The 72,089-nt window shown below is 36.5% G+C and overlaps 2 protein-coding genes, 1 long non-coding RNA gene and 3 pseudogenes across 3 annotated transcripts; 4 read left to right on the plus strand and 2 right to left on the minus strand.

The window, feature by feature from the left end:
* Nucleotides 1–1,495: 1,495 nt before the first annotated feature.
* Nucleotides 1,496–2,886, minus strand: LOC147786904 (uncharacterized). Its single transcript, XR_015413859.1, has 2 exons — nucleotides 2,759–2,886; nucleotides 1,496–1,686 (listed from the first exon to the last, which is right to left on the minus strand). It is a non-coding gene; the product is annotated as an uncharacterized LOC147786904 (long non-coding RNA).
* Nucleotides 2,887–7,347: 4,461 nt separating this feature from the next.
* LOC147786905 (putative disease resistance protein RGA3) lies at nucleotides 7,348–8,689 on the plus strand (annotated as a pseudogene).
* A 4,290-nt stretch (nucleotides 8,690–12,979) lies between these two features.
* Nucleotides 12,980–16,423, plus strand: LOC147786906 (putative disease resistance protein RGA4; annotated as a pseudogene).
* A 7,531-nt stretch (nucleotides 16,424–23,954) lies between these two features.
* On the minus strand, nucleotides 23,955–25,118 carry LOC111805578 (F-box protein At3g07870-like). The gene has a single exon (XM_023690693.2). It carries the CDS (start codon nucleotides 25,116–25,118, stop codon nucleotides 23,955–23,957), a length of 1,164 nt encoding a protein of 387 aa, XP_023546461.2.
* Nucleotides 25,119–46,774: 21,656 nt separating this feature from the next.
* Nucleotides 46,775–47,663, plus strand: LOC147786907 (putative disease resistance protein RGA1; annotated as a pseudogene).
* Nucleotides 47,664–52,795: 5,132 nt separating this feature from the next.
* Nucleotides 52,796–53,212, plus strand: LOC111805579 (protein RALF-like 9). Its single transcript, XM_023690694.2, has one exon. The coding sequence runs from the start codon at nucleotides 52,842–52,844 to the stop codon at nucleotides 53,187–53,189; it is 348 nt and encodes a 115-aa protein (XP_023546462.2). The 5' UTR covers nucleotides 52,796–52,841; the 3' UTR covers nucleotides 53,190–53,212.
* The last annotated feature ends 18,877 nt before the right edge of the window (nucleotides 53,213–72,089 follow it).

Raw genomic sequence — 72,089 nt, forward strand, 5'->3', positions numbered from 1 at the left:
TTAAAATTCAACCACTAGATTAGAAAGTTGTTCTTGATTCAACTAATAAGCCACTTAAAATTTAGCTAACTAGTCATGATTCAAATTTCAAGACTTTCAAATTTTGATCGTGACTAAAAAAAGAAAAATAAAATAAAATAAATAAAAGTATAAAATAAAATAAAATAACATGAGAAAATCCGAAAAAATTAAACGAAAATAAAGACAACACCAAAATGAAATAATAAAACAAAAGTTCGATTACAAAAGGGTGTTGTTCAATTTATTAGAAACGGAAAAAAGGGTTCGGGATACAATTACAAAATGAGATAAAAAAAAACACTCAATTACAGAAATGGATTGATGCTTTGTAACAGCCCTCTTTGTGACAGTGTAGCTCTTGGATGCTTCTCCACCTCAACCATCCACCTCAACCAACAGCTTGCGAATACCTGAAAAAAAAAAAAAAAGAGTAAATATATAAATATACCAAATATGCTCTCATGGCATCGTTGATCTAGTAAGCTACTACAGGCTTTTCTCTAGACTCTAAAAAGCTCGGGCTTATTTCTAAAGCTATTGGAGCATTAAGATTTTAAACTAGACAACGAGATTATATCTTACTTGTTGTTCCAAGATGACAACAAAATAGAATAGTTTAGAAGGAACTCAATTACAACTTATATTATATTGTAATAGAGAGTAGTTGAACTTTATTTATGGAACTAGTACCTCTTATGCCTTTCTTAAAAAAAAAAAAAAAAAAAAAAAAAAAAAAAAAAACAAACTCCAAATCTATTGATACCATGTAAGACCTATAATGCCGTGGAGAATATAGGATTGAGGGCGGCATAAAAAGTTGGAGCTAATAAACTTGAGCTAGTAAAACAAGATACTCACTTCATAGTAACTTTAGAAGAATGATTAGTAGACTTAGTAGAACAAGTTACTGACCTATGAAGTAACCTTGAGAGAATTATTATGTAACGACCCGAAATTTTCTACTTAATTTAAGGTCGCTACTGTATACATACCATAAACATTGAATGCGGAAGAATTCAATGTTTATGGTATGTATACCGTAGCGACCTTAAATTAAGTAGAAAATTTCGGGTCGTTACATATTACTAGACTCGGTAGAATAAATTACTAACTTATTGAAGCAATTATAGGAGAATTGGCAATAGTTGCCAAATTGTGAACCAAATTTAGTGCCTAAGGTTTTTTTTTTTTTTTGCTCTCCGAAGGATCTCTTCCTCAAGTTGTTCATTTGCTTCTTTTACTTGTTTCAACTTATTTTGATCCAGGGTCACATCCAACATTTGGTATCAGAGCCAGGATGTTGAAGCAAATGCCATCACTATAGAAAGTCACTGTAGGAAGTGACAATGATAAAAAGCAGAAAAGAGGGGAGTGTAACGCTCCAGTACTAGCTACTCACGAAAATTCGAATTGTGACCAAAAAGACGAAAGCACAAACAAACAAAAATATAAGAAAAAAAAAAGAAGAGGAAAAGATAAAAATACCATTTAATTAAAATAGAAGAAGGGAAGTTTTGTTTCAAAATATTAAACGGGATACAAATATAAAAGGAATATACAAAAGACTAAAAAATACGGAAAATGGATTGATGCTGTGGAACGACCCCCTCTGTGACAGCACAGCTCTCAAACGCTCCTCCATCCCGACCGACAGTCAACGAACACCTGAAAAAGATAGGAAAACTTGGAGCCACCAACTTATAGACTCTCATCGCATCCCAAGATTAACAGGTTCCCACGTGCTTCTAATTGGCTCTAGGACATCTGGTGTTGGTCTTATCCCATTGGAGCTTCTCTGGTTCTCTGTCTTTTCTTGTAATCCCTAAGAGCTCCTTATACCGAGCTGTAATCACTGGTGTCTCTCTATGAGGCGCTACCTCTGCATGGCATTCTGAGACTATATGACATCTTATCTAGGGGTTTACTGAGTACCTCCTAGGCCCATGATAGTCCCCTTTATTGGGGGATGCGACCCAACCCTTTCCCATGTAGTTAATGGGTTGTGCGACATGGGGACACTTTAACCATGCGAAACGGCTAGAAGCAGTGAGAACTGATCAGGAACCCTTGGTCATCCCACAAAGCTATTGATTCCATTCACACAACTAGCAGTCTAAGAACACTCCTAACGTACTTGATTTGTTGTGGTTATCTGTTAAGCTCCTATGGAAAGGTTAGGTCTAGACACAGTGTCACTTATAACCACAAATCACTAAGCTTATCTTATTAATGGGTCTTGGAAATTAACTAAGTTTGCATACAACCGTCATCTAGCATCATCATACATATTTCCTGCAAATTAAACATACATGCTTAACGGGGCGATAACATCCATCAAGCACCTGATGCGCAGAGTTCACAAATTCAGATCCTCCTTTCAGCACAAATTAAACATATGCATATATATAGCGGAAGCTTAAAGCATAATTGCAACATTCAGATAATTCACATAATACACTCATACTCATAATAATTGGACTACCTAAATTCATTCATGGAAAGCAACCACCTAAGGTAAATTCACCGGCGAGCATTCATGTCAAGCGATTCCTACAAGTATTGCTTTCTAAATACCATGTGGACTCACATGATTGACGTGTGCCCTTTCGTTTAACGTTCTTGTGTAAATAGGGTGTCTAAAAATATTGATTTTTCCCAATTAGGTCCTAAATCACATAAAAATATGATTAAAATTGAAATCGGGCAAACAAAAGTCGAATAGGATGGGTAATAGTACCTCAAGCGCTCCCATGCGCCACCACGAGTCACCACGCGCCACTACGCGTCATCATGCGCCACCAAGTTTTATACTTACTTATGGAATAACCTTAAGAGAAATATTAGTAGACTTAGTAGAATAAGCTACTAACTTATGGAGAGATTCCGTAGTTGTTACCAAATTGTGGATTAAATTTTGTAATTGAGAATTGACAAGTTAAATAAATAAATAAATATAAAATAAATATATTTATTCAATTCAAGACAAAGTTGAAAGGAAACAAAGGATGAAATGACATGGTGTGAGCTGTTACCCACCCAACAATTGTCTTAAAAGTCGAGTCATCTTCAATAAATATCAATCACGAAATTTAAAAAATAGTGGAGGCCTTAATAGATAATTTTATAAAGATTTTCTTTTTGAATTTTTCTCTAAACCAAAGATGTTTGTGGATGAATAAGAGAGTGATATCATCCATATCATATCATGATGTTAAAAGCATCTTTAATGCCCACTCAAATGTTCAATTTGTATGTATTCTAGATGTCATATGTATGGAAATTCTAATTACTTTTTGAGTAAAAATGTAACTAGTTTATGTTTTTACTAAGAAAAAGTTAAATTTAGTATTTTTACAATTAATATACTTATAATCCGACCTTCACTTTTAGTCAGCTTATCATACGAATAGATTTTTAAGATCATTTGCACTAAGGAGTTGAATCAATAACTTTAATTAAGAGTGTCATAAAATTTCACAATGAAAACATTTTAAACCAATATTCTAAGTCTCTCAACCAAACAAAAAAAAAAATTGTCCCAATTTTTCTAAATTGATTCAAATGGGCTCTAGTTTTCCTAATTTTGTTTCTAACAGAAAAATTGATTTAAACAGCACCAATACTTTGCTCATCTTTCAATGGTTGAAAGTAGACTACTTCAGAAATAAAGTATTAAACGTCTTTTCAACCTTTTAAAACTTTTCAAACGTGAATTATTATTCTAACTTTTGGTTGGAAAGCACATTTGGTCATGTCTAAATGTTTAATTGAGATTAATATGGCATAGGAATTCAATAAGAAACTCTTAAAACTTAAGGATTCGGTGTGAGTTAATAAGCTTGACTTGACAAAAGAAGTTATTACTTTAAGAAATATATTAGAAACATCTAATAGTTATTGATTTGAAAGTTTAGGGAATTGATTATGAAATCTCCACTATAAATAGGTATGTTATTTACGAGAAAAAAATTAATAAAGCATATGTGCTTAAGGTTACTCTATTCATAACATCTCTCCTCTCGAGTTGTTCTTCAGCTTCAATTATTTATTTCGACATATTTGATCATGAGGAATATCTAACACTATTTTCTCATGGCGTAAGCCATCCTAAGAAAGCTGGTGTTTTACTTGATGAGCTTGCTTATGAAGATGTTTGATGCAAGGTAGAATCGGAAAAGGTGTGATGGTAAGTAATTTCGTTTCATCATCCAAAAACATCAATCTTTTTCGTCTCAAAATGGCCAATGAAATCAAAGGCGTAGCTAAAAAGTTACATGAACATTACTCGAGAAAAAGATTTGTGGGATTCATTGCTACAACATCTAAAGAAGCTAAAACTGATCTAAACCAAATTGTAGAGATGAACTCCTTTCCCGATGAAATTGGAGTTATTGAGAGGAAAATTGAAGTATCAAATATAGTGGATAAGTTCCTAGCTGTTAAGAATCAATAAATTCTAATTGTTGTACCCATTGTTGGTACGGGTGGTTTAGGAAAAAAAGCTTTGGTGAACGAGGTTTTCCATCATGAAATGATAAGGAAGAATTTCGATACTTTTATATGGGAACGTGTGTCTGATCATTATAATATAAATAAAATTTTAAGAGCAATCTTGAAAATCTTAAATACTACTTTTGGTGGCTCTCATACTTCAATAACAACAAAAACTCTATTTTCTTGTTGTAACGACCCTAAATTTTCACATACTCAGAGTCGCTACTAACGTCTCATGCTCATCTATAATGCGGAAATATAACTCTTACATGAACATAATTGATAACGAAAATTTCAGAAAAAAAAAAATGTTTAAAACAACCTCTTCTCTAAAAAACACAGCCATGGTCTTACGTGTTTAAATATGAAATACTAAAATTGAGAGAAAACAAAAACAAATACAAAATAATTTAAAACAATGGAATGCAAAACAACCTATTCTAACTTAAGACTAGAAATTTAAATATGAGTCTACCCTATGCACGTGCCACAGTCTCTACTCGTGATGCCGCCGTCCTCCGTACAAGTGCACCTTGCCTTTACCTGAAAAATGAAGTGGCACACGGCCTGAGTATTTCAAAGAATACTCAGTAAGTGGCCCCACTATAGGGGGCCATGCAAATGCAAACACATACAATCATGATTTAGGGACCTATCTCTAATCATCTTAGGGGTGGCCTCCAGTCTCGGATAAATTGGATGTGTAGTACTTTCCTACACACGACTCACACATGCGAGTGTGAGTCCCCAGGGCGCTCGCACACCCCCTAGACCCTCTGGTCAAGCTAATCTATAGCGACGTCCGGAGGTCAGCGGAACCCCATAGTGTCATGCGCCTCATGAACACCCTCATCTGTGTGCTTTCGCACCTGTGCACATTCGCGCTCATCATAAGGTGCGCGTCCGCACTCATCATCTCTAGGGGAAGTAGCCCTATGCTTATGAACATACAAAATGCATGAGGTCCCTCTAAATCCATCGTAATGTCTCTTATGACACAACCCTCTAGTCTCATCTCTTTGTTACTCTAGGTAACGCATACTCGTGGATATTTATATTAATATCATTTTCATGCTCTTAGGGTTGTGTCCTACGTCGATCTAACGACATGATGCAATATGGCACTCATCATCATCTAGCATGCTCAATATAGAAAACATCATCATATTAAGGTAAAAATCATGCAATCATCATGCTCATCATATTGCCGCACTCATCATCATCTAGCATGCTCAATATGGAAAACATCATCATATTAAGGTAAAAATCATGCAATCATCATGCTCATCATATTGCCACAACGTGCGTCAAACATATCAAGCGTCACTCAACAAAATATGTATATACTGCACATATCATCAAGCATCATAATCCACACATCATCATAACTCATACAATTATTTAGCCTATCCTATAGTAAGGCCACTTACCTGGTTAGCTTATACGGGTGTGACCAATTTATCCTTAATGAAAGTTCGATTTTTCCCTTTGTATCCAAGCCAACCTATAAGAATCCATAACATCAATTTCATGTTTAATTCTCTAACTCCTACAAGGGTTCATGTGCTAAACTTCATGTGAGCATTAAAGACTTTATGAGTATTGAATATATATATATATATATATATCTTGGTATCCTTTTTTTTTTACTCTATGTATTTACTCGGTAAAATTGTTTTTGTTCACCAAATCTTCCATTTTCCGTCTCTCTTTTTTTCTTTCATGTATTTAATTAGTTAAATATATATAATTTCCTTTCCTTTACCTCTTTCTTTTCTTCTTTTATGTACTTAATTAATATATTCTTGTTCAATTCTTTTCTTACCTATTTAATTCTAACAGTTTAGTAAATGAAGGGTTGATCTAATTCTCAACAATGGTACAAAGAAGAAGATCTATGATCTCATTCAAAGATCTGACATGATTTCTAACGGCTAATTAACATCTAAATAACTGAGTAATATAGGTGGAAATCTGATTCTAATTAATTCGATAAATGATTTTGAATTTTTCTTTTCTTTCCTAAAACTACTGTCATTAACCATTTCCAATCTATTTTAATTTTTCCTTGAGTAAAAATGGCTATGCATCCATCCATTATGATTTTCTTCTCTTTCCTCAAAATGATGATTCAATTTAGATGCAATTGACACACCCAATTTTGATTTTCGATCCCATATCCAAAAATCTAAATAATTGAAAGAGAGATCTAAGATAACTTTTCTGTCTCGTGCAAAAATAAAAGAAAATGAGATCTAACTTACGGATGACTTTTCTATCTCTTTCCATTCCTATTAGATCTGCCTGAAGTGAAGGTCATCTCCAATTCTTCTCTCCAGATCTTTCCTATGTTTCTTTCTCCCATTTTTCCCTTCCCAAAATCTGCCATTTTTGTTTCTGTTTTCTTTCTTGTTTTTTTTTGCAGATCATTTTACAGTTGGAGGGGTTGGGAAGATATTTGGGGAAGGTGGAGAGAGACGATAATTTACTCTCTTTTTTTTTTATGTTTTTTTTTTATAATTATTATTTACTTATTATTATTATCTTTTCATTCTTTTTTTTTTTTTTTTTTTTTTTTTATCCGGTCGTTACACTTGTGCTTGATTATGTTTGGAATGAGCATCTCAATCTATAGAATGAGTTGAGGACTTGTTTGCTAAAGATCAATCAAAATTATAGATATCATTTGAGGTACTTACCAGATAATCATTAGTATTTATTTGAAAAATGTGCCTTTGGAAGTGTATTACAAATAGTTCCTGATAAAATTTGGGAAGAACTTGTTAAAAAAAATTTGGTGGCATACCCTTGCTGGTGAAAGTGTTAGGAGGAATGGTAAAACCATTCAAGAATTATGTGGGACTGCTATCGACTTTGGAAGGTCTAATGAGAATTGCATTACAAGATGAAAATCATATTTTATCCACAATCAAATTAAGCATGGACCGTCTACCATCTTCCTCATTGAAACAATATTTTGTCGATGGTTCAAATTTCCCACCAGATTTTCTCTTCTATAAGAAAGAACTTATTCAGACCTGGATAGCACAAGGGTTTATTTAACTATCCAACATACGCAATGTAATGATGGAAGATATTGGAGCGAACATATTTTGTTGTCTTGCTCATTGTTTCAAGATGTTATCAAGCATGCGAGAGGCAAAATTATATTTGTAAGATGCATGATCTTATACATGAAGCCACATGCACTATTTCGAATGATCAAAATTTGAGTTCAGATAAATATCTCAAGGTGAGAAAGATCTTTCGATTAGCCAAAAAATACGAACACTCTATTGCACTACAAATGTAGCCTTTGACATTCGCAATAAGATCACCAACTTCATCTACTTGCACGTTTTAATTTTAGAATTCATAAGTAAATTGTCAAATTCAATCGTTAAATTGAAACATTTGAGGTATCTAAACATTTCACAAACTTCAATAGATGTACTCCCAAAATCTATTGTTTTACCTTAATATGTATATCTTAAAGCTTCGAGAGAATACAGCTTCGAGAGAACACAGCTTCTCACTCACACAGTTGAGAAAGTTATTCAATTCAACGCATTTATAATTTAATTGAGATTTTTTCTATCGAACTAAGCAAATGCCTAAGAAATTGAGTCGATTGACTCAACTTCAAACGCTTTCTTGTGTTTATAGTTGGATTTGAGGAAGGATGTAAATTTGAGGAGCTTAAACCTTTAAAACACCTTAAAGGTAAAATGAGAACTTTTTGCTTGAGGGAGTAGAAAGAAAATAAAGGAAGTCATGGCTGCAAATTTAGGGGAGAAGAAAAATATTTGTAATAGTGAGTTCTAGCCAAAAAAAAAAAAAAGAGAAGAATGTTATGACAATGATTTAAACATGTTGGAAGGACTTCAACCACACAAAATCCTTAGGTATGGAGGATTCAAAATTTTGCAGGTTTACTTCTACCCAATGGTATTTTTGTTGAAAACTTAGTTGAGCTACGTCTTTTCTACTGCAATAAATATGAAACTTTACCAATGCTTGGAGAGTTGTTAAACTTGAGGTTCTTGAAATTAATGAGCTAAGTGCTGTAAAAAGGATCAGAGACGAGTTTTATGGGAAGTATCACGATAGCAAAAATTTATTCCCTAAATTGAAAAGATTTGATATTTCGTACCTACTCAATTTAGAGCAATGAGAAAAAATCTATGTTATATTGAATTGTACAACTTTTCCTCATCTCGAAAGCTTAATCATTAATTCTTGTCCCAAGCTAACGAATATTCTAAATATGTTTCCAAGCTTTGAAGGTCCTCCAAAATTTTGAACCCTAAAGATTTATTTATATGGAATTTTGACAAAACTACTAAACTCATTAAAACGTTGCAGCATGTGAAGATTTGTGCATAGCCTACTTTCTTGAGGATCTTTCCCCTTCAAATTTGCAAGGTTTTTTGAGACTTACATTACAAGTTCATTGGCCAAAGGAAGAATTGTGATGGGAGTCCATTCATACACTTCAATTCGCTTGAAAATAATTGAAAATCTTATATCGTGAAACAAAAACTAAATGTTTAACACAACTTCTTAAACAACGTGAGCATCTCACTACTTTAAGATTGTTGCCTGGTGAGCCTTTTAATGGACTTGAATCTTTGTTAGAATGTTTAGAAAACATTACATATTTGGAGACATGGGTGATAGTCAAATGCAAAAATTTGAAAAGCTTGCCATCGAAAGAAGCCATGTCAAATCTTACTAGATTGAAAAAATTTACAGTGTTTCAGTGTTCCCAGCTTGAACTTGGTGAAGGAAGCTTTGAACGGGCGAAAGTTTCCCATGTAGCCCGTATTCATGTATTCTAAAACACTTATTTACGTTTGTTTTTCTTTTTTTTATTTTTGTATTTTTTTTAATATTTACATTAGTCTAAGTTAAATTATAATTTTATTCCATGTATTTGAACAATTGTATTGACTTTGTTTACTACCGTTTTCACGATTTAGTTTGAAAGCATAATCGATTCAATTAAATTATTATTATTATTATTATTATTATTATTATTATTTTGTAATTTTGGTTTCGATGGTATTTATAAAAGCTGTATTCTTTGTTTATATCCTTTAATGATTCTCTTGATAACATTTTGATTATTGTACCAAGTAGCGTGCATGTTCATCATTTTATCTTATTAAAGTAACAAAGGCACACATTATTACTGTATTTTATTTGAAGTTTTCGAGGTTCACGAATTAACATTTTCTAAATAATGCATAAATGAATAATTTAGACCTTACTTCCTTGGAAGAACTACAAAATATTAGCATAAGAGAATTTTTGTGGAGTTTTGGTGGGGTGGAAGGGTTGAGGAAGATAGTGAAAGTAAAGGGTGAGAAAATTGGTCTAGCATGGGGCTTCGAGAAGGAGCTCTCAAAGACGAGTGTATGAAGATAAAGGTGATCCTCAGCACACATATGATGACCTTGCCTATATGAAATTGACAACGGATGACCTTGCCATTCTCTCCTTAGTCAAAGTTCTAACCTAACTTTCTAAGATGTTCTCTATTGCTGGAGAGAGACTCGAATGGTTTGTGTTTTTTTGTTTAGTTGCTGAAAAACAATTGAGAATTGTTTCAATCTCTAATGATTGAAGTATCAAAGAGGGCAAGGTCCTGAAGCACTAGTCGATTTTACCGATAGTGATTTAGCTGGAGACATTGACGATAGAAAAAGCACTGTAGGAATGACGTTTTATCTCAACGAAAATTTATTCTCTTGGCAATCTCAAATGTAGCGAACTGTGGCACTATCTTCCTATGTGGTTGAGTTAATGGCAGCAATTGCGGTGTCGTGCCAAGCATTGTGGCTGAGAAATTTGTTGAGTGAAGTGACTATAAGTGAACTAAAGCCGGTAACTCCCTACGTCGAAAACAAATATGTGATTGCACTATGAAGAATCCAGCATTTCACGGATGCAGCAAACACATTGACACTCGCTTCCATATCATTCGTGAGTGTGTTCAGATGAGAAAATTTTTTGTGGAGTCTGTATGTATTAGAGAACAACATGCATATTGTTATTTTTGGCCCCTTTATTTGTTTTGACATTTTTCGATCGTGGGCCATTAACAACACTCTATGGATGTGCCATGGTCTCGAACTGCAGTGTCATTGTCAGCCGTACATGTATGTCTTGCCTTTACGTGAAATAGAAGTATTACGTGGCTTGAGTATTTTAAGAAATACTCAGTAAGTGATCTCCTATCGCGGTTAAATGCAAACAGATACAATTCAGGAGTGGAACCTATCATAGCAATCTATTTCTTACCACGGCTATCATAAGTGGGCAATTGAATGTGTACTTAATTTTCCTACACACGGCCCACATGTGCAAGTATGGATCCACCAGTTAGTTTAATCACCTCCTGGGCTTTTTTTGGTCGAGCGGGCAGTCTCTAGTAGGTGTTGATGTCGGACACATATTAGGAACAGCGACTGTCATGGCAGCATTATAGTAAACATAATGATCGTTGCCCTATCTTGTAGTGTACTCGTCCATACTAACGTGAAAGGAGAGGGGGTATCCACCAATGCACGATCACACAATAATACATGAAATCCCTAACATTTTCCCTTTTTTATTATCATATACAACAACTCTGCCAGCATCTTTCTTCATATCATATCATTTATCGTATCTTTCACACATGTATCAGGGTTGTATTTCATGCCAATGTGTCATTTTACATGTCAATCATATAATATATCATTCATGTTCCACATATGTTATATCATATCGTTTTCATGACTTTAGACGTAACAATTCACATAATGCACATATCACATCATATCATATATCATGACAGTCACATAACATATCCCTATCATGCCTTCATCATATCATATCTCAACCTATCATATCATAAATTCATTGCATACAACATAATATTCACGTATCATATCATATACATATCATTTCATAATAGTTTGCATATATGGGCATATGCTTGTGAAGCCACATGTTATCATTCAACATACAATTATAACCAAACAGACGGTAGGCTCACTTACTTGGTTGTCCTAGACCGAAGTTATTACGACCCTTTGATGCTGGCTTAACGTTGCTCTCTGAAGTTTAATTTTGTCTACGGAGTCCAACATATACATTAGAATTCTACTATGGAAATTAAATTACCTAATTTTTTATAAAATAATTTCAACTTACTCCTAATAGCTAATTTTATATAAAATAATTTAAATTTACTCTCATTTAAACAAGCTAAGCCTAATTATGCATGAATACTTTAAAATTAACTAAAAATTTTAAATTATTTTGCATAAAATAATTTAAACTTACTCTTACTAATTTAAACTTAATTACGCATAAATACTTTAAACGTGACTCCAAAAATTTAAACTAGCTAAAAAGTTGTCGTATTATCATTGATGAATTGAAATGTTGAGGAACCTTCCTTTTATACTAAGGTCAACCCCAAAGATGGCAATGAGATTTGACTTTTATAATTTTTTGTTTGGTAAGTTTGTTCTAAATTTCTATCTTACCCTAATTAAAAAATAAATAAAAATAATAGAACTTTCCATTTACTTTAAAAGAAAGTGAATCGGAGTGATGAAATTAATATTTCGGACGAACAAGGATGAAAACTTGTTCGAGAATCAATTAGCATGCCTCATAAAATTTAACAAAACCAGTTAGAAAGATGTTCGTGATTCAACTAATAAGCCGCTTAGAATTCAACTAACAAAGCGAGTGTCACGACCTAAATTTTGAGCCATCAAAGTCCAGATCAAAATTAAAAAAATAAAAATAAAATAAGAAAATTCTAAAAAATTGAAATCAAAATAAAAACAACACCAAGGTTGATTACAAAATAAAAATAAATTTATTAGAAACAAAAAAAAATTTAAAGATTTTTTTAGCTTTTTCTTTTGTTAGGTTATTCATGTTTTACTAATACGAACCGGAGCGTATTTTTTAGCTGACCATTTGTGCCATCTCAATATTTATTTTTTAGCCGACCATTTGTGCCATCTCATATTTGCGGTCACAATTTGTTTTAGACGAGAAACATAACCACAGTGTTTTTCAGCAAAATCAAATTGGGAGCTATCGTTCTCTCTGTTGTTTTCTTTGGCTTCTGTTTTTTTTTTCTTCCAACAAATTTTTTCGACTATTTCTCCTCATTAACCAATTTCCTCTCACAGCGATTTGGTCAGTCGAAAGACATCTATAAGTTGAACACCCAAATAAAAATTAAAACAAGGAATAATATATATATTTTTATACTGATTTGTTTTTTAAAATAAAAATTGAAACTGCAAAATTGATTTAAAAAGCCTAAAAATATGGCCCCTACTATAAATCTTTGAATGCAGACATAAAAATAAAGTCTTAGAAACGTGGTTTCCTTGCTTTTCAAACATCCATTATTGTGGTTACTGTTTCTTTGGAGGCCACTTTGTTAAACGTGTCCTATAAAAGGAGGTTAGATGGGATTTCTGTATGCTTCATTCTAACACACACAAATCCCCCAGAATTGCAAACTTTGAGACGATACAAACATGGCGGAGTTCCTGTGGACCTTTGCTATACAGGAAGTGTTGAAGAAGACGGTGAAGCTGGCGGCCGAGCAGATCGGCCTGACATGGGGATTCAAGGAGGAACTCTCAAGGCTGAAGGACTCTTTACTCATGGTGCAAGCCATCCTAAGGGATGTTGATAGAATGAAGGCAGACCTTGAATCCCATAAGCTATGGGTGAAGAAGCTTGAAGATATCGTCTTTGAAGCTCATATTTTACTCGATGAGCTCGCTTATGAAGACGTTCGACGCAAAGTGGAAATCGAGAAAGATAAGGTGGTACGTAATTTCTTTTCATTCTCCAAAAATCCCCTTGCTTTTCGTCTCAAAATGGCAAATAAAATCACAACTGTTTCTAAAACGTTGGGTGAGTTTATTTCTACAAAAAGTCCATCCGGATGTGTTGCTACAATATCCAATGAAGCTGAAATTGATATTTACCAAACTCGAGAAACGGACTCATTTCCTGATGAAATTGGAGTTATTGGAAGGGAAACTGAAGTATTAAATATAGTGGATAACCTACTTGCTCTTAAGAATCAAGAAACTCTAGTTGTTTTACCCATTGTTGGTACTGGTGGGTTAGGAAAAACAACTCTGGTGAAGGAGATTTTCCATCATGAAATGATAAGGAAGAATTTCGATACTTTTATATGGGTATGCGTGTCTGATCCTTTTAAAATCAACAAAATTTTAAGAGCAATCGTGGGATACATGAAGTCTACTTTTGGTGGCTCAGATGAAAGGGAAATCATTCTTCGAGAGCTCCAAAATCTGCTAAGTAACAAAAAGTATTTTCTTGTGCTTGATGATGTTTGGAATGAGGAACCCATTCTCTGGAATGAGTTGAGGGCTTGTTTGCTAAAGATCAATAAAAATATGGGAAGTGCTATCGTTGTGACTACTAGAAGTGATAAAGTTGCAGAAATTATGGAGACAAAATACCGACATCATTTGAGGGAGTTACTAGATGATCATTGTTGGTTTTTATTTGAAAAATGTGCATTTGAAAGTAAATTACCAGTAATTTCTGATGTCATTTGAGCACAACTTGTTCAAAAATTTGGTGGCATACCATTGATTGTGACGTGTTGGGAGGAATGGTGAAATCATGCAAGAATGATGAGGAATTGCAATCGACTTTGGAAAATCTAGTGAGAATTGAATTAGCAAAGGAAGATCTTATTTTATTCACAATCAAATTAAGTGTGGACCGCCTACCATCTTCCTCGTTGAAACAATGTTTTGCCTTCTGTTCAAATTTTCCACAAGACTCCATGTTCCTCAAAGAAGAACTTGTTCAAATGTGGGTAGCACAAGGATTTATTCAACTACCCAATGGAAGCAATGTAACAATGGAGGATATTGGAGCGAGATATTTTGATATTTTGTTGTCTCGCTCCTTGTTTCAAGATGTTTTCAAGGATGAGAGAGGGAAAGTTGAATATTGTAAGATGCATGATCATATATATGAGGTTGCATGTGCTATTTCAAATGATCAACATTTGAGAGAGGACCTTATAACCGATGGAAAATCTCATGGTGATGAAATTCTTTTGATTCGTCAAAGAAGAAGAACATTTTATTGTTGTGAAAATGTACCCTTTGGTAATCAAGATAAGATCACTGACTTCATCTACTTGCACATTTTAATTATTGATTATCAGTCCATAACTGAATTGCCTGACACAATCAGTAAATTGAAGCATTTGAGGTATCTTGACATTTCAAAGTCTGGAATAAGTGAGCTCCCAAAATCTATTGCTTTGCTTTACCATTTGCAGACTTTGAAGCTTGGAAGGAGTATAAAACTTCCAACAAAGTTGAGAAAGTTGATCAACCTAAGGCATTTCGAAGTTGATTTGTGTAATGCAAATCAAATTAAGCTAGTGCCTAAACATTTAAGTCGAATGACTCAACTTCAAACGCTTTCTATTTTTGTAGTTGGGTCAAATGAAGGATATAAGATTGAGGAGATTGGACGTTTAAAAAACCTTAAAGGTCAATTAAGCCTTCTACAACTCGAGCAAGTCAAAAGTAAAAAGGAGGCCATGACTGCAAATTTGGTAGAGAAGGAAAGCATTTCTGTGCTAAATTTTGAATGGAGTCTTGACAGAGAACACTGTGGTGATAATGATTTGAATGTGTTGGAAGGGCTTCAACCACACATAAACCTTCAAAGATTGCGTATTCTTAACTTTGCAAGTGAACTTATGCCTAGTGGTATTTTTGTTGAAAACTTAATTAAGCTTGAGCTACACTCTTGCAAAAGATGTAAAACTTTACCAATGCTGGGACAGTTGTCCAAACTTGAAGTTCTTTACATTCATAACCTAAGAGGTGTAAAAAGTATTGGAGATGAGTTTTACGGGAATTATCGCGACAGTAAAACTTTATTTCCTAAATTGAAAACATTTGAAATTTCGAGGATGGTCAATTTAGAGCAATGGAAAGATGTTGCTACTGTGACGAATTGTACAACTTTTCCTCATCTCGAAAACTTAACCATGTGTTCTTGTCTCAAACTAACGAATATTCCAAACATTTTTGCAACTCATAGTCAGAGGTTGGAAGCTGACACGGTTAATGTAAGGTTACTTTCAAGTTTTCAAAGTCCTCCAAACCTTCGATCTCTAACCATTTATGATTGTACAAGTTTGGTAAAGCTGCCAAACTGGTTAGACTGTTGTTGCTCACTTGAAAATTTGTGGATAGGCGAATTTCGTGATGATATGTCCCCTCCAAATTTGCAAAATCTGCCCTACTTGTCTTCATTACACATTGGAAACTTTCATAATTTTCCAGAGGGGCTCGATGGTATTCATAACTTGAAAAGATTAATAGTTGAAGGGCCAATGGAGGGTCGTGATTGGAGTCGATTCATACCCTTCAATTCACTTGAAGTTCTTGAGTTGCATGAAACAGGAACTAATAGTTTAACACAACTTCCTCGACAACTTGAGCTCCTCACCTCGTTAAGATCGTTGCATATTCAGAGTTTTAATGGCATTGAATATTTGCCAGAATGGTTGGGAAACATTACATCTTTGGAGACATTGGAGTTATCGGAGTGCAGAAATTTGAAAAACTTGCCCTCGAAAGAAGCTATGTCAAATCTAACTAGATTGAATCGTTTGGATGTGTATGAATGTTCCCAACTTGAAGTTGGTGAAGGTAGTATTGAACGGGAAAAAGTTTCGCATGTACCCAACGTTCGTGTATTCTAGAATAACTATTTTATATTTGTTTCCTTTCTTTATACTTTTTCTAATGTTTTCATTAGCCTAAGTAAAATTATAATGGTATTCTTTGTACTTTAACAATTGTATTAATTCTATTACTACATTAATTACTATGCTTTCTTTGGTTGATTGAGTTGAAAACCAAATCAAAACTAAACTGAAAAATAAAAATAAAACTAAATCAAGCTAAGCTTGTTTATATCTTTAAATTGTTAAGAAGTGACGGGTTAATATGTTACGAACATGAAGAACGAAGATTCAAACTTGCAATCTATGAATGGAGATCTTGCCGCTCTAGTTATGTCAACAAATTTTTATTAATTTATCGATTGGTTTATTAATTTTTTTTTTAAAGTATTCAGCAATTTAGAATATATTATGAAGATTTAAATATGTAGTTTTAAAAAATTAGTAATGTTGTAATTAGTTTCGTCTAGCTTTGTAGGATAACTTTTTTTTTTTAAAAATTGAATTGCAATCAATTTCAACCTCTTATTTTTCAACCATCTTGCACTTTTTTTTTTTCAAACCAATGTATATGGTAATTGAAATTGAATTGAGGAAAGGAGTAAATGTGTAAATATACCCAATAAGAAATACTCGTGCTTCTCATCGCCCATGATAGTCCTCCTTCTTGGGGGCACGACCCAACCCTTTTCCATGTAGTTAATAGGTTGTACGGCGTGGGGACACTTTTAACATGGAAAATGGCTAAGGAGTGGTGAGAACTGATCAGGAACCCCTGGTCCACCCACGAAGCTATAGATACCGTTCACACAACTAGCAGCCTAAGAACACTCCTAAGGTACTTCATTTGCCGTGGTGATCTTTTAGGCTCGAAACATTATATCTAGACTCAGTGTCACTTCTAACCACAAATCGCTAGGCTTAACTTATTAATGGGTCTTAAAAAATAACTGAGTTTGCATACAACCATCAACTAGCATCATCACACATATTTCCTACAAATTAAACATATATGCTCAATGGGGCGATAACATCATTCCTGGAAAGCTACCACCTAAGGTAAATTCCCTAGCATGCATTTATTCCAAGCGATTCCTATAAGTATTGCTTCCTAAAACCATGTGGTGACTTACATGATTGATGCATGCTCTTTCGTTTAACGTTCCTGTGTAAATAAGGTGTCTAAAAATACTAATTTTTCTCTATAAGATCTTAAATCACATAAAAAATTTAATTAGAATTTAAATAGGGCAAACAAAAGTCGAACCAATGAATAATAGTACCTCACGGGCTCCCACATGGCACCCTGCTTAATGCCCACCAAAATGTTCAATTTGCATGTACTCTAGATGTCATATGTATGGAAATTCTAATTACTTTTTATTTTCTTACTAAACATGATCAAAATTCTAACTAGTTTAAATTTTCACGAATAAAAATTAAATTTAGTATTTTTACAATCAATCTATTTATAATTCGACCTTCGATTTTAGTCGGCTTGTAATATGAATAGGTTTTTCAGATTATTGACATGAAAGAGTTGGATTAATAACTTCAGTTAATAGCGGCATAAAATTTTGCAATGAACATTTTAAATCCATATTCAAAGTCTCTCAACCATATGCATTGGACAAAAAAAATTGTCCCAACTTTTCCAAATTGGTTCAAATGGGCTCTATTTTCCCTAATTTTGTTTTTAAAAAGAAAAATGGATCTAAACAACACCTTTAAGGGTTGAAAGTAGACTACGTTAGAAAATAAAGTATTAAACGTCTTTCCAAACATGAATTATTGTTCTAACTTTTTGATTGGAGGGCACATTGATCATGTCTAGGAGTGTGATTAAGTATCAATATCTAAACAACACCAATATCTTATTAATGGTTGCATTAAGTATCAATCAAAACGTTGGAAGTACACGGAGTGATAAAGAAGCAGAAATTATGGAGACAAATTATAGATATCATTTGAGGCACTTGGGAGATGATCATTGTTGGTATTTATTTGAAAAATGGGCATTTGGAAGTGAATTACCAATTATTCCTGATGTAATTCGAGAATAACTTGTTAAAAAATTTGGTGGCATACCCTTAGCTGTAAAAGTGTAAGGAGGAATGGTATAATTATGCAAGAATTACGAGGGCTGCTCTCTCTCTCCTATAAGAAAGAACTTATCTAGGCGTGGGTAGCACAAGAGTTTATTCTAACTAATCCAAGAGACACAATGTAATGATGGAGGATATTGGAGGCACATTGTAATGACCAAAATTTTCTATTTAATTTATATCATAAACATTAAAGGTGGAAATACTTCATTTAAACTTTCATAAAATATAATCATGGACTTAACTTGGTTTGAAAACACTTTTGAAAACGACATAAGAAAAGATTAAATAAAATAAACAAATGTTTAAATTAAAAACATCCTATTCTAGCCTGTGTCTAAGAAAATAATACAATAACTCTATGCATGTGTCATGGTCTTGAGTTGTGATACTGTCGTCAACCGTATAGGAATGTCTTGCCTTAACCTGAAATAGAGGTAGCGCATGGTTTAAGTATTTTAAGAAATACTCAGTGAGTGACCCACTATTGGGGGATAAATGCAAGAACATGCAAATGCAATGACGGGACCTATCCTATTAGTCTCTTTTCCTACGACACTATCTTAATGGGCAGCTTGGATGTGTACCATATACTCTACACACAACCCATACGTGCGAGTATGGGCTCACCAAACAGTTCCCACACCGTTGGGCCCCTTTTCTTCTCGGGCGAGCTAGCTCCCTATGCCGAACACCCATTATAAATTTGAAAATTTTGAAATTTGGCTTCCAAAGAAGCCATTTCAAATTTTGAAATTTGGTTTCATACTTTATGAATGTCCCCGATTTGACCTAAGTTGAGGAGGCAAAACTTTTTTTTGTGTACCATACGTCGTTTTTGAACCCTAGAAATCCTTATTTTTGGTTAGTTTCTTTTCTTATTAACCTTGTATTTGAAGAATTATATTAATTTTGTTACTATATTTACTATGGCTTTAAATTTATCTTTGTAACATTTATCTTTATTGTTCACCTTATTAAATTAACAAAGCCCACAAATTATTTATTTACTTGAAGTTTTAGATGGTCATGAATTCACATCTTAGAAATGAGGAAAAATGAATAATTCAAACCTTATTTACTTGGACAAACTAAAAATGATCACGAGACAATTCCCAGTCGTATAGAGGAAGATATTGAAAGTGGTAGGTGGGCGAGCAAATTTTCGATGTTTGACTCGGCAAGCTCCCTTACAAAGATCTCGTTGGTTATTTAATTTGTTTCATCTTCCAGAAACAATCTCTTATTTTTTTCATCTCAAAATGAACCTTAAAACAAAGTTGCAAGCTTTTGAGTGAAATGAATTGAACCACCATTTATAAGCGTGTACAAACCTTCCCTCTAACAGACGCGTTTTAAAGCCTTAGGGGAAAGCTCGAAAGGGAAAGCTCAAAGAAGACAACCACAGCTAACGTTGAATCTGGGCCGTTACACTATTTTCGTCTTTAAATGTGTAATAAATTTTTAATTTTTTTATTTTTAAAATTAAATAGTGATGAATTTATTTGTTTTGCTTTATAGTTCTCATTATGAAAAAGAAAGAAAAAAAGAAAAAAGAAAAAAATACTAGGAGAAGAAGAAGCCAAAAAACAGGGGTGCATGGGAATAAGGATGGTCCTCAGTACAGAGAATAACTACCTCCTTAAGAAGAAGAAAACATAGAGATAAGTCATTTCATTCATCCAATCATTCTCGTGAACTTTCCCAACCTGATCCCTTGTTGGATGATGAAAGAACCACATCAGCTAATTTAGGGAATGATCATGCGTTTATACTCTCTCCATTGGTATGAAACCTTTTGGGGAAACCCAAAGCAAAGCCATAAGAGCTTATGCTCAAAGTGGACAATACCATACCATTGTGGAGAGTCGTGTTCGTCTAACATGGTACCAGAGCCATGCTTTAAACTTAGTCGTGCCAATAGATTGGTAAATCCTCAAATATCGAACAAAGACTCCAAAAGAAAAGGAGTCAAACCTCCTCGAAGTCTCGTCAAAAGACTCTAGTTCTCCTTCATTAGATAATAACAAATAGTGTAATGAATGTGAATATCTTTCTGGTGCTCATATAGTGTAATGAATGTGAATATCTTTTTGTGCTCTAACGGTTCTGGATAGTCTTTGTTGGGTTTTATGTTCTAAAACTCATAGTTTGTAAACAAAAACATATTCTATTTTCAATAAAGTTATTATTGTTGTTTATTCAGTAAAGATTGTTATTGAATAAAGTGAAATTTACGAGCATTAAACTAAATCCAATAAACTAAGAACACTCTGGCTATAGTATGATTACTTGAACTATATGTAGAGACATAAGAGTGGATCAAGTTCAAGTGATCTATAGTATAAGGATAAGGCTGAGTACCTTATTCTGGGAACACTATGGATACGGCCCACTTTTGTATATGATATAAACAATGTGATCACTAAATTGTACATGTGGAGACATGTAAGTGGGGGCGTCCTATGTAATGATTATTGCATAAGATCGGACCATGAAGAAAACCACCATACTTTATAATGTCGTTTACTGTTGAGACTGATTTTCTTTTCATTCAATGACCTAGGTAACTCAATCTTAATCCTGAGCTAACCATGAACTCCTGTTTATTTGGAATTATCCTTAGATATGCATGGGTGAGAGTGGCTCGAGTTTGCTGACTTAATAGGTCTCCAATTTTAGGGGTAAGACTGGGTGAATAGCTGGGGACGTGGGGTGCAAGATGAAATTCGCTCCTACCCACTTTTAGGGATAGAAGAGAGGTAGTTCCCTTAGGTACTGACTCTAGGTCTTGAACAAGGGGCCTCACCCACTCATTGGCGTGAGAGGGATTCGGTTTACTGGTTGGACCACAAACCAATAGTTCATAAGAGGATCAGTGGGACTTAAGGAACAAGAAGCAACTTCAGGGGTAAAACGGCTAATTGACCCAGCTTTAGCTACGAACAACCTGTGAAGGATCGACTTACTAATCATGGTTATATCAAATGGACAGAAATATATCTATAGTGAGGGGAGTGCAACTACTAGGCTATAGTGGAGTGTCCTAGTAGTTAACGAGTGTTGTTGATTAACAAGGTTAATGAGTTTAATCGGTTAATCTTGGATCGTTGGAGCCCATGATCTATAGGTCCATTAGGTCCCTCTACTAGCTCATATCGGACTAAACAATAGAACAGTGTGACGAGTGAGTTCGAACTATTCGAATTCAAATTAGGGAATATGCACTACATATATACGATATATTTAATCGTATTTTTGTTTTATTTACGAATTAAACAAAAAGAGAGAATTTGAGATATTTAAATAAGTTTTAAATATTTTAATAATTGATTGGGATTGACTTTTGAGTTAATATTAAATATTAATTAAATAGTTTAATTAATCATTTAATGTTACCTTAATTTGAAATTAATTATTCAAATTAATTGTTGAATTAAAATGATGTTGACTTCATTTAATGGAAAAATCCATGTTAGTAGAACTTTGAGGTGTCAAAATTTTATTTAACCAAACTTGCATGCTTGCCAAATAAACCCCACAAGTTTGAGTAGAATTTTGAGTGTCAAAATTTGGTGATCTCAAATTTACATGAACATGCAAACATGACTCTATAAATAGAGTGATCATCGTGCATGAAAGGTCTTCTTGGTGGAAAACCTTGAGACAAACACTCTCTTCATATATACAAAATCTCTCCCAAGTTTAGTCACTCACCGGATTCCACAATCCCGTTCTAAGGCCGGAGGATAGTGGAGAAGACACTAGTGGTGGTTCGAAACCGGTTCGTGAGAAAAAGGAATTTGAACTACAAAAGGTTAGTATTCAAACTCATTAAGTTTTAATACTCATGAACATGCTAGTTATTTACTATAATTGATGTTCTAAAAGTGCCTAAGATCCAAATTGTTTACGCGTGTGTTATATTAACACCATCAATTAGTATCAGAGCATGTTTTAGGCACTTTATTTACATTAATTTGATCATGGTGGGTACCATTTCATGAATGAAATTTTGGGGTTGCTAAAGTGGATGGTTTTGGTTTTGGCATTTTTTTATGCTTCCATTTGATACAATTATTGTAATAAGTCTAATCTGTATAGCCTTTAATGCATGAAGAAAGGTCTCTAATTTTTATGGAGTCATTAGAGTTCATTTTAGGTTGTAATTGATCGAAAATGGATAGCAAGCTGAATCGAAGAAGATGGAAGAGGCGGTTCGGGTGTTTTTTCTGCCTTTGGGGTCCGGTTCAACATTTTTAAGGGTTGGTTCACCCAGTTCGTGATCCTCGGGAGAAGTTCAAGTTATTTTATTTATTAATGTAATAATTTAGTTAATTGCTTGTTTTAAAATGCCAAAATCAATCTACTTTAGCGTGTTTAATTAAATATGCATTATAAAAGTATGTTTTAAATTAAATAGAAAATGTATATGCATAAAGTATGTCATATAGATTTAAAATTCCACCATAGGCTAAGCATGTTTTATGTATTCCAAGTACGTTATAAGTGTCATAATGTATAGTATGCATGTTTAGAGTTCCATGAGTGATAGATATAAATTGTTATATAAAGTATGTTAGATGCATATTATAGGTTATTTTCAACGTCATAAAACGAGATAGACGTTAAAATCTATAATAAAGATAAGTGCATGCTCACTTAGGGTTAAGAACCGAGCACGATCAATTTTAATAGTTAAAATAGGTCGATGTCTTACAAAATTGCGGTTACGAGAAAGCTCACCTGGCACGATCTTTTGCGGTTACAAAATTGCGGTCTCGACCAATATCTAATTACAATTTTTTCTTTAATACAATACACCATTATTCATTAAATATAATATTAAAACTAAATCCACTCATATTTATTTTAAGCAAATTTTGATAATTACTCTTATTTTATTTAATAAAAATAAAATTAATAAAATAATTTTAAAAAATTATTATTAATTTATTATAATCTATATTTTTATAAGAATTATTTTTGGGTTAAGGAATATTTTCAATCATTTTTTATTTATTTATTTTTATTAGAAACTAAAAATAAATATTTTAATCATAAACCATTCTCTTTCGTTTTCTACTACTCGTACTACTAGCGCCGTTAAATACTCCGTTAAAAAAAAAATGACCGTCATTTTTCAATATATTCATTTGAAATAAGATATTCAAAAATATTTTAATAAATATTTTATTTAAGATATTTAAGAATAAGAGGTATAAAAACAAAATATCTAAAATACCTAAAAAAAAATCAAATAATTTATTTCAAAATTTCACACATAAATTTTATTTATATTTATTTTTGTTATCATATTTATAAGATAAATATTATTTTTGTTACCATATTTATAATATTTTTATTATAGTTTAATTTTAAATAATTAGTCTTGTAAATTATTTTATTTTTATTATATCAAATTAAACCTAATGTAATACAACTACTCAAACTTATAATCAAAACTAAATTCAACTCATATTAAAATAAAATCTCAATCTCAATCTCAATTTCAATCTTGGAAGGCTTAATACAACAAATTACTCTCAAAATTTACCTAATTTTCCTGTTAAAATATCGGGAAGAGCGTTAAAATTAAAGCATTCAATGTTGTGAACCGAAAAATCTCTGGCAGTTGTATCATCTATTAACTTCTCCATCTTCTTGGTGGTGGGATTATACAACACTAATTCAGCTCCAGCCCAAAGACACAAGATCTTTCCATCTTTGCATATTTTAATCGGTTCCACTGTCGATTTTGAGAAGGAAAGTATATTTTTATTGACATCTGGTACGATGACACTAAATGCTTTAATCCACGAACCATCTTCCTTCATCTTCCACACCCTATACTTGTACCCCTCCATAGAAAGAGTTAAATGAATGGCACCATTAAATATTCCAATACAAGGAAAATAACCGTCATCATTAGGAAAAGGAATCTGCTCGTATTTCTCATCTTCCATATTTAGACGATAAATGACATCGGGACCAAGATTATTTTGGCCAATCCAATGCAGCCCTCCATTTAAGTAAACACCATGACATCCATTAAAAGAACAAGTTGGTGACTCAATCTGCGTCCATTCCGGCCGGGTCCCAAATGCAAAAATCTCTGTTTTGTAGTTATGGATGATGGAGTTTCTATCACGAACAGTAGAGCTTCTTACCACTTTGTATTGTTTTGTTTTCGGACAAAACCCAAATCCATAGCAGCAAGTAAACCAATTCCCTTTGTATATGTCTTTGGGGAGTTCGAAGTACTCATTCGTAATGGGATTTAATATCACGACACTATTCGGGCTAAGCCAGCTATTTGTCTTTTTAGTGACTACGAAAGCCAAGAGTCCATTGCACGAATTGATAATTGAGATAAAAGAACGCTTAAAATACTTACGTTTCAAGTTGAATGAAGCAACACTCCTCACCCCTTCCACGTGGTCGGGATCCAATTCCAAGCAATGGAGATTACGAAAGCGATGCGAATTGGGACGATCACGGCACTCTGAATAAACATGTGCAAGGAAGAAGTTGGAAGCAGCCGAGATTGAAGAGTGATGCTTAGAACTTAAGATCACATTGTTCCAGGTTTTACAGACCAGCCTACAGCTCGGCAAACAATAGGAAGGGAGTTTGTTGACTATTAGCTCGATGACATCGGGTACGAGTTCGACAATTTCAGAAATTTTGTTGCCTTGACGATGAGCCATCCTAGTCGAGATTGAACTAAAGAAGATAGGAGAGGTAAGCTACTTTGAATGGGATGGGAAAAAATAATGGTTATTTCTGTATTTATAACTTAAAAAAACTAAAAAATAATCTAATATTTTCTATTTTAAAAACTAATCTTTTCTTATTTTGAATCGTCTCAAATCATATATATATTTTTTTCATATTAACGTATACATGAAATATATAAAATAATTTAAGGAGTTAAAGTAATTTAAAAAATTTTAATTTGATTTTTTTAATATTAAAAAAAATAAATATTGTTTTTTTAAGGTATATAATTTATTTTAGTCAAATATACTATTTTTTTAATGAAATTTTATAGATACCGAAAATTCTTTTTAACTTAAATTGAAATTTATTTTAAATCTTTATTTAATTTTTAAAATTAGGTGTTAATAATTTTTTTTTATTATTATTATTATTTAAAAAATTAACCACTAATAATATTAATTACAAACATCTAATATTTTTAATATATTTAATAATAAGATTTAATCAAATAATTTAAGATTATATTTGATTTAAAATTTTAAAAAAACATCCAAAATTTTTAATATATTTAATAATAAGATTTAATCCTTTAAGATTATATTTCATTTAAAATTTTAAACATTTATTAAAATTTTCCTAATTTAAAAATGTATTAAAGGTAGTTTGTTTAAATAAAATACGAAAGAATAAAATATATGAGAATAAGATATTTAAAAATTAATTAAAAATCAGATAAAAATCAAAATTTTACATTATTTTTTTTGTTCAAATATTTATAATATTTTTTTTATACTATTTAATTTCAAACTTAATTATTTTATTTTTATTATTTTAATTTATTAAAATAAATAAACTAATTTAAAAAAAAAAAATAAACAAAAAATGATCATGAGACAATTTCTAGTCGTGTCGAGGAAGATACTGAAAGTGGTAGGTGGGCGAGCAAATTTTCAATGTTCGACTTGGCAAGCTCCTTTACAAAGATCTCGTTGGTTATTTATTTTGTTTCATTTTACAAAAACAATCTCTTATTTTTCGTCTTAAAATGACCCTTAAAATAAGGTTGCAAGTTTTAACACTCAAATGAATTGAACAATAATATTAATTTGCATGAATCTATTTGTGATGTCCCACGTTGGTTGGGGAGGAGAACAAACCACCATTTTATAAGGGTGTGGAACCTTTCCCTAGCAGACGCGTTTTAAAGTCTTGAGGGGAAACCTGAAAGGGAAAGCCTAAAGAGAACATATCTGCTAGTGGTGGATCTTGGGCCGTTACAAATGGTATCAGAGTCAGACACCGGATGATGTGCCAGCCTCCTCGCTGTTCCCCGAAGGGGGGTAGACACGAGGCGGTGTTGGGCCCCAAAGGGAGGTGGATTTGGGGGCGGTTTGACATCAATGGGCGGAAGGAAAGAGTACCAGCGAGGACACTGTGTCTCGAAGGGGGGTGGATTGTGATGTCCCACATTGGTTGGGGAGGAGAACAAACCACCATTTATAAGGGTGTGGAACCTTTCCGTAGCAGATGCGTTTTAAAGCCTTAAGGGGAAACCTGAAAGGGAAAGCCTAAGGAGAACATATCTGCTAGTGGTGGATCTTGGGGCGTTACAAATGGTATTTGAGCCAGACACTGGACGATGTGCCAGCCTCCTCGCTGTTCCCCGAAGGGGGGTAGACACGAGGCGGTGCTGGGCCCCAAAGGGAGGTGGATTTGGGGGCGGTTCGACATCGATGGGCGGAAGGAAAGAGTACCAGCGAGGACACTGGGTCTCGAAGGGGGTGGATTGTGATGTCCCACATTGGTTGGGGAGGAGAACAAACCACCATTTATAAGGGTGTGGTAAGCCTTCGAGGGGAAGCCCGAGAGGGAAAGCCCAAAGAGGACAACCGCTAGCCACCATTTATAAGGGTGTGGTAAACCTTCGAGGGGAAGCCCGAAAGGGAAAGCCCAAAGAGGACAACCGCTGCTAGCGGTGAATCTGGGCCGTTACACAATTTTTGTCCTTGAATTAAAAAAAATGTGTAATAAATTTTTAATTTTTTTTAAAAATTAAATAGTATGAATTTATTTGTTTTGCTTTATAATTCTTATCATGTTTCCAAAATTAAAGGTAAATTTTAATGTGAAAACCTTGTTTATGAAAATGGAATTTAAAATAGAAGTTTTTTTCTTAAAAAAAGAAAAAGAAAAAGAAAAAGAAAAAGAAAAAAAATACAATAGAAGAAGAAGCCAAAAAAAAAACAGGGGTGCATGGGAATAATGATGGTCCTCAGTACAGAGAATAACTACCTCCTTAAGAAGAAGAAAACATAGAGACTAGTCATTTCATTCATCCAATCATTCTCGCGAACTTTTCCAACATATCCCTTGTTGAATGACGAAAGAACCACATCAGCTAATTTAAGTTTATAAACAAGGAATACTCTCTTCCTTGGTATGAGACTTTTTGGGGAAGTCCAGAGCAAAACCATGAGAGCTTATGGTCAAATTGGACAATATCATACCATTGTGGAGAGTCGTGTTCGTCTAACATGGTACTAGAGTCATGTCCTAAACTTAGTCGTGCCAATAGATAGGTATGGAGTCAAGCCTCCTCGAAATCTCGTCAAAAGACTCTAGTTCTCCTTTATTAGATAATAACATATAATGTAATGAATGTGAATATCTTTCTGGTGCTCATATAGTCGTGCCAATAGATTGATAAATCCTCAAATATCGAACAAATGACTCCAAAAGAAAAGGAGTCAAGCCTCCTCGAAGTCTCGTCAAAAGACTCTAGTTCTTCTTTATCAGATAATAACATGTAGTGTAATGAATGTGAATATCTTTCTTTGCTCTAATTGTTCTGGATAGTCTCCTCACAGCCTGCTCAAGTGTCACTTACTCCACCTCTAGTTCCTACGACACCGTTATTATCATTTATCGATATTGATTTTTCGAGTTCTATTTGATGTTTCTTTATTTCGAGTTAATATATTTTGTGCTAAAAGATCATCACTAGTCTAATAGAATCACGTATAATCATTATAAAATCCAATTATCAAAAAGACTGATTAACCCACTTGTAAGTCTCGTCAAAAGACTCTAGTTCTCATTTCGTCAGATAGCAACATATAGTGTAATGAATGTGAATATCGTTCTGGTGTTCTAACTGTTTTGGATAGTCTCCTCACAACCTGCTCAAGTGTCACTTGCTCCACCTCTAGTTTCTCAACAGCGGTTTTAACAATTTCTTGAGTTTTTGCTACAAGATCACTGGGTGAATTTTTATGAAACTCAACATCAACTCCCACTTGTATTGTAGTCTCTGTGTCTTTCTTCACATTGTTCTTATATCGGACGTTTTAATCAAATGTCACGTCATAATTTCTCAGAATTTTTCTATTTTATCATCCCGAAACCTGAACCCAAGCATGTTAGAACCATAGCCTATGAAGTAGAACTCACACCCTTAACATCAAGCTTGTCTATCTTCTCTAAACCAATATGAACAAATGTAGTGCAACCAAAAGTTCTCAAGTGAAAGCATTTGAGTTCAGGGTTTTGTAATCACAACATCAGCTCATAATGTCTTAAGCAGTTCAGAATGAATTCTCATACTTCTTGTCTGCTCATTGAATGTTCTTTTAATTCTTTCAACAACACCATTTTATCTTGTCTTACCGGGAACGACTCTCATTAATCTGATTTCCTTAGCTACATGAAATGCTTTTAATTCTGACTTCTCATATTCTCCTACATTGTCAAATTTTGGACATTTGATTTTCTAACGGATCAAATTTTTAATTTAGTTTTTTCTTTAAAGGTGGCAAACCCATCTCACTTATATTTCGTGAAATAGACTGATACCTTTTAATTGGAATCCTCATTGAAGGTGAAGTAGAATTTAGATCCACAAAATAATAGAACTGGAGATGGTTCACAAACATTTATATGGACAATTTTCAACCATACTTTTTTTTTTTTTCTCTTGCAACCTTTATGAAATTAACTCATTTCTGCATTCATCACACAATTCTCACACAGACCCATATCAATAGATTTCAGACCCTCCAAAGCTCCTCTGGCAAACATCTTCATTCATTTAACGCTCATATATCCAAGTCTATTGTGTCATAGACTTAAACTAGAAGCACTCAACAGTAGCAACCATGTTCATACACCCTATAGTGGTGTATAAGATTCCATATTTTGTGTCATGTGCTACAATCTTAGTACCCTTCACAATCTCCCACAAACTCTACTACATAACTCGTGCTCTCCAACTGAAAAATAGAGACCAGATTCTTCTTTAGTTTTTAAAAATACTCAATAAGTAGTCCCAATGTTGGGGTTGACAAATGCAAATACAAGCGAACATGGTGGGACCTTATCTTTTCCTAAAAAAACATTTCATGGTCTTAGATTCTACCTTCTAGTTGGGGCAAGATTGTGTATTATTTTTCTACACACGACCCACACATGTGCACATGGACCCATCAAGCGGGCTCGTATATGTTCCCCTGCGCCTAGCTCGTCGGGCTAACACACGCTCATGCTAACAAATGCCATGAAGAGAAAGAGCCCACATGATATCATGGTGAACATAAATATCGTATAAGTACGCATCCGTACTAATCATAATGAGGAAGTATCTCGATGTTGGGATTTATGTCAAAAAAACCTCGTAATTAGTTATTCAACTTTTAATAGTAATTTGATTATTTTATTTGTAACTTAATATTATCCATGGTATACAAAATCCAATTTTATTAATGTAAGCTTGAACAACATGCGGCTAAAATTCAAAAAGATTATGTTTGAGTAATAACGTAAAAGGTCTATATCATTTTGGATCTATATCATGGATAAAGTTGGGTGTCTTATCCGACAACACTAATAAGTTAATATTCATAGCAGTGGTACTCAATCCTCGTTACAAATTAGATTATATATCATTTTGCTTTCGAATATTTAAGGAGATGCCATGGTTAAAGTGACATGGACGATATAAAAAATTATTTAATTCATTTATATGATTACTATAAGTTTTATGATCATACTTAAGATAATCGCCCATATAAACCAAGACTCACTTATAATACTGAGTATGGACACAACTGATGAAGTGAATTTGAGTGCTTCAATATTAGTATTATCAAGATACAATCAAAGAAGAGAAGAGCAAAATTCATTAGAATTAAAGAATGACGTGGATCGATATTTATCTGGTCCCACTGAAAAACTATGATAATTTTGATGTGTTTGACGTGGTGGAAAGCAAATGAGTTTAAATATAGAGTTTTATAAAAAAATTGCCCAAGATGTTTTAGCCATTCCATAGTCCCACTGTAACTTTTGAATCACGAGAATTCTTGGTTGTTTTATTTGACCCCTAAAACAGAGGACACTTTGTACACAAAATTGGATCAGTAGAAAATCAGTACCATTAGCAACCTGAAGATTTAGAGATTTGTTCTAAAATTGAGACAGGTAACTACAAATTTGTTTATTGTCTATTTGTTGTGATGTACTTTATATTGTTATCTCACAATTTATAATTTTCTAATTTTGGAGATGATTTAAAACCCTCTATCTCCACCAATGTCACGTAAAAATAATTATTTTTCAATATAAAAAAAATATTTTTAATGATAATTATTTTTTAGGCTAGGGACAAAAAGGTAATTTGAAATCTGAATTAGTGTCATATTACTGCAAGACGTATTGAGTTTGTGGTATTATTGTATTATTGTAAGACTTTTCTTCTTTGTAAGTCTAGCCTTTGCTTATTTTCCCACGAAAGCAACTTGCATTAAGAATAGAAGATTGGATACTTTTAAATTGGATACTTTTAAATTTATAAGTACGTCGTTGAATGATTATATATTGTGAATGTAGATAATTTAATTATATATGATAACTTTGAAATTGATTCATTGCCTACCTTTTACATAGTTATAGGTGATATTATGAACGGAATAGAGGGTTGGATATGTTTAAACTAAAAAGCTTATAGGTGGTAATTGTTGTAGCATTTTAGGTGATACTAATTAAATTAAAAAAAAAATTCAAATAACCCGAACTCAACCCGAAAATAGAGGGTTGAGTTGAGTTGAATTGTGAAAAGTTTTGGGATTGGTTGGGTTACCAATCCAACTAACCTGGACCATGTACACCCCTAATATGACGTGTGCTTTGAAGAGAAAATAAGACATAAACAAGATAGGAACAACGAGTAGACATGAGTGCCAAAGACAGGCTTGTTGAAGGGCCGAGTAGGGCTTCGTGCCTTAACCTCAAAATTTGGGGTTCTGAAGGAAATTTGGGGACGCGGGTCTAGAGTCAAATCCATCCATATAAAATATGAATGCTTGCCAAATTTTGTATCAATCAGACACCGAACGAATGCTTCACAACACTGAATGATCGTTTGCCAAATGACGTCTACCTGATGAGTATTGAAAATGCCTCAAAATGTATTATAGGGCGAGGCATGATGTCAGCTCTCCACCACCCTTGGGCCTTGTGGCCTAAGAAAGCTACCTTGTGGCATATGTGTGTGTCACAGTGAGGGTGGGCGTTACGAGACAAGTGTCTCAAACGACTTTTCTTTGAAATGGGTCTTTCAAGGACAGTATCAAGTGACACGAGTGCACCGGTATTGCGCCCTAGCTCGAGTGTCGGAGGTTAGATTTTACAACTGCTATGCGGTACGTATCCATAAATGATATGACATGGGCACGGGAGGGCCAATGCCTCAATTGAAATTGGATGAATGGATGTTCGGGATGTCTCGATAATATGAACGACACGTGGGCCCGTTCTCGATGGCATGACCGAGTGAGTTGTGATGGCCGACGAAACCCCTTGATTTGAGATGGCGTGAAGACATATGGGTCATGTTGATTTGGAACCAAGATCACAAGATGAGATTCGACGTTGCTTTGAGAGACCTTGCCCTCGAATAGAGGCAAGGTTGAGCCGAATGACTAGGCATAGTGTAGAGGCAAGTTGGTTGTGTCGCAGAGGATTGAACATGCACGTGCAAACGATGTGTGCAACTGAACAAGCATGGATTCTCCACGAGCGATATTCAGTTGGCAAAGACTAACCTCGCCTAAAGTCCGGCGAAGCTACAAAGTCGACCAAAAAATGAATATGGGGCTTGAGTCTCCCTTAAGGCTAGTTGTGAGCGTTTCAAGATTACGCCGTCACACGGGTAAAAAAGTATGCCGCACGGTTAAGCCATAAAGGAGTCGTTGAACCGAATGGAGGCGTTGCGAGCTGACCGCAGGAGGAACAACTCAACTGAGTCACACACTACCCGGAAGTGAGCCACAATTTGGGGGAACGGCTCGACACCCGCATCACACGTGGAAGGGGCGCAACTAAGCATTCAGGTTGGAGCTCAGGTGGTGGGTTGATGTATGGGACTCAAGTCGCCTAAATATAACTGCAGAGTGGGTCGCATTATGCTAGTGGGTCACGTGTTTCTAACTTGCAAAAATTGGGTCGAGGGTGTCACAATCACACTCTTGCAGTAGCAGGACTTCGATTGTGTGGCAGTTATTCTAACATAATAAACAAGTTAGCTATGTGAATATCAAACTTTGCAGACAATATCAGCGTGTGCTTGAGTCCCTCGAGTTATGTTTAAGAGAAATGTTTTAGAAAATGTGAGTGAGGAAATACGTTTAAAACAACTTTTGAGAAAGCAATGTTATAAGCTAAAAATGAGTGGGCAACAACGATGACGTTGATAAGATATAACCCGGGTAGGAAGAATTGACAACAAGTCACATCCCCCCTTATAGTACATTTTGAGGCATTTTTAGCTCTGGCGAGTGCAGATATAATTTTGGTGATCGGTCATCCATCGCTGTGTTGACATAACAATAATAGTAAAAGCCTATCTTTGACACTCGTGTTTACTCATGGTGTGTTCTGATGCATCGTCCACCTTCGCTATTAAATTTTTATTTTACAAAATTTATGTTTGGGATGAGTTAGATTAATTATTTAGTAAAGGTTCTTTGGGTCGAAAAAATGAGGTCGGGTCTAAAAAAAAATATCTTAATCCGACCTAATTCAATCAGAAATTTCCCTAATTTTGCTATTAATTTTCGAGTATATTTACAAATTTCGTCCTTTTTTAAAAGGCTGAAAATAATTGAAATGGTCAAAGTGTAAGAACTCATTATATTAATGTATCTTATTGACTTCACCAACTCAGTTGTCTGCAAAAACGACTTAGGGATGACAAATATTAATACTATTTTCTGAATAGGCCAAGAGTAAATTAATTACAAAGCCTTGACCGAATAATCTGCATTCACATGCTATTATTTTTTGTATTATTAAGTTACGTGTTTTTGTTCTCGTTCTCGTTCTCATTCTCGTTCTTGTTTTTTTAATTGTCCCGAGATGAAGTACGATGTGTTCATAAGTTTTAGAGGCAAAGATGTTCGCAAGAACTTCGTGGGATTTTTGCACCGAGAATTGGAGCGTTTGGGGCTAAAAGCTTTCGTAGACGAGAAAGAGTTCAAAATCGGAGACGATCTGTTCGATTTGTTCAAAATAATAGAAGAATCGAAGTTCGTGATTGTGATTCTTTCGAATAACTATGCTTCTTCCAAGTGGTGTTTGAGAGAGCTTACCAAAATCATGGAGTCTATGGAAATGGCTCAAGCTCGTGTTCTTCCTGTGTTCTACCGGGTACAGCCTTCTGAAATTAGAAACCTTTCCAACCCTTTTCTTAAGAAGAAGTTTGTTAAGTTTAGAAGCTTTATCAAAGGAGTTGATGATCAAAAAATGCAAAGGAAATTGGAAGAGATTAAACGTTGGAAGAAGGCCATGAAGAAGATTACCACTCGCACTGGTGTTGTCATCACCAAATCCAGGTAACTTTTAAGTTATTTTCCAATCTCTTTCGATTGGTTTTAAACACGTAAATGAGTAGGAATATACACGAGCTTGTTTGGATTTGAAAATTTTATTGCACCAACCTGAAATTTCAAGTTTGTCGGATTGGTGACCCGAGCTAACACTTTAGGGTTTAGGGTTGGAGAGTGGAACGAAACATTATTTATAAGTGTGTGGAAACTTCTTCCTAACCGACCTATTTTAAAAACCTTGAGGGTAAGCCTAAAAGGAAAGCCAAAAGAAGACAATATGGGCTAGCGGTGGGCTTGAGCTGTTACAAATGATATTATTGTAAGACATCGGGTGGTGTGTCAGCGAGGACGCTGGGCTTCGAAGGGGTGGGCACTAGGCAGTGTGCCAGTGAGGATGATGGATCCTAGAGGGGGGAGGATTGTGAGATTCCACATCGATGGGAGAGAAGAACAAGTGCCAGCAAGGACGCTGAGCCTAGAATGGACACCGGCGGTGTGCCAGTGAGTGCTGGCCGTAAAGGGAGGTGAATTGTGAGATCCCATATCAATTAAAGAGAGGAATGAGTGCCGGCGAGGATGTTGGGACCCAAATGGACACTGGGCGGTGTGCTAGTGAGAACACTAGGCCTCGAAGGGGGGTGGATTGTGAGATCCCATGTTGATTAGAGAGAGGAACGAGTGTCGGTGAGGACGTTGGACCCTGAAGAGGGGTGGGATTGTGAGATCCCACATCGATTGGAGAGTAGAACGAAACATTATTTATAAGTGTGTGGAAACTTCTTCCTAACAGACCTGTTTTAAAAACCTTGAGGGGAAGCCTAAAAGGAAAAGCCAAAAGAAGACAATATGAATTAGCGGTGGGTTTGAGCTGTTACAAATGATATTAGAGCAAGACATCGAGTGGTGTGTCAGCGAGGACTCTGGGCTCCGAAGGGGTGTGAACACCAGGCAGTGTGCCAGTGAGGACGTTGGACCCTAGAGGGGGAGGATTGTGAGATTCCACATCGATTGGAAAGAAGAACGAGTGCCAGCACGGACGTTGGACCCAGAGTGAGGTTAATTGTGAGATCTCATATCGATAAAGAGAGGAACGCGTGCCGACGAGGATGTTAGGACCCAAATTGACACTGGGTGGTGTGCCAGTGAGGACACTGGGCCTCAAAGGGGGTAGATTGTGAGATTTCACATTGATTGGAGAGAAGAACGAGTATCGGTGAGGATGCTTGACCCTGAAGGGGGGTGGGATTGTTAGATCCCACATCGATTAGAGAGTGGAACGAAACATTATTTATAAGTGTATGGAAACTTCTCCCTAACAGACCTATTTTAAAAACTTTAAGGGGATGTCTAGCAGAAAAAGCCAAAAGAAGACAATATGGGCTAGCTGTGGGCTTGAGCAGTTACAAATGATATTAGAGCAAGACATCGAATGGTGTTTCAGTGAGGACGTTGGGCTCCGAAGAGGTGTGGACACCAGGCGGTGTGCCAGTGACGACGTTGGACCCTAGAGGGGAAGGATTGTGAGATTCCACATCGATTGGAAAGAAGAACGAGTGTCAGCAAGAACGTTGGACCCAGAGTGAGGTGAATTGTGAGATCCCATATCGATTAAAGAGAGGAACGAGTGTTGGCGAGGATGTTGGGCCCCAAATGGACACTGGGCCTCGAAGGGGGCTGGATTGTGAGATCCCACGTTGATTGAAGAGAGGAACGAGTGTCGGTGAGGACGCTGGACCCTGAAGGGGGTGGGATTATGAGATCCTACATCGATTGGAGAGTGGAATGAAACATTATTTATAAGTGTGTAGAACTTCTTCCTAACAGACCTGTTTTTAAAACCTCAAGGGGAAGCCTAGAAGGAAAAGCCAAAAGAAGACAATATGGGCTAGCGATGGGCTTGAGTTGTTACAAATGGTAGAGAGCAAGACATCGAGTGGTGTGTTAGCGAGGACGTTGGGCTCCAAAAGGGGTGGACACCAGGCGGTGTGCCAGTGAGGACGTTGGACCCTAGAGGGGGGGAGGATTGTGAGATTCCACATCGATTGGAGAGAAGAACAAGTGCCAGCAAGGACGCTGGACCCAGAATGGACACCGACGGTGTGCCAGTGAGGATGCTAGGCCCCAAAGGGAGGTTGATTTTGAGATCCCATATCGATTAAAGAGAGGAACGAGTGCTGGCGAGGATGTTGGGCCCCAAATGGACACTGGGCAATGTGCCAGTGAGGACACTAGGCCTCGAAAGGTGGTGGATTGTGAGATCCCACATTGATTGGAGAGAAGAACGAGTGTCGGTAAGGACGCTGGACCTTGAAGGGGGGGGGGGGGGGTGGGATTGTGAGATCTCACATTGATTGGAGAGTGGAACGAAACATTATTTATAAGTGTGTGAAAACTTTTACTAATAAACATGTTTTAAAAACTTTGAGGGGAAGCCTAGAACAAAAGGTCAAAAGAAGACAATATGGGCTAGCGGTGGGCCTGAGCTTTTACAAATGGTATTAGAGTAAGACATCGAGTGGTGTGTCAGCAAGGATGCTGGGCTCTGAAGGAGTGTGGACACCAGGCGATGTGCCAGTGAGGATGATGGATCCTAGAGGGGGGAGGATTGTGAGATTCCACATCGATTGGAGAGAAGAACGAGTGTCAGCAAGGACGCTGGGCCCAGAATGGACACCGATGATGTGATGTGCCAGTGAGTGCGCTGGGCCCCAAAGGGAGGTGGATTGTGAGATCCTATATCGATTAAAGAGAGGAACGAGTGCCGACGAGGATGTTGAGCCCCAAATGGACTGGGCGGTGTGCTAGTGAGGACATTAGGCCTCGAATGGGAGTGGATTGTGAGATCCCATGTCGATCGGCGAGGATGTTGGGCCCCAAATGGACTGGGCGGTGTGCTAGTGAGGATATTAGGCCTCGAATGGGAGTGGATTGTGAGATCCCATGTCGATCGGCGAGGATGTTGGGCCCCAAATGGACTGGGCGGTGTGCTAGTGAGGACATTAGGCCTCGAATGGGAGTGGATTGTAAGATCCCACGTCGATTGGAGAGTGGAACGAAACATTATTTATAAAGAGTAGAAACCTCCCCTAGCATACAACTCTTTAAAAACATTGAGTGAAAGCCCAAAAAAGACACTTTTATATAGTAGTCCTCCAACAAAAAAATTCAACCCAACCCAAATTAGAAAATAAAAATCTACCCTAACCCAGTCTTTATTGTTTAGATTGAGTAGTTCCAATTGATCAGGTTCTCTAGTCATATGAATATCCATAGTTTATAGCCATCAATGTCCCACATTAGCTAGAAAAAAATAATTGATATATATATATATATATAGATATATATTTTGGAACTAGAAGAAAGTCGGGACTATATTTACGTATGGATTCCTACATCCTTACATTCCATTTAGGAATAGACGTATATACCTGTTTTTTACATGCCTGTCGTTACTTGGGATCCTATTCATCTCTTTTAGTTTCTATTGAATCGAAAATAGATTTGATTGTCCATCTCTTTTATATAATAGTAAAGCATTCTCGAGATAATTCAAATCAAAGCAATTGGATATCTAACTTGAACTTATATGACATGACTGAATAATATAAGTTAATGTTTAAAGTAAACAATTTCATACTATTGAGGAGATATGTGGATGATCCGTTGTCCTTAACAAATAAAAATTGAATACATGTTTTGAGGTATTGAGAATTTTCTTTGTACCTTTGGCGTTAAAAAACGGGCATGAAATCGCACCTTAAACTAGGATAAATGTTGTAATTTTCATATTAAAATTTAAAAAGTATGGTAAAATTTAAGTACAAGATTATTACCGAGAAGAATTTGAGTTGTTCTTAAGTTAGGTTTGAGACATTTTTCTCCCGATTCAACCCAGTTGTCAATTTTTTCAACCTAGTCGTAAAATATCTATTTATTTATTTTCAAACATTTAATTAAGATATAAACTCAATTTGACTATATATTTACAAAAATTATATGGTAAATAGTTAAAAATTATTATTATTTTTAAGAGTTGTTAAAGAATAAATAATAATAAATAATTATGAAATTAAATTAAAATAAAATAAATATATACGTATATAATTGTATAGTAAGAAAAATCATATTTTTTAAAAAAATTAAAAATAAATTCGGGTTGGCTCGATTCAACCTAATCTATTTTATGGGAACCCAAAAACCAATCTAGCCCATAAAATTTTCATTTATTTGAACTTAACCGAACCCAAATAAGTTTATAATCCAACCCATACTTAATTGGATTGGGTTGATCGAGTTTTTTTTTTATCATCGACTTTTTTTAATATTGCGAGGAAGAATCACTTAACAAAACATTACCTGTGTTTCAAATATTTTAAATTAATTAAAAAAAATACCTATAAAGTTTTTGAAAAAATGAAAATAAAAAGTTTGAAGATAATTTAGGAAGATTGAATTAGCCTCCCCGATCTCGTAGTTCTCCCGAGATTAAAGAAAAGATGGGCAATCTGTTTTTCAGAGCTACCGTCCCACTAAAAAATATTCTTGTGATAGAGTCCGTTCCTGATCAGAAATATAGTGAAATCACCTTTCTTCTTTCCCCGAACCCTACTACTACGAAAGATGTTCACTTCTTAAAATATCTCATATACGTAGGCGGAAACAAGAGAAGGGGTCAGATTTATCCCGAGGGAATAAGAGTAATAATAATGTTTATAATGCTACAGCAGCGGTAAGCAAAATAATACCAAAAGAAAAAGGAGATTTCTCTTTTAAAATCTTAAATTTTTTTTTAAAAAGTTAAAAAGATATTAATAAAAATTCTTAAATTTACTCCATTAACAATAATGATATATATCGGAAGTTTTCGACTAAATACCACGGTCGTGGCTTGGCACGTGCCATGAATATTGAGGAAGTTTAATATATACATATTTATTACGCAGCTCACAAGTTGATGCTGTGGAGAAAATTGCAAGACAAATACTTGATACAATATTGGAAGAATCCACGGAGGAGACTGTGGTTGCACGACAAATAATCGATACAACGTCGGAGGAATCGACGCAAGAGAGGCGGGTCGTGGGACAAATACTTGATACAACATTGGATGTATTGCCAAAAGATCATATCATTGATGTGAGGCAACTATTTGATTCAATATCTGATAAGTTAGCTCAAATAACCATGGTTTCCGAATGAATATTTGTTAAATTAGTAAACGACCTCATGTCTTTGAGATCACCGAGGCTATAGGTTATGGTTTTCGTGTCGTAATCGAAACTAATATTAGGGTGTTTTAATACGAATTTTGGTTTGAATTTGAAATAACTTTCGAATATTTAATGTGTTTCTAATTGAAACAATGTTTTTAAGTACTTAAAGAGGTCATTACGAATAGACTTGTAATGAGCAATCGAGATGCGAGAACCTATAGAGAATAGCGACTTGACTCGCAACAATAGAAGAAGGGCGACCAACCAAGCATAAGAGTCCTCCCATCGAAATTCACGAGTGAGCGGAGCAAAGGTGCCGATCAAGTAGCATTTTAAGATGCCACACCCTTATACTGAAATTGAAATGTCATAGTGTAACGACCCTAGATTTCTACAACCCAAAGTCGATATCGTCATTATAACTTTTACTCTTATGCAGAATTAAACATTTAAAACTTCATCATAAAACACTGTAATGGACTTATATGTTCAAAAACATATTTAAAACCGTATAAGGAAATACGGAATAAAACAAATTAAACAATAAAAGTAAAAATGAAGTATTAACCTAAGTTATAGAAAATGAAATACCACTATCCTATGCACTTGTCATGGTCTCTACTTGCGATGTCGTCGTAAGCCGTATAGGGGCGTCTTGCCTTTCCTTGAAATATAAGTAACACACAACTTGAGTATTTTAAGAAATACTTAGTAAGTGACCCTACTATTAGGGTTAGGGAATGCAAACACATGGGTGATGATGACAGAAACGTTGTGGGAGAGAAGAGAAGAGACGAATGGAGGATCACAGAAGGCGACGGTGACAGAAACATCGTCAGATTACGGTTTATAGAGGAGAGAGAAAACCTTCGATTTCGATGCAAGAATCGAGTGAGGAAGATGACTTTCTAGGTTGGATTTGGATATGGACCATGTACCTATCCGACGGCCAAATATCTGTAACACCTAAAAAAATGAAGGAAATTACCTCCAATAAGAATAAGCCACCCATGTAAAACATAAATGATCCGAGGAAAGAAATCAAGAGGATTAAACAAGGACAAGAGTCTTAAACGAGTCATTTCTATACCCTAACAAGTAACTTTAAGGACGTCTTTGGAGAATGATTGGAATGAAAAAGTAAGCGAAAAGGATGAAAATGGTCATTTTTCCAATTTCTAAGAAACTTTCCGGATTTTTAATTCCTTATCTAGAAGAAATTTCAGGATGCTCAAGTAGGAAAAAATGAACAAGGATCGTTAGAAAAATTATAGATTTTTGGAGAAAATAATAATAAAATATTATGAAAGTGGAAAATTACCAAAATACCCCTAAAATTATGTATAATTACGGATATGCCATTCTACTCAAAATTAGAACCTCCATAGTGACCTCCTGCACGAAATCCTTCGAATCTCAAAATCTAGCTGTTGGATCTTCTCCAAAATTGGACACGATCTAGAATGTTCACAGATCATCAAATCCAACGGTCATAATTCAAATGGAAGTCGGTAGCTCGCTGATCGGAGAGGATATTTCTAACGAATTTTCTAGAAAATTCAATCTCCAAATCATGACGATTCTAGAGGTTTCAACATCGATGGAAGCTTTCCCTATCAAGTCTGAAGTTGGGGTAACAATATGGAACAAGAATGCGTTCCAAGAGTTTTAGACTTTCGAGAACGAAATTTCTTTTTAGGGAACAATAATGTAACGATTAATGTATTAAAAAAAAAATTCACTTGTAGTCACCGGAAGCCCTAAGGATTCTGGTGAGGCGCCGAAATTCTTGGGCTGCGCCTGAAGAAGCACACCTCACACTCCACGCCCCATGACTCACTTGACAATGAACACCCACGCTCCAACCACCCCTCACAAATGACTGTAAGAGTAAACATAGAGAGAATCCAAATTTTTTTTCGATGAGACCGAACTGATGAACCAACGTCGAGAACGACCAACCCATACCACAAAAGAGATCGCTGATGACTACACGTACACAAGGGGTACGTTTCATGTCTTAACAACGTTCATCTTCGTTGGAAACGAGATTCGAGTCTCGGGTTTTTGAAAAACTCACGGATCTGTCATTGTAGGTGTCAACGAGTTGCAAAACCTCTAGGGAGAAAAGAGGTGAGGTCAACAGAGGAGTAGAAGAGGAAAAAGGAAGAGAAAGGACGTCGGAGACGATGTACGGAGGAGAGAGAAATGGAAACAAAAATCCCTGAAAATCTAGCGAGGAAGACGACTCCATCATATTCGAATTCAAGTTGAACCAATCTGTCTCGAACCATCTACGTCGGATCTAGATCTAGGTAGGACCAATCTGCACTGAATTGCTTGCATCAGATCTGGATTCGAGTCAAACCAAAATGTGCGATCAAACGTGCATTACGATAATTATGATAATTACAAATGAGAAAATAAATTTGTTATAACATAAGATTAATGGTATAAATACTATGTTATAGCTTTGAAAAAATGCTATTATAATTAATGATAATATAGTATTTTAGCTATATTTACATATTATAACTTTAATAAAAAGCTATAAAAGGTTTTCATAGTATTGTATATTAGCTATATTTACTCTATTATAGCATTTATTATAGATGTGAGATCTCACATCTGAGATCGATTTGAGAGAGGAATGAGTGCTAGCAAAAGGACGCGGCCCTGGGTAGATTGTGAGATCCCACATGGATTAAAGAGGGGAACGAAGAATTCCAAGACAATATCTGCTAGCATATCCCACATTGATTAGAAAGAGGAACAAAATATTGTTTATAACGGTGTGGAAACCTCACCTCACCCCAGTAGACACGTTTTAAAAATATTGAGGGGAAACTTGAAGGAAAAAGCCCAAAGAGGACAATATATGCTAGCAGTGGACTTCAGCTAAATAGGACAATAGCGATGGGCTTAGGCTGTTACAATAGCTATACAAAAACAAGTCCCAAACTTTGAATGACATAGACTGCCACGACGTAGCATCTTTCGTAAGCTATTGTATCCAATTATTATTCTTGTAGTGTTAGTTAGTATTTTTTACTTGTTCATGTTACTTTATCTTTTCATATTAGTTCTAAACTTACCTGACTTTTAGTGAAAGCGTATCAAAGCATCGAGACTAAGAGTATCAGATTTGAAATAGTTTTGAGTTATGTATTGTCTCTAATAATTCTCGATCTAGTTTCATTTTAATATCTATAGCTAGGTATCTCTAACTCTTTCGATGATTGCATATATAAGAACTTTATTGTTAATCGTGTTCCATAAAATAAGGTTGTGATGCAAACTTATCAAAATATTAACCATACAATTTAAACGTGTTTTTGATGGATTAAATTTTAAAGAGATAAAAATAAACACAACTAAAAATAACTAATTGTGCATGTATAAATACATCTCGAGTATTTCCAATCAAGTCATTCCAAAATTTAGTTTTGTGTTAGTTTTTGTTATCGATAATCATTATGTTGAAGGGAGCCATGGTTATTTTAATTGTGGTTCTCTTCGTTAGCATTGACATGATTGAGATAACAAATGCAATACATTACATCGGTTATGGTCCTTTGAAACGCAACCGTAATCCTGGATGTAGTCCGACTCGTCCTGAACTTTGTAAGTTAGTTCCTGCAAATCCATATGATAGAGGTTGTAGTCCAATCAACCGTTGCAGAGGAGGAAATAATATCATAGATAATAATGAAGGAGATGGTACAATGCGAGTTGCCCAGCAATAAGTCCCAAGTCCTAACGGATAACATATTTTAAATTAATTATGTAATAAACTATATTATTTTTGTTTTGTTGAATAATAGATGTGACATCTATATGTTTTATTAATATTAACTCCATATAATTTTTAGTATATTTCATGTCATGAGTTTTATTTTTACAGACATTCGTACTATAAATTACTTTACGAACTCATCAATCGTCGGGTAAATTAAAATTATAATTATTATAAGCCAACATTTATATTCGGTTCTACCTAAACTTTTCTAGTTTACCTCCGCATTCCCCACTTGTTCGACTGCGGTTTACCAATTTTTGAATATCAAACTGACCTCCCAGCTTTTTGCAATAATTTTCGCTACACAACAATAAATGAACTAACTTTCTGTAACGATAAGCCCTAAATCTCGCCGGAAATCGTGAGATTTCCAGTGAGGCATGCCTTGCCAACGAGGGCGTATTAATTCCTTGAGTCCCCATGTCAAACCCTAGCCACCTTAGTAGCCGTCTTTTCTTTTTGAGCTCCTGTCGTACCTGTGAGGGGGGAGACGAAAGGCTTAGGTGAGGAATCAAAAATGTCTCGAGACTTCAGACTTTTGTGAGTCCTTAGATAGGAGCAAACCGACGCTAGGGTACGTCGGGCAAGGAGGGACAGACGCGCCACCAGAGACAGGCGGACGGATGACGACCATTCCACCGGCGACAGTAATCGAGTTCTTGATTAGGGTTGTTGAGGCTTTCGGGCGAGGAAGACAAAGCGGCGGCCGCAGGTTGACCCTTCGGCACTCCGCGAGTTTGTCTCGGTCAGCGCACAGGCCGCACCTTGCGGGCCGAGCTCGGGCACCACCATTGGGCCTCATTCCCTTTCGGCCCAACCCAGAGACGCATCCAGAAACCCTACGCCGTCAGTGTCCTTTGCAGCCCATCGGTCTCGACGTTGTCGGCGGCTTCGTTGCACTCGCGGCTTGGCGGCGCGACATACCTATAATATACCGATTCCTAGGTTTTCGACCCTTTTGGAACCATTCCCACCCTTGTTTCAACCACCTGAGGTCAGTATATCTCCATTTTAATAAAATAGTTTGCGATAGGGACGTACCTTGGTAGCTAAGCATAAGAACTAGTTGTGGAATGGCTCTAAGTGTATCATGTGATCTTATAGGAGGTAGTTAGGCGCCAGAGTTAGCGAGTGACTTCAGCCAAGGCCAAGGAGGTAAGTAACCTTACTATTGGCGTTAGTTATGTATGTATGTTGGTGTGTGCCCTGTGGCCCTTGCATGCACCATGTGTGTTGTTGATGTATGCTAGGTTAGGTGTTTCTTGCAGTGAAATGCTATGTATGCCATGTTTATGTATGTGATTCTTGTAGTGAAATGCTATGTATGTCATGTTTATGTATGTGATTCTTGTAGTGAAATGCTATGTATGCCATGTTTATGTATGTGATTCTTGCAGTGAAATACTGTGTATGCCACGTTTATGTCTATGATGTTTGTGACACGGTTGCTACCCTGTATGTATGAGCTTGATTGACTTGTCGTGATTGTAATGAGAACCCCGCATGCCATGAATGAGATGACTAGTATGCTATGATATGCTTGCTCGATGCTGACCCAGTTATGCTATGTAATGCGGTGAGGGGATGGAACGTTGTATGTGTAACGCCATGGAGGTAAACCTTAAGAACCTCATGCACGCTGTGATTATGTACCGGGGCACTCGCCCGTTATTACTGATGGTATGGACGCGTATGTTCGATATCGTGTTCGTCACGATATCATGCAGGCCCTCCTTTGTTCGTGGCGTCCGGTATTGTATGTCATACATACCCAACCAAGCCAGGCCCAGGGAGTTCGTTGCGAGCTCGCCTGGTGGCCCACCGTCACACGCGTGGGCCATGTGTGGGAAAGTACCATGCATCCACCCCCGCTTGGACAAAGCAAGGGCCTAAGGCCATGGGAAGGAATGGAAGACAGACCCCTCTCTCAGTTTCTTTCTTTTAACACTTTGTGCTCATGTAGGTGTATTATGTGTGACATGTATGTATATTGTGTGTGACATGTATGTGTATTGTGTGCGACTGCTTGTATCCTGATGAATGATTATATGCTTAACCCCAACAGTGGGGCGACTTACTGGGTATTTTACATAATACTCAAGCCACGTGCTATCCATATTTTCAGGTAAGGGCAAGGCCCCCATGTACGGTTGACGGTGGATGCTGCAACGGCCATGAAAATCTTGAGGAGAGTTTGTAGTGTCGTAGGCGCCTTGTTGGGTTCGTTTGAGTTCATAGTTATTGCAATTGTTTCCTGTAGTTCTATGTTGATCATTTTCTAGGCTAGGCCGTCGTTATTGATTTCCCCAGGTATGAACTGCTTATAATAATGAATGCATTGTCATTATTGAGACGGTTTTACGTGAACTCTTTTTCTGTTGATTATGCAAGTATAAGGTAACGTGCTAATTAGGTTTGAGAAAATTAGGGGCGTTACACTTTCACTAAATTTCACCTTAGCTATTAATAAGTTCATGGTCAAGGAAGTGACTCCAACTTAAGTCATATTAAATGAAATGGATTCTTTCTAGGAAAATTGACCTACGAGCATGGAACGGGAACGTGTACAATACAAATATTTTGCTACAGTCACTAGATGCACACAAGGAACATGGATTAAAGGGAGGATATTACATAAATTTTGTCTATGAAATCAAGTATGTTTTAGATTTTCTTTTGCTTATATTTATTCGACCGAGGTCAAGGTTGCCGAAATTATTTTTGAATGCTACTATAGACACCTTTGATTGTTATACCATGAGATGTACGAGAGAAAAACTATAAAATTACTTCAGCAGTCATTTTTTCTAGTTAACATCTTACAACTATTAAAAAAAGTCACATTGGAGTGTCGTGGTTTCATGATTAATTTCTCTTAAAATTAACAATGATGTACACATCGCATACTTTAAGAATTATTTAAATTATTATAATAGGTTGGCATCGAACTTATATATGTGTATATGTACACATACATATATAACTTCGAGTTTATGTTACTAATTGCAAATCACTCCCAAAATATTCGTTCTTAAGTATATTATTTCGTGCTTTTTCAAATTAGATTTGAATATGGGGATCAATATTAATTTATTTATATCGATAATTTGGGTATGGAGTACGACCACTCTTAGAATGAAAGGGTCTCCTGCATACTAGCGAGTATTATTTTAGGGCCCTTTTCATGGGCTAAAGTGACTCAAGGCGCTCCTCGCGTAAAACCGATAAAGAACCTAGACATACATTGTAACGATATTAAATTTCTACTTAGTTAGAGTCGCATAAATTATGGAGACAAAATACAGACATCATTTGAGGTAGTTACTAGATGATTATTGTGGGTCTTTATTTGAAAAATGTGTCTTTGAAAGTAAATTACGAGTGATTCCTCGTGTCATTCGAGGACAACTTGTTAAAAAATTTAGTGGCATAAGAATGGTGAAATCGAATTTGGAAAATCTAGTGAGAATTGAATTATCAAAGGAAGATCTTATTTTATTTACAATCAAATTAAGTGTGGATCATCTACCATCTTCCTCATTGAAACAATGTTTTGCCTACGGTTCAAATTTTCCATAAGACTTGTTAAAAAACTTGTTCAAATGTGGGTAGCACAAGGGTTTATTCAACTACCCAATGGAAGCAATGTAACAATGTAGGATATTGGAGCGAGATATTTGGATATTTTGTTGTCTCGTTCCTTGTTTCAAGATGTTTTCAAGAATGAGAGAGGAAAATTTATATATGGTAAGATGCATGATCTTATATATGAGGTCGTATGTGCTATTTCAAATGATCAACATTTGAGAGAGGACCTTATACCAGATGGAAAATCTCATGGTGATGAAGTTCTTTTGATCCGTCAAAGAAGAAGAACATTTTATTGTTGTGAAAATGTATCATTTGGTAATCAAGATAATATCACTAACTTCATCTACTTGCATGTTTTCATTATTAATGGTGAGTTCCTAATTGAATTTCCTGATACAATCGGTAAATGGAAGCATTTGAGGTATCTTGACATTTCAAATGCTAGAATATGTAAACTTCCAAAATCTATTGTTTTGCTTTACAATTTGCAAACTTTGAAGCTTCCATGGTTAAACTTTCCTATGAAGTTGAGAAAGTTGGTCAATTTAAGGCATTTAGAATTGAAGGCGTTTTCTTTACATCATCAAATGGTTAAACATTTAAGTCGAATGACTCAACTTCAAACGCTTACCTTTTTTGTAGTTAGGTCTGATGAAGGATATAAGATTGAGGAACTTGGACCTTTAAAAAAACCTTAAAGATCACTTATGGCTTCTAAAACTCGAGCAAGTCAGAAGTAAAAAGGAGGCCATGGCTACAAATTTAGTAGAGAAGGAAAATATTTCTAGTCTATATTTTCGATGGAGTTTTGAGAGGAAAGACCATGGTGACAATGATATGAAGGTGTTGGAAGAGCTTCAACCACACATAAACCTTCAAGCATTGTGTATTGTTCACTTTGCAAGTGAACTTATGTCCCGTGGTATTTTTGTTGAAAACTTAATTATGCTTAAGCTAGAGTCTTGCATAAGATGTAAAACTTTACCAATGCTGGGACAGTTGTCCAAACTTGAGGTTTTTAAAATTTATGACCTAAGAGGTGTAAAATGAGTATGGACAGTTTACAGCAATGGAAAGATGTTGCTACAGTGACGAATTGTACAACTTTTCCTAAACTCGAAAGCTTAACCATTCCTCTTGTCTCAAACTAACGAATATTCCAAACATTTTTGCAACTCATAGCCAGAGGTTGGAAGCTGACACTATTAATGCAAGGTTATTTTCATGTTTTCAAAGTCCTCCAAAACCTTCTATCTCTAAGCATTTATGATTGTACAAGTTTGGTAAAGCTGCCAAACTGGTCAGAATGTTGTAGCTCACTCGAAAATTTGTGGATATGCGACTTTTGAGATGATATTTCGTTTCCAAATTTGCAAAATATGCAAAACTTGTCTTCATTAGAAATCGGAAACTTTCATAATTTTCCAGAGAGGCTCGATGGTATTCATAACTTGAAAACATTAATAGTTAAAGGGCCCATGGAGGGTCGTGATTGGAGTCGATTCATACCCTTCAAGTCACTTGAAGTTATTGAGTTGCATGAAATAGGAATTAATAGTTTAACACAACTTCCTCAACAGCTTGAGCTCCTCACTTCATTAAGATCGTTGCATATTGAGAGTTTTAATAGCATTGAATCTTTGCTAGAATGGTTGGAAAACGTTACATCTTTGGAGACATTGGAATTATTGGAGTGCAAAAATTTGAAAAACTTGTCCTCGAAAGAAGCCATGTCAAATCTAACTAGATTGAATCGTTTGGAAGTGTATGAATGTTTCCAACTTAAAGTTGGTGAAGGTAGTGTTGAACGGGAAACTTTTTCCCATGCACCGAACGTCTGTGTATTCAATGTAATTATTTTTAGTCTTTAGTTCCTTTTTTCTCATAGTTGTTTGAATGTATTCATTAGCGGAAGTTCAACAATTGTATTAATTTTGTTACTATATTAATTTCTTCGACTTTACTTTCTCGATTGAACCATTGTGGAGATATGTGTAGCAATTATGAACAATTGTAGAGATATGTGTAGCAATTAAGAAAAAGAAAACACAGGGTTGATTCTTCTAATTCTGTTCGACATTTTTCTTCTCATTTCGAGTTAACATATGTCATGTTAAAAGATCATCATTACTCTAATAGAGTCAAGTTCAATCATTACAAGAGTCCAATCTAGATATTTTAAGAATATTTTAGAAGAATACAAAATTGTGGTTCAAATTGTCTAGCCTCTCCGGTAAATACCCATCCACTTAGACCAAGCTTGTATCCAAGAAAAAACAAAATGTAGTAGTGTCGTAAATAGTGTCTTGTAATCTCTTATTGATTGATCTTAATAAAATGTGTGTTTTCCACAAAAGAGTTGCGTTAACGTTTCAGTGTTCGAGTCTTGACATTATTGTGGTTGTTTGGATTTTGTGTGAACCAGAAAATTCAAACTTGCTACCTATGAATAAAGGGTATTGCAACTCGAGCCATATCGACATTTATAGTAATTTTTAGTTGATTTACTTATTAAATCTTTAGAGTAATCCAAATTTTTCACTAGGAGATCATGATATAATTTTAATTTTATTTGTTTATAAGGAAAAAAATCGCTTGATTAAAATTTTATTAACTTACTAATGGCAGACTTTCTAAAGTTTGGATCGATGTTTGGGGTGGTAGAATCAAATTGTACAACTTTTCCTCGTCTCGAAAACTTAATCATTAATTCTTGTCTCAAACCAACGAATATTTCAAACATGTTTTCATAACATAGAAAAATTACAAGTTCATGGGCCGATAGAGGATTATGATTGGAGTTCATTCAAACACTTTAATTTGCTTGAAATTTTATATTGTGTGAAATAAAAACCAATTATTTAACCCAACTTTCTCGACAACTTAAGCACCTCACTACTTGAAGATCGTTGCGTGTTGAGTATTTTAATGGCATTGAATCTTGGAAAATGCTACATATTTATAGACATTGGTGATTGTCAAATGCATAAATTTGAAAAGCTTGTCATGGAAGAAGTCATGTCAAATCTAGCTAGATTAACACAATTGACAGTGTTTCAATCCTATTAAAGTAACAAAGGCACACATATTATTATTTTATTTTATTTGAAGTTTTCGATGTTCATGGATTCACATTTTAATTCAGACCTTATTTGCTCGGAAGAACCACAAACGATTAGCATAGGAGGATTCTTGTGGAGTTTTGGTGGGGTGGAAGCGTTGAGGAAGATAGTGAAAGTAAAGGGCGAGCAAAGATAAAGGTGATCCTTAGCACACATCTATAACCATTCATATCATAGATTCAGACTAATATTTAAAATATGGATTTGACAATGGATGATCTTGTCAATCTCACGTTCGTCAAAACGGTAACCTAATTTGAAGTGAGATGTTCCCTAGTGTTACAGAGAGATGGATGGTTTGTGTTTTTGGTTTAGTCGTTGGAAAACAATCGCGAGTTGTTTCAATCTCTATTGTGTAGCTCTTTGTTTATCTTCGATTTATGTTTGATTTGGAGTTCCTCACGGCCTCGGTTGTAAATTAGTAAGTTTCTAGCCTTTTATTTCATATTAAGTCGACATTCATGATATTTTGTTAATATTTTTATTACATTCTATCAATTTTTTTAAGATATAATTAAAATGTATTCACACTTCATATCAATATTAAACCAAATCAATACTTTAAACCAAGGTTCTAAAATGAAAGTCTATCAACCACGAGCATTCTTACAAGACAAGACAAGACAAGAATAAATAAATAAATAAATTCTTGTTTCAAATGGGCTGGTTTTTCCTAGTTTTGTTTCTAAATTGCAAAATTGATCTAAAATGTCCCAACACTTTGGCTTGTACTTCAATCTCTTAAGATAATGAAGGGTGTAATAATGTTCTTGTCAGCCATTCTTGCCTTGATGCTTAGGATTATAAATGGTGTTAGAAAAGGTTTTTTAATTCGTTGAAACCGTAAGATGGTGACTTAATAAGCTTGACCTGTCAAAAGAAGTTATTAATTAGATCAATTTTAGAATAATTATTTAGTAGTCATTGATTTGAAAGTTTAGGAGATGATTAAACGACACGTTAGTAATTGATTTGAAAGCTTAGGAGATCCATCGTTAGTACTTGCTTAATTTGAATAAAAAGTTTAGGAACTTGAGCTCCACTATAAATATGTATGCTATCAGAAAAAATATATATATAAATAAATAAAAAATAATAAAGCATAAATGCTTAACGTTCCTCTATTCAAAATCTCTCTCCCCTCAAGTCGTTTTTCCGCTTCAGTTATTTGTTTCGATGTATTTGGATCGTAGGCAATTTCGAACCGGAACAAACCCTCTATACACAATAACCTAAGTGATGTTGACGAAACTGAGGTAGACACAATAACCTATGGTTTTGTAACATGAGCGACAAAAATTATTTTCTTGTGTTTGATGATGTTTGGAATGAGAAATCTTATCTATAGAATGAGTCGAGGACTTGTTTGCTAAAGATCAATCAAAATATTGGAAGTGCTATTTGTTGGCTAAAGATCAATCAAGATATTGGGAGTGCTATAATTGTGACTACTAGGAATGACGAAGTTGTAAAATTTGTGGAGACACGTTACAAACATCATTTGAGACAGTTATCAGATGATCATTGCTAATCTTTATTTAAAAAATGTGCATTTTGAAGTAATATACCAATAATTTCTAATGTAATTCAAGAAGAGCTTGTTAAAAAATTATGTGCATACTATGAGGGATGGTGAAAGAAGACGTTAATTATTAGGAATTGCAATCAAATGTAAAAGTTAAGCCACAATCAAGTTAAGGGATAAGGTATTTTGATATTTTGTTGTCTCGCTCCTTGTTTCAAGATGTTGTCAAGGATAAGCACGGAAATGTTGAATATTATAAGATGCATGATCGTATATATGACGTCTCATGCGCTATTTCAAATGATCAAAATGCGAGATTGGACCTTTTAATGATTGGAAAATCTCAAGAGGATGAAGTCCTTTCGATCCGTCAATGAATAAAAACACTTTGTTCCAATGAAATTATAAACGTTGATAATCAAGATAAGATCACTAACGTCATCTACTTGCGCGTTTTAGTTATTGATTATAAGTTCATAACTTAATTGTCCGATACCATCGTTAAATTGAAGCTTAAATTGAAGCATTTGAGGTATCTTGGCATTTCAGAGTCTAGAACCTGCTTTACAATTTGGAGACATTTCAATTTGATTTTAATTTTTTTAGTTTGAAGCTTAACTTTTCTTAGATCTTGAAACTCATTCATTCTTGTTTCAAACTTGAAACAATTTGCTACTCATAGCCAGATTGGAAGTTGATACCGTTAATGCAAGATTATTTTCAAGCGGTCAAAGTCCTCCAAAAGTTCGGTCTCTACGCATTTATAATCGTACAAGTTTGATAAAACTACCAAACTGGTTTGAACTCAGCAACTCGCTCGAAGATTTGGGGATAGACTACTTTTGTGATGATACTTTGCCTCCAAATTTGCAAAATATCCAAAATTTTTCTTCATTAAGAGTGTATTCAAATAATTATAAATGGTGGATAAATAATTTTTTTTTTAACAATCCGACAACCCAATCTGAACCCAACCCGAACCCAACGTAAAAATAGAGGGTTGAGTTGAGTTGTTTGAGTTGTGAAAATTTTCGAGTTGGGTTGGGTTACCACTCCAACCAACTCGAACTTTTGGGTTGGGTCAAAAAAATCCCTCAACCCAATTCAACCCCGACCATGTACACCCTACTTAGAGTGCCATGTATTGTGCCTACGACTAGCTGCTCTTTTGATTATTGCATTTATTATGAGTTTCATTTTTTTAAAAATAATTTACTAAAAATCATATCAACTTTTGACTGACTCAAAATCTATTGAGGGGCGGTTAAGCATCAAGAAAATTTCAAATTTGATTAAAAAAGATAATTTTATTATTATTTTTTTTTTAAAAAAAAACTAATATAAGAACTTTATTGTTAGCATAAAATAAGGTTGTCATTTGGTCCAACTTACAAACTTGTCAAAATGTTAACCATACCATTTAAATCGTATTTTTTATGGGTTAGATTTTAAAGAGATAAAAATAATCACAACAAGCTAAAAATAACTAATGGTGTATATATAAATACATCTAGAGTATTTCCCATTAAATCATTCCAAAAGTTAGTTTTGTGTTAGTTTTTGTTATCGACAATTATCATCATGTCGAAGGGAACCATGGTTATTTTTATTGTGGTTCTCTTTGTTAGCATTAACATGATTGAGATAACAAATGCAACACATTACATCAATTACGATCCTTTGAAAAAAAACCGTGATCTTGTATGTAGCCCAACTCATCCTGACCTTTGTAAAACGACTCCTGCAAATCCATATCAAAGAGGTTGTAATCCGATCGATCGTTGCAGAGGAGCTGAAAGCGATGATATCATAGATAATGATGAAGAAGATGATATCACAAATAATGATGAAGAAGATGATATCATAGATAATGATGAAGGATATGATAATGCGAGTTGCCCAGCAATAAGTCCTAATGGAGAACTTTAAATTAATTATGTAATAAACTATATTATTGTTGTTTTATTCCTAAGAGATACGACATCTATATGTTTGTAAGAATATTAATATTAACTCCATAAAATTTCTAGTATAATTCATGTCATGAGTTTTGTTTTTACGACATTCGTACTATAAATTACTTTAGAATTCATCCATCTGTCCTAGTAGAAAGACACAGTATTCGGAATGGAAAGAAAACAAAAGAAAACAATAATTGAAATAGATCTACGCTTCTTGGAGGTGCAATTTTCAAATTAAAAAAATTCATTATGTCGTGTATCCCCGATTAATGTAACCTCAGATGCTTTAATTGTCGATTCTAGTATCGAGCGAGTGTAACCTATGGATTAAGTTTAAAATTATAGGGTCGATTCCAGCTTAGTCAAGAAGGAGGTGGCTCCAACTTAAGTCATACATTACATGAATTCTTGCTAAGAAAACTTCGACCTACATGCAAACTTAGTGTACAATATAAATATTTGGTTGTGGATTCAGAATTGAATGATTAGGTAGCATGGTTGTCAACAAATGTTTTCAATCTCTTCAATTAATGACCTTCATTTCCTGCCATGTAGGATGTTACATAAATTTTGTCAATTACTACCTATTTTCCCGACCATTTGCCCAATTTAAAAGTGATTTTTAGTTGCTAACTAATATGGGATGAAAGTGTCTCACATTGGATAATTTAGGGAATTGTCATGAATTTATAATCTAAGAATACACTCTCGAGTGGGATGAGGCCTTTTGGGAAGTCCAAAGCAAAGCCATGAGAGCTTATACTTAAAGTGGACAATATCGTACCATTGTGGAGAGTCGTGTTCGTCTAACATGGTATTAGAGTCATGCCCTAAACCTTAATCGTGCCAATAGATAGGCAAATCCTCGAATGTCGAACAAAGGACTCCAAAAAGAAAAAAGAGTCAAGCCTCCTCGAAGGCAGTAAAAAATGACTACGACTCCAAAGGAGTCAAGCCTCAATTAAGGGAAGGCAAAAAATGACTAAGACTCCAAAGGAGTCAAGCCTCAATTAAGGGGAGGCGTACTTTGTTCGAGGGGAGGTGTTGTAAGATTCCAAAGGAGTCAAGCCTCGATTAAGGGGAGGCGTACTTTGTTCGAGGGGAGGTGCGAGGGGAGGTGTTGTAAGACTCCAAAGGAGTCAAGCCTCGATTAAGGGGAGGCGTACTTTGTTCGAGGGGAGGTGTTGTAAGACTCCAAAGGAGTCAAGCCTCGATTAAGGGGAGGCGTACTTTGTTCGAGGGGAGGTGCGAGGGGAGGTGTTGTAAGACTCCAAAGGAGTCAAGCCTCAATTAAGGGGAGGCGTACTTTGTTCGAGGGGAGGTGTTGTAAGACTCCAAAGGAGTCAAGCCTCGATTAAGGGGAGGTGTACTTTGTTCGAGGGGAGGTGTTGGATGAAACTGTCCCACATTGGATAATTTAGGGAATGGTCATAGGTTTATAATCTAAGAATACACTCTCCATTGAGATGAGGCCTTTTGGGAACCCCAATGCAAAGCCATGAGAGCTTATCATACAATTGTGGAGAGTCGTGTTCGTCTAACAAAGATTGTCGGTTTATATAAAAAAAAATTAGAGAAATTATTATTTTTGAATGCTACTACAATGCCTGGAGTGGTTTCATGACTAATTCTAAGATAATATGTTGGCCTCCAACTTATTGATGTATATATATGTATACATACCTATATAACTTTGAGTTTCTATTACTAATTGCAAATCACTCCGAAAATCTTCATTTTTGGTTTATTATTTCGTGCATTTTTGCATGGTGATCGGTATTAATTTATTTACATGATAATTTAGGTTTGGAGTACGACCGTCGTTAGAACGAAAGGGTCTCCTGTATGAGTATTACCTTAGGGCCTTTCTCATAGGCCAAAGTGACTCAAGGCGCTCCTCGCGCAAAACCGATGAAGAACCTAGACATTCATTGTAACGACTCTAAATTTGTACTTATTTAGAATAGCTACCTTCGTCATCATCTATACTCATGTGTAAATCTAATATTTAAAAATTCCTCATAAAATTAAACATTTAAAACTTCCTCATAAACATAAATTCCACCTTAAAACACTGCCATGGTTCGGAAAAATCTTTTATATGTACAACAAAATACAAATACAAAGACTCTATTCTAACCTAAGTCTAAGAAAGTAAGTACAACTATCTTATGCACGTGTCATGGTCTCGACTCAGGCGTGTTGGGATTGCTTTTACCTAAAAAGAAAAAATTACCTAAAAAGAAAAAAGAAGTATCACAATGCTTAATTATTTTAAGAAATACTTAGCAAATGACCCCACCATTAGGGTCAGTGAATGCAAACACGTGCAACTCATGATTCAGGGATCTATCATTGAAAACAATCATAGGGGAGACCTCTAGTCCGGAAAAAATTGGATGTGTAGTACTTTCTTACACACGACCCACACATGCGATTGTGGCTCCCCAGGCGGTTCGCACCTCCCCTGGACCCATCATAGTCAAGCTAGCTGTCCGTAGCGATATCCGAAGGTTAGCAGACCAAGAGTGTTATGCGAGGCATGATCATCATCATCATGGATAAAGAAGTATCCCGATGTATATGAACACACAAAATGCATGAGGTCCCTGTAGTTTTTATCTTTAAATCATCTTTATGACACAACCCTATACCTCGTTCACACATTACTCTAGGTAACATGCAACATTGACCTTCAAACATTTATCGTCATTAACATTAACTAGGGTTGTGTATTTGAAAACTCGTCTTCATAGTGCATTGTAACATTTAATACATGCAATCATCTTAATATGGAACATCATCATATTAAGTCATTTCATCATCATACGTCTCATATCATCGTAATATCATGCATCATCATCATCATGTCAACATCATGTACATCATCACATCATCATATAAAATCATCACATCAATATGTCATTAAATCATTATATAACATCATCACATCATCATTTAATGTCATCACGTCATCATATAACGTCATCACATCATCATATAACATCATCACATCATCACATCATCATCTAATGTCATCACGTCATCATTCATCATCATATAACGTCATCACATCATCATATAACATCATCACATCATCATATAATATCATCACATCATCATATAATCTCATCATCATCATATAACATAAAACATAAATGATATGTGCAAGGGCCACTGGGCACGTGTCACATACATAAGACATTTCTTCCGACTGAGTCGATAGTAAGACCACTTACTTGGTTGGCCTTAGCCGAAGTTCTATCTAGCTCCAAATTTTCTTTCTTTCATCCTTCGAATTTGTTCTTACTTATATCGAGGTTTCACCTGTTTTGAATATAAACTTAATTGCCTTAGTAAAAATCGAATTTCATGTTATGATTGTTTCTAAATTGTGTTTGGTAGTAAAATTTAAATTAAAAATATGTCAATATTATTTGATGTGGCTTGTATCATTCCATCCAAATATTGTTTGTTATAATATTATATTCATTCAGCACAAACAATAATGCTTTTCTTCCATTTTCCTCCGCGGTTTTACCCGTCTATGTTTCTCCCCTACCTGTTTTCCTCTTATTTTTTCACAAATACTTTTGGCCGATTTTAATTGGTTTTTTTTTTTAAAAAAAAGACTACTAGAACATCTTTTGATTGCCTTCTCCGAACATTGGGTACTGCACAAAGGCATGTGACACTCAACGGCAGCGTGGAAGAGTGAGTGAGCCTGCTCAGGAGGGACCCCACGTGATGTTTGTATTTTCGCACTTTACATTTACTAAGTTGACATTCTAACCAATTAAGCTAATCAAGTTGATTTTTTATAACATTGGCTCCTCCGCAATTATATACCACTGGTGGATTAAATTAGGCTATGATACCACTTGTTATCTTTGATGAGCGTGAGGAAATGGTCGACCGAGGAAAAAGTCGAAGAAATTGTAAGGAGAAAAAATAACCCAAAAACAAAGAGAGACAATATTTGCGCTAAAGACATTCTATTCCTCATTCAATTGTATATTTAAATAACAATCACATTCTAAAAATGGGAAGGAGTGACGACCGAATTAAAGTTATTCCACTCGACCTGTGAATCCCACTTACTTTAATTGGGTGGCTTTAACTTATTAACTAAAAAATAGGAATGATTTTCGATTTATCTAACAATTTATGTAGGTAGAGATGTCATATTCGAATAAGAGAACAAGCAGGATTGGTGCAGCTTTGTGAATAATAAACAAACTTTTATAGAGTTCACCACCATGGAAGAAGGGGGAGACACAACAGTCCTAGAAAGTGCACCGACAGTGACACTAACATCATAGTTAAGCTAGTTGTTCAGAGCCACGTCCTGAGGTCAACAAACCCTCGAGTATCATGCAAGGCATGATGATGATCATCATCATAGTGTACGCGTCTATACTCATCATCATAAATAGGGAAGTAACATGATGTATATGTACACACAAAACACATGAGGTCCCTGTAGTTTTCATCTTTAAATTATCCTTATGACATAACCCTATACATTGTTTCACATGTTACTCTAAGTAACATGCATGCATTGACCTTCATATGTTCATCATCATTAGCATTAACTAGGGTTGTGTCTTAGAAAATCATTGTCATAATGCATCATGACATTTAATACATGCACATCATCTTAATATGGAATAACATCATATTAAGTAATCTCATCATCACACATATTACATCATCATGTTATCATGCAGCATCATCATCGTATCATCATTTCAAGTCTTCATCATGTACATCATCACATCATTATATAATATCACCACATCATCATATGACGTCATCACATCATCGTATAATATCATCACATTATCATATAACATAAAGCATAAATGACACGTGCAAGGGTCACTGGGTACGCGTCGTCATACACAAGGCAAATCTTCTTACTGAACTAATAGTATGACTACTTACTTGGTTGTCCTAGGCCGAAGCTACTACAACCCCTTGATGCTAGCTTAATGCTACTCTCTAAACTTTAATTCTACTTAAATTAGTATTGTAGAATGGGAATTGACTCATTTAATTTTGCATAAAATAATTTAAACGAGACTCCAAAAGTTAAAATTTTCTAAAGGGTAATCATACTAACCTTAAATGCTCAACTAGAGTTGAAACTAGTAGGAAAGGGCACCATACTAACCTTAAATGCTCAACTAGAGTTGAAACTAGTAGGAAAGGGCACGAGCCTATCATAAGTGGGATGATGAAATGAAGTAAGGGACCTCACTTTTATAGTGGAGGTCAACTCCTCACTTCACAACTTAGGGAATGTAAAACAAATTTCCTTTTCTTTTTCTTTTCCTAATTTTTGAGTTATTACATAATGATTAGGTGGCACACTTGTCATCTCAAAGATACCTGTTTCCCCACTACTGATTCCTACCACATAGAATATTACATAAATTTTGTCGTCAATGTCACAATTATACATCGAAAAATAAAGTATGTTTTGAATTTTCATCCACTTATATTTGTTCAACAAATATCACAATTTAAAAGTGACTTCTAAGGCCAAGGTTGCTCATTTATATCTAAAATTGGAGAAATTATTTTTAAATGCTGCCACAATGCCACATACACCTTTAATTGTTGTACCGTTAGATGTATGAGAGAAAAACTATAAAAGTACTTCAACGATATCTTTGACATGTCATTTTTCTAGTTAACATCTTGCCGTGGTTTAATGGCATTGAACTTATTGATGCATCATACATACATACGTATATAGCTTTTGAGTTTTGGTTACTAATTGTAAATCTCTTCCAAAATCTCCATTTTTAGTGCATTATCTCAAGCATTTTCGTATTAGATTTGAGCATGTGGAATGACACCTAATCTAGAATGGCACCTAGTTTGGACAAACACCCGATCTTAAATGGCTACGAGTAAGGATATGATTGAATGCTACTAAGAGTAGTTGATAAACTATTAGTATCCTGATAAGGGGATAACTATGCCCGACAAGAAGTAGGATACTATTGATGGAAACATGGGCTTGGAAGAGAAAAGCTAAACTAATTCGATATGTATGAGGTAGAGAGAAGAGATCAAACCACTAGCCACAGGTTCATGCGTTTGAGTCAATCTTTATGGTCGGCATGTGGGTTCAGAGGCAAAATTGTACATGAAGATTCCAACAATCTTTTAAGGGCGCATGGTGCGTGTCCAACCAAGGAATAATACCTTGTACTAAGGACAAGGACTTCATGGCTCTGTCAACCAAAAATGTCCCTATGCTTTCCCTCCCTCGAAACAATGCAATAAGTAGTTAACTTTCGGACTCCACCTCCTTGAGAGCAGGATGTCGGTTGAGATGGAGCTGGAAGTTAACCTAGACTTTCTTGAAACTTACCCAACATCTAAATAAAATTGTTGACAGGATAGAAAAGGAACCGGCGTTTGGATGTCTAATGGGAAGACCTAGCATGAGTAGACCATAGAAAAAATAAATAAATAAAAGGATTCCTCGAGGCAATCCTAAAAATTCGAGATGGGCATCCTTAGCATGGAAACATAAATTACCCCACAAAAGTACAATGACGAAGAGTCGTATTCAAGGACGTGTACGATATTAAGTATATGACCATGAATGAAACAGTTGAGCTCGATACAAAAATTTGAGGGTAAGACATAAATGACTGTTTCATCACTTGATGGAGTGCAACATGTCGACATGGGAACATGGAACGAACTCCCTATCACATATATTATGGAAAATAATCTCTTTGTTGATCAGATGAGAATTGAGTGAGTTACTCCTTAAAAAAACGACCAATGGAGCAGAAAGTGAACACATTCAAACGTGAAACTTACGAGAACTATCTTATTATAAATTTCTAAGATTGAATCTATTAAATTAATTCTTGCAAATCCATATCAGAGGGGTTGTAATCCAATTGAACGTTGCAGAGGAAATGATATCATAGATAAGAATGATACAGTTTTTCCGAGTGGTAATGCATCTAATAGCCAAGCAATGAGTCCTAATGGAGAACCTCTTTTTAAATTGAATTGTGTAATAAACTATATTATTGTTCTTTTATTTAATAAAAGACGTGACATCTATGTTTTTAAAGAAATTAATATTAATTTCATATAATCTCTAGTATATTTTTATTTTTTACGACATCAATCATAAATTAAAATTATAACTATTATAAAGAGATTAAATATAATATATTAATATTACTAGCCTTGAATTAATAAACAAATCAAAGAATTTTTTTTTGACATATAAACCTAATAAAAGTGATTTCTAGTGACTAACTAATATGAATCCAAACCAAGCCATTAAATGTACGAGAAAAAAACTACAAAAATATTCATTGGTATGTCATTTTTTTCTGGTTAACATTTTACCGCTATTAAAAAATATTCCCATGGAAGTGATTTCATGATTAATTTTTAAAAAATTGACACAAAATGATGTACACCCATTATTTTTTTTATTTTTTTTTTAAGGATTGGTATGATATGGGCATGTTTGGAAGCACAGGTGAACGTTCTTTTGCTGATATTATCACCAATATTCGATACTGGGTCATTCATAGTATTACTATACCTTCTCTATTCATTGCAGGTTGGTTATTCATCAGCACAGGTTTAGCTTACTATAACGCCCCTAATTTTCTCTACCCTAATTAGCGACGTTACCTTATACTCGTCAAATCAACAGGACAAGAGTTCACGTGGGACAGTCTCAATAACGAAAATGCATTCATCAATATAAGCAGTTCATACCTAGGAAAACAATTGCGATAACCTAGCCTAGAAGTAAACAACAGAGAATTAGAGGAAACAATCGCAAAACTATGAACTCGAAAGAATCCAACAGGCGCCTACGACACTATAGACTCTCCTCAGGATTTCCATGGCCCTTCGCATCATCCACCGTCACCCGTACATGGGAGCCTTGCCCTTACCTGAAAATATTGGTAGCACATGGCTTGAGTATTATATAAAATACCTAGTAAGTCGCTCCACTGTTGGGGTTAAGCATATATTCATACACCCGGATACAAGCAGTCACACACAATACATCTACATGTCACACACGATACACATACATGACGCACACAACAACATACTTGTCAGACAGAATACCCATACATGTCGCACATCATAACCATACATGTCGCACATCATAACCATACACACCGCACATTGTGAGGAGAACGAAACTGAGAGAGGGGTCTGCCTTCCATTCCTTCCCATGGCCTTAGGCCCTTGCTTTGTCCGGGCGGGGGTGGATGCATGGTAATTTCCCACACGTGGCCCACGTGTGTGTTTGTGGGCCCACTAGGCGAGCTCGCAAGCGAACTCTCTGGGCCTGGCTTGGTCGGGTATGTATGACATACAATACCGGACGCCACGGACAAAGGAGGGTCTGCATGATATCGTGGCGAACACAATATCGAATATACGCATCCATACCATCAGTAGCATAACAGGGGAGTGCCCCAGGTACATAACCATAGCGTGCATGAGGTTCTTAAGGTTTACCTCCATGGCATTATACATTCAACGTTCCATCCCCTCGCCGCATTACATAGCATAACCGGGTCCACATTGAGCAAGCATATCATAGCATAACCGGGTCCACATTGAACAAGCATATCATAGCATACTAGTCATCTCATTCATGACATGCGGGGTTCTCATTACAATCATGACATGTCAATCAAGCTCATCATACATACAGGGCAACACACCGTGTCACAACATCATATTCATAAACATGGCATACATAGCAATTCACTGCAAGACTCACATACATAAACATAGCATGCATGGTATTTCACTGCAAGAAACATTCAACCTAGCATACAGCAACAACATATGGTGCATGCGAGGGCCACAGGGCACGCACCAACATACATACATAACTAACGCCAACAGTAAGGTTACTTACCTCATTGGCCTTGGCCGAAGTCGCCCACAACGCTAACTCCCCCGCCTAATTACCTCCTATAAGATAACATGATACACTGAGAGCGCCTTCACAACTATCCCTCGTGCCTAGCTACCAGACGTTCCTATCGCAAGCTATTTGTCAAAAATGGAGTTATACTGACCTCAGATGGTTGAAACGAGGGTGGGAATGGCTCCGGAAGGGTCGAAAACCTAGGAATTGGTATACTATTCGGATGTTGAGCCGCCAAGCCGCACTGCTAAGCCGCACTTAGCCGAGCCGGAGGTTCGCGAAGCCGCCGATGGAGCAGAAACCAATGGCTGCGACGAGCAGCTGCACGCCGGCTGAGACGTCTCGCGAAATGCCGAGGGTCGACCCACGCTTGTGCTGCGTCTTCCCCGTCCGAAAGTCCCGATGGTCCAAATCGCAGAGCTTGGCTACTGTCGCCGGTGGACGCGTCGTCGTTCGTCCGTTCTCCGGTGGCGCGTCGGCTTCCTCTTGCTTCGAACCACACTGGCGCTCCCTTCTCCCTAAGGGAGGCGGCCACCCCTAAGGTTTACGGGAGCCGGAGTGGATCCCGCCGAAAATCTAGTGATTTTCGGCGGGCTTGCCTTTTTTTTTCTCTCTCTCTCTCTCCTCAGCGCCGAAAATCTAGTGATTTTCGGCGGGCTTGCCTTTTTTTTTCTCTCTCTCTCCTCAGAAAGTGTATCGTTACACTTACGATGTTTTTGGAAGCTTTCGTCCAAGTGAGTATTTTACATAGAGCCAACAAGGAATTCCATTAATAACTAGCCCTTTTGATTCTTTGGAACAACTCAATGAATTTAGTAAATTTTTTAAGAGGAACAAATGACTGTGAATAAAACTTATTCTATTTTTACAGTGCGATGGTTGGCGGTTCACGGACCAGATGTCCCTACCGTTTCTTTTTTAAGGTCAATATCAACAATGTATTTCATCCAATGATAAACCTAATCCGATTTATAGAGCTGACACAATCAAATTCGAATGAACAAAATGTTGAATTGAATCATACCAATATTTCTGACATCAAATTTATTGATGTGTATATGTATGTATAATACATAAATATGTAACTTTGAGTTTACGTTACTAAATGCAAATCTCTCCCAAAGTCTTGATTTTTGGTGCATTATCTTCGTATTAGATTTGAACTTGTGGATCAACATTGATTTATTTACATCAACAATTACAAACGTAATAGCATTAGTACCTAAAATTTGGTATACTCACTATCTAAAATCTCAAATGTCGATAAATATATAATCAATAGAGTACATAGCATCATCCATCTTCTTTATCGAGCAATATGCAATTCACATATACCATACATACAAATGACCATAGATAATGTAATGCATGGCTTTCTTTCTTACCGTGGGTAAAAAAGAATATAATATATCATTTTTTTACTATCCAAAACTGTTTTGATACGTGTCTCCATGGATCTCTCATAAACTATCAAATCTACAATATTTAGTTATCTAGTAACTCAGTACGATTTTAACAATCTTTACGTGACCACCATGGTATATAAATCCATTGTCCCAAATGGTATATTATAAATAAACGTAACACACTTCAACAATCTCAAAATTCTAGAAAATAATTGCTATTGACTTTCATACATTCACAATCATTTGTCGAAATTCGAGAAAATAGTTACAATGGTTTAGGAGAGGAGAGAGAAATAAAGAAGGCAAAAAAGAAACTAAACACATTACGGTTAGAGGCGGCGTTGAGGACGTAGTTCATCTTCATTATCCTACACAGTTAAAATCTACTCATCAGACCTTTACGCAACAAAAAATGGACCTATTTCATAACATAGCAAAGGAAAAACTTGAGGGGAGAGAGATTTTGGAACAAAGTAATCTTATGCACTTACCTTTTCAATTCTCTTTTTTTGTTGTATTGTTGTGAAATGAGCATACATCTCATTAGTATTTATAGTAAAGAAAACACTATCTAACTTCCTAAACTTTCTCCTCAAGTTTAGAAACATTTAATCTTCCTAATTAAAACACATGACTTGGTACACAAATACAAAACTTGGTCCACAATTTGGCAACTACTCATTCTTCCAAGGTTACTCTATACATTAGTAACTTGTTCTACTGAGCTAACAATTCTCCTAAAGATACTACATAAGTTAGTAACTTGTTCTACTAGCTCAAGTTTATTAGATTACAATCTCCTCCATAAATTTGATTTTGTTCGAGATTCTTCACTCCTAGAAATTTCTGCATCTTTGCAAACTTAACCTTTCATAGGGCCTTGGTTAGAATATCTGCACGTTGCTCAATAGTGCAAATGAACTCCACAACGATCTGTCTCTTCTCAACACACTCACGGATGAAGTGGAAGGGAGTGTCAATGTATTTGCTGCATCTGTGAAATATCAGATTCTTCATTAGTGCAATCTCAGATTTGTTGCTGACATAGAGAGTTACTGACTTTAGTTCACTTCAAGTCACTTCGCTCAACAAAATTTTCAATCAAAATGCTTGGCATAATGCCGCAGTTGCTACCATGAACTCTGCCTCACAAGAAGATAGTGCAACAATTCGTTGCTTCTAAGATTTCCAAGAGATCAAATTTTCGTTTAGATAAAACGTTGTTCCTGCAGTGCTTTTTCTATCACCAATATCTCCTTCTAAATCACTATCGCTAAAATCGACTAGTTCTTCAGGACCTCACCCTCTTTGATACTTCATTTTGTAGCTTGTGGTTTCCTTCACATAGCGGAGAATGTGTTTCACCGCTTGATGATGCATCATAGTGGGCTTTTCCATGTATCTACACATTATTCCAACATATGAAACGTCCGGATGAGTATGAGTCAAGTACCTTAGACTTCCGATGACGCGTCTATACTCAGTGAAATTCACCAAGCTTCCTTCAACATCTTTTCTGAGTTGTAACTTTGTTCCATGGGATACTTGGTCGGGTTGCACTCTGCCATCTTAAATTGCTGCAACAACTTCTTAGCATAGGTCGATTGCTTTAGCATGATGCAATCTTTCTTTTGATCTACTTCAATACCGAGGTAGTACGTGAGTAACCCAATATCAATCATCTCAAATTCTTTCATCATTTGCTGCTTGAACTCTTTGATGCCTTCAACACTTGTACCAATGACGTTCAGGTCATCAATGTACACGCCAACTATGAGTGTTTCAGCCTCATTGTTTCTTGTATACATTGCTTGTTCTTGCGAGCACTTCATGAAATTTAGACTCTTTAAGCTCTTGTCCAGACGTATGTTTCACGCCCTCAGTGCTTGCCGTAAACCATAGAGGGCCTTTGACAACTATTACACTTTGTGCTCTTCGGCTCTGATGACGAACCCTTCTAGTTAGGCAACATATACTTATTCTTGGAGGTCACCATATAGGAATGTTGATTTGACGTCTAAGTGATGGATCTCCCACCCGTGTTAAACTGTGAGGGCAAGGATCAACCTTACAGTGTCCAGTCTAGCCACAGGAGCGAGAACTGATGTCTTTTGGTTGAGCGTGAGAGTAAATCGGTTGATGGAGGAGAAATAGCCGAAAGAAAATTTATTGGAAGAAAAAAAAAACTGCACAGGAAAATAACAGAAATAGGAAGAGAACGAGAGCTTGGGATTTGACTTGGTTGAAAACATGGTACAAATGTTTCTCATTTAATTAAACTATTTAAAACAAACTAAATTCTAAAAAGGACAGAAATGGCCAACAAATCTTGCTCCGGAAATGGCCAGCTAAAAATATGCACTTCCACTCTACATGTATGCTTCAATTCAGATTACCTAAAAAAAGATTCAGCTAACTAATTTTAAGGAAAACGTGAATAACCTAAATAAAGAAACCACCGACTTTTATCTAACAATCTCCTCCTAAATTTAGTTGTAGTATATCTACCTTATTATTTGAACTCCGATCTTTGAGCGGAGTTCCTCAAATTTTACCCATGCCAGAGACTTGGTGAAAATGTCTCCAAGCTGTTCCTCTGTTCGGATGAAGGAAATCTTGATAAGCCCCCGATCTACACACTCCCGAAAGTAGCTTTGTTGTCCATGTATAACATTGGTGGATCACCTTCTCTTCCGATGAGTTCTTCCATCAGCTGCGCAAGCCAAATCCCCTGTGTGGCTGTCATCTAAGCGGCGATGTACTCTGCTTCGCAAGAGAACAGAGCAACTAGCTCTTGTTTAGATGATTTCCAACAGATCGTGCCGCTTGAGAGGACGTAAATCATCCCGCTTGTGCTCTTACGATCATCAACGTCACCAGCCATGTCACTATCACTGTAGCCGACCAGCTCAAGCTTCTCGTTTCCTCTCCCATCACAGTATCTTAGACCCCAGCCTCTGGTTCCAGCCACATAGCGGAGGATGCACTTGACAGCCACGAGAGGCTCCTCCCTAGGTGCTTCCATAAACCTACTCACGTATCCAATGAAATAAGTGAGGTCAGTGCATGTGTTTACCATATAACGCAGACTCTCTACAATGCTACGTTAATTGGTGGTGTCGACTGCCATCGTAGTTCCGTCCTTCCTTAGCTGGACCCAAGCGTCCATTGGCGTCCTTGTAGGGTTACTGTCTGCTAGCCCAGTTGTGTCCAGCAGCTTCTTCGCGTACGCACTTTGACAGATGGTGAAGCCGATAGTACTCTATTGCACTTCAATGCCGAGATAGTAGTTGAGCACGCCGAGATCGCTCATCTTGAAGTTCTTTGACATCTCCCGCTTGAATCTTCCAAGAACTTCTATGTCGCCTCCAGTGATTATGAGGTCGTCGACATACACTCCCACGATCAGCGGTGCTCGTCGTGACCGTGCGTGTACATGCCATGCTCAGAGGCACAACGCTTGAACTTCAGGGTTGTCATACCAATTCAACATATTGTCGAGCTTTGCGTTCCAAGCTCGTGGTGCTTGTCGACGCCTATAGAGTGCCTTGTGCAGGCGCAGTATCTTGTCAGGGTTGTTGTTGTCCAGGAAGTCAGGTGGTTGTTGAACAAACGGTCTCCTTCAGCTCTCCGTTGAGGAAAGCAGACTTCACGTCCATGTGGTGGACCTCCTAAGAGCAATGTGCCGCGATCGCCAGCAACAAGCGGATGGATTCCAACCTTGCCACCGGCGCAAATACCTCTTCGAAGTTCACTCTTTGCTTCTAGACGTAGCCCTTCGCCACGAGACGGGCCTTGTACTTCACAACTTCTCCCTCTTCATTCCGCTTTAGTTTGAACACCGATTTGAGCCCTATGGCTTGATGTTCTAATGGCATGTCCTCTAGACTCCACGTCTTGTTCTCAGTAATGGACGCCATCTCTTCAACCAGCATAAATTCCTTTCTGATTTAGCCAAAAAAAAAAAAAAGATGGGTAGATAAATCCTAGGTTGAAAATCTCCATGAAAATCATTCCTATTTTTAGTTTTTAGTTACTATTTTTTAGTTAACCACACAATTAAAGTTAGTGGGATTCACATGTCGTGTAATGAATTTAATTCAATTGCCATTTTCTTTTCTATTTTGAGGATATATTGTTATTTAAATATGCCAATTGAATGACAAACAGATATCGGGTCTTTAGCACATACTTTCTCTCTTTCTCTGTTATTTTTCCGTTATTTTTTCTTTTAAGATTTTTCATTTGGTTTTTTCTCCGTTAACATTTCCTCCTCAGTTAAAAACAACAGGAGTTCGGATCATCCACCCTGATGGCATGGAGTTCGGCCACCTCTTCTTTGAGCTCACGCGCCACTAGTCACGGTGGTTCACTTTCTCCTAGTAGGTCTTCAATCCTCTGGTACCTGGCCGTCAGACCATCATCATGATCGACATCCAACGTCAAGTCCGCAGTACGTAGTATTGCGAACTCCACTGGTTCAAGGGGCGTAGTAGGAATTGTGGTTCGTGTTGGCGTAGGTGTGCCAGGTGCAGGGGGCGTAGCAGAAATTGATTTGAGTTTTGGTCTACCTCAGTCACGTTGTTCCACCACCAGAAGGTGTTCTCAGCGAAGACAACATTGCGCGACACATGAGCTCGCCCCCCTCCCGCAAGATCATAGAGCCTATACGCCTTGCTCCCTAGTTCGTAGCCGATGATGACGACCTTCAACCCCCTAGGATCGAGCTTGGCAAGGTGGGGACATGTGATCTATTGTTTTGACTAAGGAGGAAATCATTGAGGAAAAAGTTGAAGGAATACTCTTGGAAGAAGAAACTAACGGAAAAATAACAGAGAGAGAAGGTATGCGCTGAAGACTCGATGGATCTCATTTTCTCATTAATTGGGATATTTAAATAACAAATTACATCCTAAAAATGGAAAGATGTGGGCAACTTAATTCAGGCACTTCCACTTGACGTGTACTTCCCACTCACTTTAATTGTGTTGGTTTAACAGAATAATAGTTAACTAAAAATGAGGGATCACTTTCACTCAAAGGTAGGAATTTATCTAACAATCTCCTCCTAAAGCCCTACTATCATATATCTACCTTATTGTTTGAACTCAAATTTGAGCTCGCGTGCCGCCAGTTCAGGTGGTTCACCTCCTCCCAGTAGGTCTTCGATCCTCCAGTACCTGGCCACCAGACCATCATTGTGATTGGCATCCAACATCAAATTCGCAGTTCGTGGTGTTGCGAACTCCACTGGTTCAGGGGGTGTAGCCACTGACGATTCCTGATGATGCATTCCTTCTTCTCTCGGCTCGGTGACGAGGTATTCCACCGTGAATTGGTTTGGGTTTTGGTTTGCCTCGGTCGCGTCATTCCACTGTCAGAAGGTGCTCTCATCGAAGATGACATTGCGCGACATGTGAGCTCGCCCCCCCATAGGATCATAGAGCCTCTATGCCTTGCTCCTAGGTTCGTAGCCGATGAAGATGACCTTCATCCCCCTGGGATCAAGCTTGGCAAGGTGGGGACGCGCGACCTTCATGTAAGCGACGCAGCCGAACACTCGAAGATGATGTACCACTGGCTTCTTGTTGTACAAGGTCTCATGTGGCATCTTCCCGTCGAGGCCTCTTGTTGGCGACCGGTTGAGGAGGTAGAAGACTGTCATTATTGCCTTTCCCCAGAATCTCCCTAGCATCCTGACCGTCATCAGCAATGACCTTGTTGTCTCGACGATGGTCTGATTTTGACGTTCCACAACCTCATTCTGCTGGGGGGAGTAGGGCGTCGTTAGTTGCTGCTGCATGCTGAGATCGTCGCAATACTTACCGAAGCTCGTTGAGGTGAATTCTCTGCCTCGATCCATGCGCAGCATTCGCATCTTCTTCCCGCATTCGGCCTCCGCTCGCGCTTGAATGCAATTAATTGCCTCTGCCGCCTCACTTTTCTCTTGTAGCAGGATCAGCCACATGAAGCGACTTTTGTCATCGACCAGCATGAGGAAGAGGGGTCTTGCCACCTGGGGTCGTCGGCTTGATGGGCCCGCAGATATCGCAGTGCACGAGCTCTAATGGCTCATCGGCGCGGTAGGATGCCTGAGACGGAAATGGGGTACGCCTCTATTTGCCGTGCAACCTCCAAGATACTTCTTTGGTCTTGGCCGAGAGGCTGACTGGTTGCTCTATCTCCAACTCCAGGATGTAAAGGTGGTTTATCGTGCATCGAACTTGCGTGAGCAGCCATCATCGATCATCGCAGATCTTAAGTAGCCCGCGCTCGATGGAAGTGTGGTAGACAGTCTCATTGAGTTGACCCAAGCTCACAAGGTTAGCCTTGAGCCTCGGGATGAAGTAGACACTGGTCATCTTGTGGTGCTCGCCTCTCTTGCCAACGAACAAGATGGTGCCGCACCCTTTGATCTCGATGACGAATCCGTTGCTGAACTTAACTATCCCGCGAATCCCTAAGTCGATCTTGGAGAACGCGGATCTAGCCCCTGTCATATGATTTGTTGCCTTGTGTCGAGGACCCATCGTCGGTGCTCATGCTGCTCTCCCCTCTCGCCAATCTGAGCGAACACTCGTTCCTCCTTCAGTTGAATTGGCTCCCCAGCCAGTGCCTTTGTTACTCCCAGCTGGAGCTCTTCCTCGGGTTTGATGCTCACCGGAGGAGCAGTTACGCCGTCGTCGATTAACTCCGTAGATTTGGAATTGGAATTGGGGATGTTGGATAAGACCCATGCGCTCACCATGAAAAGAGTCGGCTCATCCTCCTCGAATTGAGCCACATGGGCCTTCTCGGCCTTCTCCTTGTTCTTGAGCTTGCTCCGACAATTATTGCTCAGGTGGTCTTTCTTCCCATAGTTTGAGCACTTGATTGGCCCATCATCAGTCGACTCCTTCTTTTGATCCCCTTCTTTCTAGCGCGTCTGCCCATGAGATTTCCATGGCTTCTTACCGCCTTTGCGGCTAGAGGACACATTGCTCTTATCGGTGTTGTCACAGAGCTTTAGGCGTACAAGCCATTCTTCCTCAGTGAGGAGAAGACGATGAGGAGAAGACGACCCTGATTGTCAACAGCTGAAGTGGCATTCTTCTTCCTCTGCTCAACGTTGTGCAATCTTCCGGTCACCTCTTCTATCGTTAGGTCGTTCACGTCAAGTAATGTCTCGATCAAAATCGTGACATGCTCAAGGTGATCGGGGGTGACGTGCAGCATCTTCTTCACGATTTCTGTCTCGCTGATGCTCCCACCGAGAGTGGTGATGCTGTTGGCGAGCCTCGTGATCCACATTGAAAAGTCATCGATGGATTCACCGTCCTTAAAGCGGATCTACGAAAGCTCCTTCTGCAGCTGCTCGATGTTGGATTCCCGCACTCGCTGCACACCAATTCGACGGGATTTGATACCCTCCCTAGCTGATTGCGCGGTGCATTTGGTAGAGAGAGACGCTAGCATCTCTGGAGGCACAAACCTTAATATGGCAACGAACGCCAGCTGATCCTCCCAATACTCGATTGTTTCTCCTTCCTCCAGCTCGACAGCGTGCCACAACCCTTGTGCATGTAGGTTGACGCGCACCAACAAGGCCTTCTCGTTGTAGTTGGACCTCGTCAACATCGGGTACTGCACAGAGGCAGTCGTCTCCCTAATCACTCGCTCGACGACAACTCGAGGTTCGTCTTCGTAGCATCGGCCTCTTAGTGGCGGTGATGGAGTACTTGAACCCGAGACCTGTTGTTAGGTCGACGTTGTAACCAATTGAGCTTTTCAACTTGGCTTTTGATAAAGTTGGTTCCTCCGCAATGATATACCACCGGTGGATTAAGCCAGACTCTAATACCACTTGTTGTTTTGACTGATGAGGAAATCATTGAGGAAAAAGCCGAAGGAAAAAGTGGAAGGAATACTCTTGGAAGAAGAAACAAACCAAAAAATAACAGAGAGAGAAAGTATGCGGTGAAGACCGGATGTTTCTCATTTCTCATTAATTGGGATATTTAAATAACAAATTATATCCTAAAAATGGAAAGATGTGAGCAACTTAATTCAGGCGCTTCCACTGGACGTGTACTTCCCACTCACTTTAATTAAGTGGGTTTAAAAAAACAATAGTTACCTAAAAATAGTTAACTAAAAATTAGGGATCACTCTCACTCAAAGGTAGGGATTTATCTAACATGATTTTCATGTATGCAATGCAGCCGAACACTCAGAGATGATGTACCACTGTCTTCTTGTTGTACCAGGCCTCGTGTGGCGTCTTCCCGTCGAGGCTTCACATTGGTGTCTTCCACTCTACGTGTATGCATTAATTCAGATTACCTAAAACAAGATTCAACTAACTAATTTTAAGGAAAACGTGCATAACCTAAATAAAGAAACCACAGGCTTTTATCTAACAGAAACCTCTTCAAAATCAACTCCTTGTCATTGCACGTATCTCTTTGCCACGAGTCTTGCGTTATGCTTGATGTCATTTCCTTCATTATTCTTCTTCAACTTA

The sequence above is a fragment of the Cucurbita pepo genome, chromosome 18 (assembly GCF_057944985.1).
Source record: "Cucurbita pepo subsp. pepo isolate OVF chromosome 18, ASM5794498v1, whole genome shotgun sequence".
Lineage (NCBI taxonomy): Eukaryota > Viridiplantae > Streptophyta > Magnoliopsida > Cucurbitales > Cucurbitaceae > Cucurbita > Cucurbita pepo.

Bases quoted from the DNA above. Each gene is read 5' to 3' on its own strand.
- LOC111805578 (XM_023690693.2), bottom strand. From the start codon at position 25,118: ATGGCTCATCGTCAAGGCAACAAAATTTCTGAAATTGTCGAACTCGTA.
- LOC111805579 (XM_023690694.2), top strand. From the start codon at position 52,842: ATGTCGAAGGGAACCATGGTTATTTTTATTGTGGTTCTCTTTGTTAGC.